This window comes from Chaetura pelagica, unplaced genomic scaffold (genome assembly GCF_000747805.2).
Source record: "Chaetura pelagica isolate M959 unplaced genomic scaffold, ChaPel_1.0 scaffold27, whole genome shotgun sequence".
NCBI classification, from domain to species: domain Eukaryota; kingdom Metazoa; phylum Chordata; class Aves; order Apodiformes; family Apodidae; genus Chaetura; species Chaetura pelagica.
In genome coordinates, this window is record NW_009954020.1 from 2,869,575 (window position 1) to 2,941,663 (window position 72,089).

Consider the following 72,089-nt stretch of genomic DNA (forward strand, 5'->3'; position numbering starts at 1 on the left):
CTTTCTCACTGTGAGGGTGACCAAGCACTGGTACAGGTGGCCCAGAATGTTGTGGAGTCTCCAGTCTCTGGCAATATTCAAAAGCCATCTGGACATTGCCCTGGGCAGCTGGCTCGGGGTGGTGCTGCTTGAGCAGGAAGGTTGGACCAGCTGACCTGCAGACATCCCTTCCAACCTCAACCATTCTGATTCTGTGATTCTGTGATTTTTGCTTGGATGGAGCTGCAGTTACACAGTCTAGATCTGACATCTAACACCTGCTCTTCAGCTCAGGAAGAGAATAAATGCTCAAGCTACCCTGCAGCTTTCTTCCACTATTCATTAACTTGTAAGAAATGTATTTGACAGTCACCAGTTTGCCCTTATGGGAACTATCATTTGAAATATGGAATGGGAAAGCACACTTTGCATGCCCAATACTGTTACCCTTAATGGGTATATTCAGATACCCACACTGAACAACTCAGACGCTAAGACCAAAGGCAGTTTTAAATCAAGTTTTGCTATTTTAGTGCATGTTGTTCTGCAATACACTTGTAAGTGCAGTGTTGCTTTACACTGTAATAGTGTAACAAAATATCTTCTGCTTTGGGTTGGGTTTTTTTGTGATCCAGGTGAGTTGACTTTGCTCTGGGAGGAACCAGACTCTTCTGTTTTGTGCATGAGCAACAAAACTCTCGTTCTGATTGAGTAAATCCAAAGCTTACATCCCACCACTCCGTTTTAGAGCAAGGAGGAAGTTTTGTAGCAAATCTAAGGGCATTCCCGAGCCATTGTATATTCTCTTTCCTCTCATTACTTCAAGAATTTGTCATTAACTCCATCCCTCTCCTGTCTACAAGACGATGAAGAGATCTATCCACTGCAAACTGCTTAAATTCTCCCAGTCAGCCAGCTAGAGGTGAAATACCACGATACACACTCCGAAATTTTAATATACTTAACCCAATTACATAGTAAGATAATGCTGTACATACAACTGCTGAGTCTGCAGTGGCACAATGAGGCAAGTGCCTCAAAAAAAAAGCAGCCTTTTATTTTCCACTGTGGATACGAGCAGCCTGCTGCAGATGCACAGCAGTTTTCATCAGCCATCGCGTCCTTAACTGAGGGAAACAAAGCTGGTGCTCTTCTTCCTTCTTTGCTCTCCCTTTTCATTGTCAGTGCTGTGCCTCTCTTTTATTCTGTTTGTTATCTTCTTCGCATTTTCACTATACAGGGGATCGTTTATCTATGTTGGCTCTATGTTCTTTGTCTTCTTCCTTATGTTTTCTTATTTCAAGGGTGTATTACCTTAGTCATTTGTAGTTGGTACTTTGTGATGTGAGTTTATACTCTTATGGTCCACTGGTATCATCATTTGTTTGTACTCCTCATTCCTCTTTGATCAGCCTCTGCTTGTATTCTCTACAGCCCATACACATATTGAGAATTTTATTTAAGATGAGTCTCAGAACATTCTCCATTTTCAGATTGGATCCCAAGATCATGGTTCCATGTGGTCCCATAACTCTTTCTTCAGTAGTTCCAAGGCATCTGCTATTAGTTCTGAGATGTAACTTTATCTCACCACAACTTCTTCTTTTCTTCCCCACCCCTCCCCTGCCAAAAACAGAGTATTGCCTATCCACTAGAAATCAGCCTAAGTTATTAATTTTCTATATTAATGATGAAAAGACATTGTAACCACAAAATATTCTTTGATTCTTCATGAGCTGAATTTGCTTCCTAGAAGGTTAGAAGGAAAGGCTGGTTTGAATCATAAGCATTTTCTTCCTGCAGGACCAAATCAAGCTTTTCTTAACAGAGAAACAGTTTCAAATTCATTAGCAAGCTAATGTAGGTCACTCAATGCATTTTTTGCTTGGAGTTTCTCTTTGTTTTTTGAAATAACAGTAGCCTTAAAATTGGTAAAAAAGAAAGGTATTCCTTTTTACTATGGAATTCAATGCTAATTGCCTAGCAAAAAAAAACAACCAAACAAAAAGATGTTGAAGCACATATATATCCTTACATTAACTGTTTTGTAGGCAACAGAGCTAAGCAGGCTTGATTCTCTATGGTTTTATGTCATATGTTCCCTACATATTCCTCATTTCAACAACCCTCCCTCTGCAAAATTCCAGTGTCTACTCAATATCCACCTTTTGCTTCCATAGTAACCCAAGGTTTAACCATATTTTCTAAATATTTCCCACACTCTCCTCAGTTTTTCCCTAAGTTCCCAGAGCTCTACCATCATGATTGCCTACTTCCTTTAGCTACTACCGAGGCAAGAATGATAACATGCACAAGTTCAGTTACCAGCATATTGATTAGCTGAGTGTCTACTACCAGAATAGGCAGCAGCTGGGTTCTCTCTTCTAAACAGCAGTTGCTTCTAGAGAATTCCTTTTTACTGCTCTGTGATGGTTTTCACTAAACTTAGAAGAGCTGAGTATTTCTTTGACCTTTCTATTCCATAAAATAGGGTGAAAATACCAGACATGGAATTTAAAATCAGAGCTAAGAATGACAAGCCTCAGAAAACCTGACAAAAGAAAGAAACAAACAAACCAACCCAGCCAAAAGCAAACAAGCAAAGAAAAAGAACCCCAAAACAAAATAAACCAGTAAAAATGTAGTCTTGCCAAATGGCAAGTATACATTTGTTCTTTGATGCTGCCTGTTTCACTCATTGAGCAACCAAGAACATCAGGGAAAAAATATGGTAAAGGAATCTCTTAGTTGCTTAAAAAGAATTGGAGGGTAGGGAAGGAGCAGCTCATCCCATCACAGCTGCTCAACCTTATTTCATCCAACAGCTGAAAATAAGCCTTGATATTTTTAGGAGATCCTGAAAAAGACAGAAGAGTTAAGAGCAGCTACATTAAGAACAAGAGCGTTCTCACTCATTTCTCCCACCTTCCCCACAGTGCACCATCTGAGATCCTGACTTAATGTTATTGTCTCCCAAAATCTTCAAGGAATGGCATTGTCATACCAGCTCCAGAATCCAGGAGGTCTGCATTAATGCAGGAAAATTCCCTGATGTATGGTAGGTTACAGCAATGTCTCTCACTCCCAGAATAAGTTTTTTTTCTTTTAATGTTGTCCTTCATGAAAAGAAAACACTGAAGGAATCCACAGAGATTTTTGCCATCATCAGTTTAGTCAGAATAATCATAAATCTTGTAACAAGTCTTTTCTCCTTCTACCATACTATGTCATTTTTCAAGCTAGACAGTAAATGCTTTGAAGAAACAACATCTGATTTATATGACTCCCATTCTGATTTGAGACCTACTAAGTAAACAGTCTAGAAAAAAAAAGAGTTTATATAGCAATATACTGACAGAAAATGCAGCAGAAAACAGTGACATATCAAAGTTTATGGTAAGAACTGTAATAATATTTCCAACTTCAGCTATATTACACTTACTTTACACAGAAGGTCATGAAAACAACTGAAGCATAAAAGCCACATATAGAGGGACTACTTAAGAATGCTTCAAATTAAGGGAGGAACATCTTCATTATTTTCAAAATCAACATAACTCTTTGTAGCCTCTGTAATCTTTGGTTGTAGCCTAATAGGGCCCTGTCCAATTCGTTCCTTTTCTTGGACTATCTTTGTCACGTCAGGGAATGAATATTTACTGGGATCCACTTCCAGTTTCTCAACTTGTACACTCCTGAAACAAGAAGAAAACAAATTAAAAGCTTAATTTCAGTGTTAAATAGAACAAAACAATTTTTGATGCCTGTTTATAAATCAGTGGACTTAAGTGTGAGTTGTTAATGGAGTCCAATTAAACCAAGATTAAGACTTAAAAAATTATTCTTATAAAAAGTTCATTGTAAACACAAAAGTGCTACAAAATCTCAAAAATTGTGTATAAAAGAATCCTTAGCTTGCAAACATTAGAAGTTTTTTTTTTACATCTATATTTTGCTTTATATCATAACATGGTGATTGCTGGTATCACATTACAAATGATTGGCTTTTGATGTAAGACAGGGGCTTTGTAGTATAATTGTTTTGTCATTCTTTTTTCTTTCATATCTTTTTTTAAGCACAGTTCTTTCACAGTAGTTGACTATTCATTTCTATGTGACAGAAAATGCAATTATACTCATTTATTTTCTTTTATCAGCAACTTCTTATGTTTTAACATTATGAATCCTCACCTTGATTATGACAGAAAAATAAATGAACGTATAAGAAAGGTCAGAGTTTTAACAGAATTTCCAGCTTCTACTGCTGTAAAGGGTATTCTTTTGGATCACACTTTAAAATGTTTACAGTCCATTCATTACATCAGTCTATCCACATCACATGCTGATCAAAATTTTGAAATTACTGAAACATAGAATTATTTGGGTTAGAAGGGACCTTAAAGATCATCTTGTTCCAACCCCCCTGCATGAGCAGGGACCCCTCCCACTACATCAGGTTGCTCCAAGCCCTATTCAACCTGGCCTTGAACACTTCCAGAGATGGGGGATCTACAGCTTCCCTAGGCAACCTGTACCAGGGTCTCACCATACATTCTGTCTTCAGATATTTAAAGCCAATATTATTTTCTAATGGAGGAGCTGAACAATTCAATGGAACAAAAAAGTATCAAAGTCACTGACTCAAATAATACAGTTTTTAATGACAATGCAGGCAATGACAACATGCAAATAAAGTATACTAAAAGAATTTAAATTGAAACCCATCACATTTAGTTGTTAAAATGAAGAGGATTGCCAAGGAACTTCCAAATTCTGCCAGTGCTTGTCCGTGAGGGTTCTATGAGGTATGAGCAGACATCCCAGGTCACATCTGTCCCAGTGGAGAGATGCAGAGGGGATTAATGAGAGGTTTCCTCCTCTCCTCCTATGCTAGTGCTGAGTAGAGCACTAAAGAAATGGAAACACTCTGCTTTAATAATCTGGGTAACTTTTTCCAAACGTGGCATGAACAAAAACTACTCAGATGAGAGTTTTTACGAGCAATAAAGACAGGTATGAGGAAACTTTTTTTCCTTTACCTTGACTGTCCTTCAATTTATAAGGCTAGATTTTTTTCTTATATTACACAATTTAATGAAATAAAAGTGGATTAAGTTTGTGGCAACATTCTAGAAAATGTTCATCCCCTACGTGCAAGAGGGATTTTTATTTCCTGTGTAATTTATGAAATATGCTGTGACCTGGAAACACTTTCTCAGTAGCTAATTGGGAAGATTCTAAAGAGAGCATGCCCCATCCAAAATATTAATCTAATCACTAATCTGAAGCACCTCAGAAAAAGCTAAAAAAACAGAAATACAAAAATTAATTACAGCCTGTGCTTCAGTTACATGGTAGAAAAGATTTGGCTTGATTTGAAGTATTTTAATTAGTAGTGGCACTCTACAGTTATTCAACAGCTCTAAAAGTGTACAAAGTGCTAGTCATGAGAAAACAATAAACTCTGTTAAGTTTGCATATCTTATTGCTTAGGAGCAGCATAGATTTCAATACATCAGAAATTAATTAACAGTGAGCATCATAAGTAACAATACACATCAAGAAGCTAGGAAAGGGCTAAACACATCAGTCACTCCCAAAACTTAATCAGGGCATTTTATCTAGAAGTGTCTACTAGCAAGAAATAATAGCAAAGACTGAGTATAGAGCACAGGTGATTTTTTTTTTCCTGAAAGGAAGTGGATTTCTATATACTTATATGAAAGTGATCAAATATTCTAGACTCGTTTAGCAAAGCTTCATGGTGCTGTCTCAACTACCATGACACAAATGCTTGGCTGATGACCAGATTCAGTTATGCTGAAGTCAGTGCAGCTACAACACATACATCTGCTTAGATTCTGCTCCTCTCATCATGTAATCTAGGCAAAAAAAGAGGCTGGGTATTGATGATATCAACACTAACCTCCTGAACATTTTTAGAAGACAGAATGAGTTTTAGGATATCTAGGCATTTTTTCCATGTAATTCTACCTAGCAGAGTAAAAATAATCTTGTTCCTGAAAATCCCATGAGCAATGGTTAAGACAACTGTGATGAAAACAATAATACTTCTTACAGAACCAGCTCATGTCTGGAAATCTCAATGTCTGCAAATTATTTCAATTTCAGGATTAAATAAATAGAAGAAAAAAAAAAAGAAGTTCACAGTTTTAGGCACTGCCAGCTGCTGCTAAGGGGTCTCTACTCAGGGGAAAACTATAGTGTAAAGATTAGAGCACCATACAAATGAAATAATACTGGATTAAATCCTTTCTTTTTACTGGCTTTTTTTTTTTTTTTTCCCCTTTGAAAGATTATTTCTATCTCCACATAATTAAAAAATGCTTTCAAAAAAGAAAACGAAAAGTCAGTCCTTCTATTTTGTACAACTCTAGCAGCCTGCTGGACAATCTGGTGTGTGACAGGGTACATATCTAATAATTTGATATTTTTTGATAATTTACACTTTTGTTCACACAGTTCTTAATCCCCCTATTTGAAATGTTAATATTTCACAGTTATATTCTCCTCTTTCAACTCCGAATTTCAATAAAATTTAGGTTTCTAAAGATTTATCATCCATTTGTTCCACAATATACATTTTCTGACATTGGACTGTAAGTTTCCTTTCTGGCATCAGGATTTCCAAAGATATTTACAAGTCACAACTGACAGCTTTGGAGAGGCACTTTTTCCAGCCTTCTAACACCGTGAATGAAGCACAACAAAAGTGATTATCATCTTGGAATGCAATACATTGTATTGGAAAAAGCAGCGATACATCCTTTCTTGTATAAGAAAATAGAGTTATATCAGTAAATGGAATTATACTTTATTTGAGAGCTTTGAGAAAGACAGATTTTTATCTATGTGTATTAAAAAGTATACCAGTACAGGTCTGGGGCTATTCAATACTTTTTCATCAATGACCTGGATGAGGGAACAGAGTGTGCCCTCAGCAAGTTTGCTGATGACACTAAACTGAGAGGAGTGGCTGACACACCAGAAGGCTGTGATGCCATTCAATGAGATCTAGATGGGCTGAGAGTTGGGCAGGGAGAAACTTGGTGAAATTCAACAAGGGCAAGTGTAGAGTCTTAGATCTGGGGAAGAACAACCCCATGGACCAGGACAAGTTGGGGGCTGACCTGCTGGAGACCAGTGTAGGAGAAAGGGACCTGAGGGCCTGGTGGACAGGATGATGACCATGAGCCAGCAATGTGCCCTTGTGGCCAAGAAGGCCAATGGCATCCTGGGGTGTATTAGAAAGGGTGTGGTTAGTAGGTCAAGGGAGGTTCTCCTCCCGCTCTGTTCTGCCTTGGTGAGGTCACATCTGGAATATTGTGTGCAGTTCTAGGCCCCTCAGTTCCAGAAGGACAGGGAACTGCTTGAAAGAGTCCAGGGCAGAGCCACAAAGATAATGAAGGGAGTGGAACATCTCCCTGATGAGGAAAGGCTGAGGGAGCTGGGTCTCCTTAGCTTGAAGAAGAGGAGACTGAGGGGCAACCTCATCACTGTTTACAAATATGTTAAGGGTGAGTGTCAGGAGGATGGAGACAGGCTTTTTTCAGTGATGTCCAGTGATAGTACAAGGGGCAATGGGTGCAAAATAGAGCATAGGAGGTTCCACATAAACATCAGAAAAAAATGTCTTTCCTGTGAGAATGACAGATCCCTGGAACAGGCTGCCCAGAGAGACTGCTGAGTCTCCTTCTCTGGAGACATTCAAAACCCACCTGGATGCGTTCCTGTGTGATGTGCTCTGGGTGACCCTGCTCTGGCAGGGGGGTTGGACTAGATGATCTTTTGAGGTCCCTTCCAACCTCTAAGATTCTGTGATTCTGTGAAAAATTGGTGGTGGAGGTCTGATGCCTGCTGTCCTCTGGTCTCGACTTTTGAAAATACAGGCTTAGAAAAACCTACAAGGTGATCTAAGCAAATGATCATGGTTTTATAAATATCTGGAATATTAATACCTCTTTCATTGTGTAAGAGGCCTTTCAAATCTTACTACATAGGTGTAATCTGAAATGAAGCTATAACTGGAGTATTCAGAATCAATGGATCATTGGGAAGACACGAAAACGCAATGGATGGTAGAATCAAAATCATTTTTCAAGGAATAAACTACAATCAAGAAGAACGAACAAATCACTGGTAAATAATTCTGATTAATAAAAGGCTGATGATAACCAGGTTATTCTGTTTTAAAAGACAAATATATCTCAGAAATAGAATTCATTAGACTAAGAACATATCTAACACTAGCATCCAAGTCTCTAAAAGTTGGACAGAAAATCATCGGGTCTGTGACATTTTCAGCTTTATCATTCCATCCTTTGCCTTTTGCACAACCATTTCAAGGACTGCAAACTGACCTTGTCTGTTAGCTAAAAATATGCTCCAACTCCTGTAATATGCAAATTGACCCTGACCTTCTATCTCTGGCTATAATACCACCTCATTTTCACTCCCCAATTAACCCAGTAAAATAAAAAGCACTGTTAAATGTGTCAGTCAAAGCTGAGTCCTAATGTTTAAACATTAGGGAAGTTTACACTGAAAACACACTTTATTGTACCAAGGTGTTAAGATTTTGTTTACAAAGTTATGGAATGTTATAAAGACACTTTCAAGTATGCCACTGCTCTCAGTCTTTTGTCCCTGTCACATATGGACACCTGGAGATGACTTTAGATTGTTGTGATCAAGACTTATCAGTGTTCTTGAGAATGCTGCTCTTCAGAAGACCCATTTCAGTGATGAATTACCAGATGTCTCTGAGTGCAAATGACTTTTCAACTAATTTCTTAGGCACCCCACTTCTTGTTTTCCTCATTAGACAAACAGATAGATATCCCCTACTTTGATTAGCTCCAAGGCTCCATGAGAATTGCAAATGAATCTATACTTAAAGATTAACTTGAGTAAAAAGCTTCTGAAATATGCTGTTTAAGTCATACCTGACTCCACTTTCTAAGTCAATTGAATTACACTCCTATGGTTCCTCCTTTCCCAGAAAATGGAACTGGCATTGTAAAACTTAATGTTTTCATGACAGCTGACAAACTATGTAGCCTGAAAATACAATTTCTGCAAATCCAGTCAATTTCCAAGATTTACGATCTACACACAGTAGATGTCTTATGATGACATCCTTGCTAAAAAAAAAATTGAATTAAAATCTAGCAGAATGATTAAAAACAAGTTTTCTTGGCCTCAAGTTCACCATAAGTTAAAGGCATTTTTATATACTTGATGCTTCTCCCAACTGGTAAAATTTTGCCAAACTGGATAACCTGTTCAAACAGGTGTTCATGGGTGTACCAGCAGAAAGTGGTGGATATTCCAGCAGCATATGTTTGGTTGGGTGTTTTTTTGGTTTTCCCCTTAAGAACATAGATTAAAAAAACCCAAACCAACCAACCAACCAAACAAAAAACAAACAACCCCCCAGAAAGCTGTAATTTAGATACTGTGGGTAAGAACTGACTCCATCAGAACACAAGTCAGATTTCTAACCTAATGCATGACACAGTATTTTCTATAGCACCTGCTGGCTTAGTCAACCAGAGCACTGTTCCTTAGCTAAGACAAGAAAGACACTCTCACCAACCAGATTTGCAATGTTTGAACTATTCAAACAGAAATCACCTTTACCTTACATTCCTTATTTCACTATAAAAGATACAAATAGACCATAACTTGCTTTGTTTTTAATTCTGCTTTGTGAAGTAACTTAGAAATTGCTGCTCTGTTATTCTGCCTCTTTATCCATTCTCTGTTTCTCTGACTCTCTTTATACAAAGACTACAGTAATAAACAAACAAACAAACAAACAAAAACACACAATGAAAGACTGAAACAAACAAAAAAATAAAAAAGTCTCTTTCATGTATTCCCATGTATCTTTCTGTAGTGATGGAGTTCAACTGTGTGTATATTTTTATTTAAGACATTTTCTTAGAATTATAGAATCACAGAGGTTGGAAGGGACCTCTGAAGATCACGGAGTCCAACCCCCCTGTTGCAGACAAAACACCTGGGCAGATCACACAGGAGCACTTCCAGATGGGTGTTGAAAGTCTCCAGAGAAGGAGACTCCACAGCCTCTCAGGGCAGCCTGTCCCAAGGCCCTGTCACTGTCACAGTAAAGAAGTTTTGCTTCATGTTGAGGTGGAACTTCCTGTGTTGCAACTTGGTGCCATTTCCCCTCGTGCTATCACAGGCACCGCTGAACAGAGACTGGCCCATTCTTGACATCCACCCTTCAGATATTTATAGACATTAATAAGGTCCCCTCTCAGTCTTCTCAAGACTAAACAGCCCCAAGTCTCTCAGGCTTTCCTCATATGACAGATGTTCCAGTCCCTTAATCATCCCAGTAGCCTTTGTCAGACTCTTTCCAGAGTATCCCTGTCCCCCTTGAACTGAGGAGCCCAGAACTGGACACAAAATTCCAGATGTGGTCTTACTAGGGCAGAGTAGAGGGAGGGGAGACCTGCTGGCCACACTGATCTTAATGCATCCTAAGACACTACTGGCTCTCTTGGCGAAGGACACATTGCTGTCCTGTGGATAACTTATCCACCAGGACCCCAAGGTCCTTCTTCATGGGGCTGCTTTTTTGAGCTTTATTTCATTTTATTTTCCCTTCCAATGTCTCAAAGGAAGAACAGTCTAAAGCTGAGGATATGAAACAAGGATTATTGACTTTATGTAACAGTTACCCTTAAAATTTCCAGTATGACTTCAAAGTAGTCTATTCCTGCCTATATCTGAATCTCACCTATGCAACTGTGGCAAACTCAACTTTTATACCTCACAGATCAATTGCGAGGCCAGACACAGTCAAGACTGCCATACTCAACTGCTATATTAATAGAGGCTTTATAAGTATAATAAATCAACCTGTCAAATTCCTGCCAGAGAAACTTGTCTCTTTGAAGGCTTGAAACACAGTTTTGTACACAGTCACAGAAGAAATTCCTCCTATATTGCAGAAGTAATGATACTATCATCATGTAATCTAGTTAACAAGAGTTAAAAAGATTTAAAGCATATATTATAGTGTAGCAGCTTATACGTCTGACAGCATTTAGCTAAGACATCTGTATCTGTCAAGTGTAATCACTGTAATAAATGTTCTTTTGTGGTCTTAGAGACAACTATTCAGCAAATTTTTAACATCCAACTAGTCAGCAACTTTTCTACTAAAGAAGTCAAAACTTACTGTTTTTAATAAGAATTTTAATTAAAAATGCTTTTTTCCTACTTCTAATGTTGTTACATATATTCCTGTAATATTTTAACAATAAAATTAGTATTTTTCCTTCAAAATCTGCAGTAAGCATATTCAGAATTGCTTAAAACTACACTGAAATCAAACACAAATTCTTGAACTTTCGCTATGTCATCGAGTATCTTTAGTTCATCAGTAGGAAAGAGCACCACTTTCCATTATTACTTGCATGTCCCTTAGTACTTACATTATTTCCCATTATTACTTTAATTTAAACATTTACAGTGCAGACAAAGCTAAAGGCAAACAGAATGTTCTAAGGAAGTTCCTAATCCACCAATTGACAACTCTTTTCTGCAGAATCCATTTGGAAGAGAGATAAGGTCAGTTATCTAACAAAGATCTAGCTTTCTCCTTGGAAAAAGTCAAGACATTTCTTTTAACTGATTTCTTCAATGTATCTAAAGTTTTAGCTGTACTTCTGTGGGAAACAAACCTTTTAAAAGTATTTGAACCCCTCCCTCCTGCCCCCTTTTGTTGGGTTAGACTGGGTGGTCTGAGACCGATTTCTGGTCTCAAGTCCCACTGGGCTGTGGAACTACCAGCAGACACGGTGGCAATTTGGGGATTGCTAGGGTGCGACCCTCCACCGAAGAACAGAGTTCCCAGCCAGTTGGGTGTCTTGGCCCAGGTAGATGAATGAATGAATGAATGAATGACCGCAGGTCAGATCTGACTTAGTCCATAAAAATGGAGTCACCTCCAGGAAGCATGGCTACGTTTTCCCTCGGAGCAGCAGGTCTGCCAGAAAGCCTACACCTTAGGTCAGGACACTACCTAAGGAGACTTCTCAAGATTGGGTGACCTCATCTTTGGTGAGTGATAATTCTTCTAGATATATCTTTGAGTTAGCTTTTCCCTGTTGGGCAAGTGATTCCACGTACCTGAGAGAGAGGTTTTCTCTTTGTCTGAGTGTGCACATGTGGCATTACTATTATTATTATCTATGTTAAGACTAATAAAAAAACTTAGGACTTCTTAAGTAGTTATGGTGTAGTCTATTAATATTCCCAACCAACATCTGAATCTGTGGTATTATTCTTTATTTATTAGAGTGCTAAATAGTGTTGCTTAGAGTAAATACTCATTCCTAGTAAGCTTTTGTGTTTGTGGGTGCCTCTGTGACACTGCTGCCTAAGGAAAGGGTGCAGTGCTTGCTGCAGGTGCCTTATCTTCTCATCATGAGGGTAATTCAACAAAAGAAGTCATGACTGATACTTATTAAAAATAAAAAGCAGAATTAATGACAAGTAATTGTTGCAAAGCCATTTTACCAGTGTCCTAAGTATTGAGAACAAGAAGAATACCCATGATCCATAATGCTATTTTTTACCCTCTGCTTAGCCTTTCCATCAGCATGCAATGCAATGACATGAAAAAAAGAAAACAAATGCAACACTTAAAAAATAAACAGACAAACTGCTTAACAAGCCTTGTTGTTACTGTATATTATTTTGGTATGAACACTTTTTCCTATAGCAGGAAGAAAAGCAATGATTAAAAGATATATCATAGTACCTGTACTTATGCCAAATGTCCATCAGCCCCAGTGTCCATCTACAACAATGGCTGGTAACACTTGTTAAAAGGAAAAATAAAGAATAGTGTATCACTGGTATTTGCTTGCTCTGGCAGTCATTAACTGCAAGTCTTCAAGAGCTGGAGCTGACATCACATTTAACATTATAAAACCTTGCATAATTGCATTTTGAACCTCTATTACTGCAGTAGCTCAATTTGTAGATCATACATTCAGGAGAGAGATTAAAAATCATCGCTGTCTAAATGGTTTGCATACTTCAGTGACACAGTCAGGGGCTCTGCAGAAGTAGTTCTCAGTAGGTGACTTAGTTTTAGTACATACCTGCTTAATAATCTGAATGAGCTGATGGAACAAAACTGATCTGCAGAAATAAGTGTTTTTTTGGCTTTGCTATTGAAGCAGATCACCTTGTAAACAGCACCATAAAGGCTACCAGTCTAAAGCTTCTCAACATAGTTTTACTCTATTCAAATCAATATGTTCATACTTTCAACAATAACATAATAAGCACACATTCTGACATGTGAAGAACAGACAAAAAAAAAAACCCACAACAAAAAAAAACTCAAAAAAACCCCCAAAACACAAAAACTAATACAAGAGAAAAATATAAATTACCTTCTTATATTTTTTTGCAATGTGTTGCAGTCAGAATCTTTAATTGAAGCTGATACTTTTTGCTTAGCCAGGATTATTTCTTTAGCCTAAAATAAAAATAGGCAGAAAAATCAGTCTCATGAAAGTTAATAATTATGCTTACAAGCATTTAAATAATCTCTCAAAAATAGAAAAATGTAGAGGGTCTGAATAAATTTTCTCCTCTGACATCTACTTTTTCTGTTAGATTTTAACCCTTTACTCAGCATGAAACACATACACAGGGCAATTTTAACCAAATTATCTGAATGCAATTATACTCGAATATATATGAGTGTATATATACACAATATTTAAATATATACATCTATTTATATGTAAATAGATGCTGGCCTTGTTTAAAACCCCGTAAACAATGCATATTGGTAACCTGATTTTCTCCATAGCTAACTAACTGGTTCATGATGCACTTCCCACTTACACTTCAGTTCTGGTGTGCATGTGCTAGTTCAAACATTTTTATTAAAGAATCTACTGCAGCTGGGACTTCTCACCCTTTTAAAGAGACAAGTGACCACAGCTCTCTCAGCTCCTTTGCTAAAACAGAATCTCTAGTTCAAAGTCCAAGTGAATTCCCCTTCCCAAAGAAATAGAAATAGGCTGAATAGAAAAACTTGGCTGGACCTCAGGAAAAGGAGAGTTTATGGCCTCTGGAAGACAGAACAGACCGCTCATGAAGAAAACAGAGATGCAGGAAGGCAATGCAGGGAGAAAATTAGGAGAGTCAAAGCCCAACTTGAACTCACCTTGGCCACAACTGTCAAAGACAATAAACCATCTTTCTGTAAACACATTAATAAAACAAGGACTAGGGAGAATCTCCAACCTTTATTGGATGCAGGAGGAAACATAGTGACAAAGGATGAGGAAAAGGCTGAGGTGCTAAATACCTTATTTGCCTCAGCCTTTAGCAGTCAGACTGGTTGCTCCCTAGACACCCAGTCCTCCGAGCTGGAAAACAAGGAGGTGGGGTAGAATGAGACCTTCGTAATCCAACAGGAAAGGGTCAGTGACCAGTTACGCCATCTAAATATCCATAAGTCTATGGGACAGGATGGGTTGCACCCAAGAGTACTGAAGGAGTTGGCGGATGCACTTGCCAAGCCTCTTTCCATCATTTAATCATAGAATCATTAAGGTTGGAAGGGACCTCAAAGATCATCACGTTCCAACCTCCCTGCCATGAGCAAGGAACCCTACCACTAGACCAGGTTGCACAAAACCTCGTCCAACCTGGCCTTAAAAACCTCCAGGGATGGGGCATCAACAACCTCCCTGGGCAACCCATTCCAGTTCCTCACCACCCTTAGAGTGAAGACTTTCTTCCTAATATCTAACCTAATTTTTCCCTCTTTCAGTTTAAAACTGTTACTCCTTGTCCTATCACTACCAGTGATATCACTAGCAGTCCTGGCTAACTGGGGAGGTCCCAGTGGACTGGAGGGAAGTAAATGTGACACCCATCCACAAGAAAGGCTGAAAGGAGGATCCAGGGAACTACAGACCTGTCAGTCTGATCTTGGTGCCAGGGAAGGTCATGGAGCAGATCACCTTGAGTGCCATTATACACCATATACAGAACAACCAGATTATCAGGTGCAGTCAGGAAGGGCTTATGGAAGGAAGGTCCTGCTTGATGAACCTGATCTCTTTCTATGACCCACCTGGTGGAACACGGAAAGGCTGTGGATGTTGTCTACCTAAACTTCTGTAAGGCTTTGACACTGTCTCCCACAGCATTGTGATGACAAAACTGGCTGCTCATGGCTTGGACAGGCATCTGCTCTGCTGGGAAAAACACTGGCTAGACAGCCAGGCCCAGAGAGTGGTGGGGAATGGAGTTACACCCAGCTGGTGGCTGGTCACAAGTGGGGTTCCTCAGGGCTCAGTGTTGGGACCACTTCTTTTTAGCATCTTTATCGACGATCTTGATGAGGAGATGAATGGACCTTCAGTGAGTTTACAGACAACACCAATTTGGGAAGGAGTGTTGATCTGCTGGGGGTAGGGAGGCTTTGACATACTAAATTGATGGGCCAAGGTCAAATGTATGAAGTTTAGCCAGGCCAAGTGCCAGGTCCTGCACTTGGGCCAAAACAACCCAATGCAATGCTTCCAGCTTTGGGAAGAGTGGCTGGAAAGCTGTCCAGCAGGAAGGGACATGGGGGTTCTGATTGATAGATGGCTGAATATGAGCCAGCAGTGTGCCCAGGTGGCCAAGAAGGCCAATGGCATCCTGGCCTGTCTTAGAATTAGCACGGCAAGTAGGACCAGAGAGGTGACTGTCTCTCCGTACGTCTCTCTGGCATTGGTGAGGCCACAGCTTGAGTACGGTGACCAGTTTTGGGCACCTCAATACAGGAAAGACATCAAGGTGCTGGTGTGTGTCTGAAGAAGGGCAAGAAAGCCTTGAGAACAAGTCTTATGAGAAGCAGCTGAGGGAACTGGGGCTCTTTAGTCTGAAAAAAAGGAGGCTGAGGGGAGACCTCATCGCCCTCTACAACTACCTGAAAGGACATTGTAAAGAGGTAGGAGCTGGTCTCTTCTCACAAGTAACTGATGATAGAACAAGAGGAAATTACCTCAAACTGCACCAGGGGAGGTTTAGACTAGACATTAGGAAGAACTTTTTCACTGAAAGGGTTGTCAGACATTGGAACATGCTGACCAGGGAGGTGGTTGAGTCACCATCCCCTAGTCAGCTGGATGTGGTGCTTGGGGACATGGCTCAGTGCTGGACTTGGTAGAGTAGGGTTAATGGTTGAGCTTGATGATCTTAAAGATCTTTACCAACCTAAATGATTCTATGATTTTTTTTTCCTATAGTGGCTTTCTTCTTCTACAATGGGAATTCCACTGAGTAACAGTTTCCCTGAAACACATTTATTTTGTAGGATTAATAGGTTTCTAGGGCTCCACAGCTGTATGTCTCCAAATGCCTTTGATGGTAATGAAATATTACTGCATACCTAGATAAGTGAGAATTATATAATGAAATTCTATCAAATAACCTTTACACTGACATGCATAATATATGCCACTTCTATTTTTAAATTAATTAAGGAATCTCATTGATCTTCAAGTTTCTAAATGCTTTTGAAGGCCCAAGCAATAAAAAACTGTCAGAATTCATTTGTGACTGCTTATATAATAAAGGATTAATCAAAAAGTCCACATTTTGCTCCCTGAGTCACTAAAATAAAGAAAGTTTAGTTTTAAAATACAATGAGGAACCCTAACTAAAAACTGCTTGCTAATAACACTACTTTTCATTTTGTTTCTCAGACATTAATTAAAATGCTACTGGTGTAAGCTACTGATGACATTTAACAAAATCACCAATTGAATATGCCAATTTTGGTCAATCTGTTAACAAAACTCTCAGTTTTTAATTTTCTTGCATCATCTGCAATGATGACACTGTCAGAACATAGAGGATCAAAGTTTGAAAAGCTTCATGTCACAAATATTTTTCCCAGAAAATGAGGCACGTACAATTAGTCACTATCAGCTCTTTGCACAGATTATTATTACAGTCTAAACAGACTTTAAGAATTTCACTATATAATTTCACTGAACATTGTGTCCTTCAGTTTGTTTTGCTGACCTTCCAAAAAATATTGGTAGACACTGCCTTACAAGTACTCCCATTCTGCAGTGATTTGCTGTGCAATAAATATTACATTTAAGATAAATGTTTCAAGAAAAAATATGGTGAAAATTATTTGCTTTCTTTTACTTCATGTGGAATTAACTGTCTTCTCCATCTGCAGCATGGCAAGGTCACTCGCAAGGCAAGGGAAGAGGTTTTGTTTTTTTCATTTTAAAGGCTAGGGAAGTCAGAGCAGGCTGGAAGATGAATGGTGAATGGCTTAGTAACCGGATCAGAAACTCACTAAAGCAAGTGAAAAACACTTGCTGAATTCAGTCATCTTTCTGTTACTGAGAAGAGAGAGAACTTTTCAGAACAGTATTGCAAGAAGCCTATCATAGGAGACAATTCTAGGTTAGTAGCATTTTTAACATTTCAGTTACCTTAGGAATGTGCTAGGTCATTTATCTAGTTGCAAATATTTTTTTTTTCTACTAATTGCTTATCAAGAACAAAAACATTAAACACAGTGCAATACAGTCATTAGGCTTGTCTTATCACTGATGTAACCTGAAGAAGTTGCATGAAATCTGTTTGTCCTATTTTCTTGCTAAAAGGAATTCATATGAAGTTGATATCAAATTAGTATTCTCAAGCATTGTTGGTAACCTCAGACAATGTTCTGGAAGAAATATATCTGTTGTACTTTTTGTAATGCCTACCTGTGTTTGCTAACATTTATTCATTATACTTTGCTTCCTAGATTAGATCACATTAATAGCAATAAAATGTGTATGGAGCGAGAGCGTCTGAAAATAACCTGTCCCAAAAATACAGCCTGTGCACTTTAATTCAGTCCTGGGGGAAGGGAACAGGTTCTGTGACTGGAATATGGCACAATGAACAATAGGTTTGTATCTGCTGCATGCAATTGTCATGACCTAGCATGAATCCACCTTTCGTCAGCAAATCCATGTTCACAGATTCACACAATGGCTGAGGTTGGAAGGAACCTCTGCAGGTCATCTGATTCAGTCTCCAGACTCCACAACATCTCTGGGCCACCTGTGTCATTGTTCACTCACCCTCACAGTGAGAAAGTGTTTCCAGATGTTCAGAGGGAACCTCCTGTGTTTCAGTTTGTGCCCATTGCCTCTGGTCCTGTCACTGGGCACCACTGGAAAGACCTTGGCTCCATCCTCCTTGGACCCACACTTCAAGTGTTTAGATGTATTGATAAGTTCCCCTGAGTCTTTTCTTCTGCAGACTGAACAGTCGAGCTTTCTCAGCCTTTCCGCATAGGAAAGATATTCCAGTTATTTCAACATCTTTGTGGCCCTTTGCTGGATTCTCTCCAGTACGTCCATGGGGAGCCAAGCGCTGGACACAGAATCCAGGTATGCCTCATCAGTACCAAAAAGAGGGGAAGGATTGCATGGCTTGGCCTGCTGGCAAAACTCCTGATTCAGCCCAGGATACCACCAGCCTTCCTTGGTAGAAGAGGACACTGCCAGCTCTAATTCAACTTGGTGTCCACTAAGAATCTCAGGTCCTTTTCTGCAAAGCTGCTTTCCAGCATCCAAGTTTTTGGATTAACTGACAACAAAGATACTAGACCATGCAGCACTCTAGTCATGCATATCTCTCTGTATCCCAGCTACACCAGCAGTTTTTAACCAAACCAAGGCAAAGCTCAGAACATCAATTCAGTTATTCTGTAGGGCTTCTCTCTCCTCAGATCTCACAAATATCTGTGAAATGTGACATTCTGAGGTGATGCAGGCTCCAGATCCTCAGGCTAGGTAAAATACATAGGTGAAGGTAAAATATCAAGGCAGGTAACATGTAAGTGAAACATAAAGTTAATAATGGAATAAAGGCAGTTCTCATTCACAGTATGAAGAGATAATACTGATTTTGCTGTTTCAGATATGACTTTTAGGCAGGCAGAGGATTTTAATACATGCAGTAATTCTTTGAAGTACTTGCATTTTCTAAATCCACAATGGGAGTAGCAAGATATGAGAGTAATAAAAACAGTTTATGGGATAGAAGACTGAGAGTACTGAAAATATCCAAAAGAAAAGTATATAGTAAACAAAACCATTTAGAAAAAAAATGAAAATTACATCATCCAAAATGGCAAATGTCAAGGCCTAGTTTTTCCAAATATATAAAATTAGGAAAGGATAAATTCTCATATGAGTGAATTCTGAACATTAACAAAATATGGATCTTAACCGAAGGAGTACAATTTTTCAGCATTCTTCAGGCTCCTGGTAAACTGCATGCTTGGTGCTAGAGTGACAGTTTTTGGTTTCATGAGGAGATGCCCATGAGGGGAGAAACAGATGGTAAGGGACTGAAGTACAGAAGAAAATTTAGAATGTACAAAACCACAAATGGAAAAAGCTAAAAGCTGAAAAATAACTTGCTAGTTGCAGCTACTAGTTGCATAGTCTTAGAAATAGATCAGGGGACAAAGAGGAAGAAATTACCCCAAGAGCAGCTGAAGGCTTCTCTTTCAGAAGAAAATGCTGTAACGGATATATTCTGATAGATTCACATGTAGCACCATGTCCCACTGCTCCTACACAGCAGGGAAACTAGAGGCCAAAAGGGTAAGGCTAGATCAACAAGAATTTATTTTTGGCCTGTAATTATCCTTGGGAAGGCTTACCCTGTTTCTGAAAGCCAGAAGTACATGATGTAGGCCTAAAGGCCCTAAAAGCAGCCCAGCCCTCCATAAGACATAATGGCAGAAGAGCATGATACTGAAGTTGATCAACCTCTCCCTCAGATCCCAGAGCCCCAGCATATAATCCATTCTCATCTCCAGAACTCTGCCTTCCTAAAACTTCCATCTCGCTGTTTGTTCCAAGCCTTTCAATCCATCTCTGCTCTTCCTGCAGGTCTAAGAACCCTGTCTTGCACCAGACAACATCAAGTCCCACCTCAAACACCTTCCTGTTTCTGCCCCCATCCTACCCCTTTATGCCATTCAGATCAAATCTGCCCTTTGTCAGAGAATTACAGAATCATAGAATGGTTTGGGTTGGAAGTGACCTTAAAGATCATCTAGTTCCAGCCCCCCTGCCATTGGTGGGGACACCTCCCACTAGACCAAGTTGCTCAGTGCTCCATCTGACCTGGGGCTTTCACAGGTTGGAAAAAAATGAAATAAAATAAATAAAATAAAATAAAAATACAGATGGAAAAAGCAAGCAGGTAAATTCCTTATTTTCAGATATTAAAGATATTCATTTTCTTATACATTTGCATAATACTGTTTTGCAAAGTCTCTTTCATATATAAAAAGCTGGTTTTGGAACAAAATAAAGGACATACAAACAGTTCTATTAGTGTTGATTTTCATAATGTTTCTTTAAAGGTATCTTAAGTCCTAAGGTTTGGCTCTATGATTAAATTGTCTTCCTGAAATGTTCTTTCTTCGGAAATTACACTCTGATGGGAAAGACTAGAATGAATAACTTCAGCTACCCAGATGTTACCTGTAACTCAGAAACATTCCCAAAGCACTCACAACATTTGAAGTATCTCTGATGCCTCCTCAGATTAATTTACATACCTTTGGCATGGTGACAACTAAATGCCCAGTTGTTTGTGATCTTTTAGCAGAGCTGCTGTCTGGCTTCACTTCCTCAGGGAGCACAAGCTGAAAAGGCTATGACAAAATATGGGAGTGAAATATATTTGATTAAATGTATGCTAAATGCTACATTTTTTTTTTTGTTTTACATGGAAAAATCACATGCAGAAACATAACTAGCACATCCTTTGATTTTAAGGATAGTGTAGGTCTAAATCCTCTCACTTTATATGTAGTTTTACAAATCCTAATAAATGATTAGCATGCTAAACAGCTTTACTTACATAGTCAAATGTATATTTCTGAATTGCTGTCATTCCTCAAGTGACATTTCTGAAGAAGGTTAGAAAATGAAACTTGACTTATATTAGCAATTAAATGAGAAAGATTATCCAGTCTATTTTAGACATAAAGTAATTCTTAAGTTTTATTTATGCAGTTGGTACAGTCAAAAATAGGGATTTTGGTTTACCATTTAAATATTTTGAATTTTTAAAAAAATTGATGCTAAAATTAAAACCACTGAGAACAGAGAAAAAATGGAATGACATTTTAAGTGCCCTTTCAAAATAGTATACATCCATTTGTTTCTGTCAGCTATAAATTCCAGAATGCGAAATTACTAAATTCTAGCCTAGGGCAACTAGCAGGCTCAGTGAATTATGGAACACCGTGTGTGGGGAGTAAGAAGACAGGAGAGAAAGAGAGAGTGAAATTTTATTTCAGGCTTTACATATATTCTGGTTTGGACTTCCATAGTTTCTGTGTGGTCCAAAATAATGCAAGTATGAAAGAATGTTTTTTCTGCATAGGTGCACATGGTTTATAACTCATACATGTCAGATCCAGAGTCCATTTAACAACTATGGGAAGCATTAATTCTTGATTTTAAATTAATGTAGTGAGTAAGCACTAACCTTTCCCTTCACCAATACTCGTATGTACATTGGCTGGACATCAACATCAAGCAGAGAAGTGTCCAAATGTCTTCAGAAGGAAATACAAATAAATTAATCCACCTACAGTACAGCCCAATAAATAAGCAGTGCAGATCATACAGCTCTTTCATTACGATTTTTGCAGTTTATGAACTACAAACTTCAATTTCAGTTAGTAAATTGTAAGAAATATTGAGGATTTAATGTCTTTGGAAAAAAACCCTTATGTTCCTGTGTATTCACAGAATGTCAATTAAAAGAATGTCTAAATTCTGTCAAGTCCACCACATTAGCTATTATATAACTGCAAGAATCCAAAATCTTTGCGTAAAATGGAAAGTTCTTTCATCTTCTAGTTTAGTGCTTTACAGTAACATGAAAATTAACTCTTTGCTATTTAAAATTGTGCAAGTAGTTTGCTACTTTTCTTTCTGAAGGTTAAACTACTAAATATAAATTTATATAAAAGTAGGCTTTTTTTGCACAGAATTTACTGGAAAATAAGGAACAGAAATATTTTACATTCCCAGAAAACACAGTGTTTTTAGATTTCAGTACTGTCAAACAAAATCTGTGGCCTGTAAAAGGTTCACTTCAACATCTGCTTTTCATCATATGACACATGCACTCATGCTCCTGCAACCTACTAGTGAATGTACATATTTCCTGCTTCCTTTCTTTTGGAATGTTACTTCTTAGGTGTTTTTTTCAATCTTTATTTGCATCTCTTACAGGTGAGCACAAAATACAACATATCCAGCTTTTTATTGCACTTGAACAGATTTTCTGAGGCTCCAAGGTAATTCTTCTAATTCAGAAACATGGAGCTGGCTCCTTTTGAAGGAAATTAATGGCAGAACATCTGGCTTGAATAGTGTTTATGTGCTATAAAACTAGCTCAAGCTTTTCTCTAACAAGTTCCTACTCTGGGTAAATAAGCTTGTGGGTTTCCAGCACCTTCCTGAAGCATGAGCAAGGCCACTATACTGAGCAGTAGTAGATACTGTCATATAGTTAGCATGTTTCCTTGCCACATTTGGGTCTAGTTCAACCAAATTTCTACCAGGCATTGTATTGGCACAGTTCAGGAAATAACATGGGCCATAAACTCTTGCCAGTGAGCAAGGGAAGTAGGAGAAGGTGACCCTACTGTGTCTTACGAGGCAGAATTTAAGTAGAAGTACACGAACTGTACTAGAGCACTTCTAGAGCCAGAGATTGGGCAAAAAACCCCATTCCCTACTACCCTAATTTGCAAACGAAGAATGCACAAGATTTTACACGAGTATAAAAGGACAGGAGTGGAGGAAACCTGCCTGTGGACGGCAGAAAACATCAATTCCAAAAAGGACTATTAGTTACAGTCCTCATTAAGGAATAACAGAACAGACTGAGAGGTCACTGGTTTATTCAGCTTCATTTCTTTAGCACAGGCTTCAAGATTAACTCTTTTACCTTCTATATTATTTATTATCCTGAAAATTCCCCATTACAGAAAGGAAGATACTGGAAACATTGTGTATTAAAACTTAAAAATGGAAAAAAAATAGGAGGAAAAAAAATCTTACCTATAAACAGCAAGATCCAAGATAATCTGGTTGTTTTCTTCATCATCTTTCAAAGAGAAATGAAGCCTAATAATAATGACAAAAAAACCACCTCCAGGATAAATAATGTTTTGGAACAAATAAGCAAACATGGAATACTTCAAATTGCTAGCAATTTTAAATGAAGGCAGACACCAGTCAGACTATATGTCACATAATCATTTTAGAAACAGTTGCAATTTTGCCCATGAACATAAAAAAAATATTGGCACTCGAACCAAAATAATTCTTACATTTATTTTGTGTTCTCTCCACCCAACCCACAAGAGACAAAAAAAGTACTGCAGAAGGTCAGTTACAATTCAGATCAGCCTGTCAGTGCAGAAAGAGGGACATCTGCTGGTGAAATGTGCCTGCTCTAGTAACATCTGTAGAGAAAACACAGCTCATGAATAGCATGAAAAGTGTGGAACTTGGTAATTCTAAATTTATCATGTGTTTAAAAAAATATTTCTTTATAGCAAATAATTTGTGTAGTGTATAAATATCTGCTTGTGCATTTCCTAAGGAAAATAAGACTTCGGTGATGTCCTTAATTCTATGAGCTTTATAGTATTTCTGGAAAATGAGACTGTAGATTGTATTACCTGTGTTTGTGATCTGGCAGAGTTCCTAAAATTGTGAAAGGATCTCTCTGTTTGAAGATTGAAAATGACATCTATTTCTACAACTGTAAGGAGATCTGGTCTAGACTTACAAGTACTGCTCAGGTACTCAAACATTTCCCATGTATAAAAGAAAAAACAGGAAAAAAAATCTAAAAATGACAAGACTTCTATTAATTAGTTGTTGGTATAAAATGAGATGGGTTTGTTAAATGTAATTTATCTGGAATATTTCAGTGACATTAAAATACTTTTGATAGTTTGAGTTTAGGTAACAGAAAAAAGCTCAAATCTGAGCAATTTAGATGATACATTTTTTCAACAATAAAAATATTTGATGGGTATACTTTTTAACTCTTGCTCTTCTGTATACTGCTACAGACAACTTGAGAGAAAACTTATGGAGCTTTTAGCTTGTGGGTTTTTTAAATGGATAACTGCAAATAACACAGAACACCTTTGTTTCCTGTTTTTTTCTTACTCCATCACAAATTTTGAGAATTCATTAAAATATGAAGAGTAAAAAAACAGAAAAGAATTGTAAAATTTTCTAGAGCGAAGCCTAATGAGACCCAAAGAAACAAAACAGCCAGTTCTCAGCAGCATGCAGCCTTTCTTCTTGCTCCAGAAGAACATCAGAGAAGGTTGGTCATTGCTGGAGATATCTGAATTTTGCATCGAAGCAAAATCTTTGGAGAACACCCTCTAACTTCTTGAATCTCTTAATTTGTCTCTCTAATATCCTGCCAGATTGCACTGAAGAGCTGTGATTTTCTTGTTGAAGCCATGACAAAAAACTGCTCATTGATCTGGCTTCACCTGGGCACATCCACAGACTAAATTTTAATGCCGAAAACTTGAGTGACCCAAACAGGACTGCTAATGACAGGGAACTCTAGGATATTATATTTATTCTAAAAAAAGATAGATAGAGCTTTCTTCCAAATTTCTCTGGGTTTTGGAGGTATAAGCAAATTCTATTAACACAAGATGTAAACTATTTGCTCTGAACCAGAAAAATACATAATTATTTTTCAGTCAGCGCATTTTTACAAAATAAGTACAACAAGACAATGGCAAGTATCTTCTGGTACAGATGGAATAAACATGAGCTCTTCTGCCACTGCCTTTATTTTCCCCTGTACCTCTGAAAATTGTGCACTGAGCCCATAATGTAGGTTTTCAAATTCCTTGAATTTACATGGATTTATACATTTCCAAGATTTTGAAAGCATTCTTCATGCTAACCATGTTAGCATGTTCGTCTTAATGAAGCACATTCATAGCTCTGATTTTGCAGCTAAATCAGTCTTAAGATGGAAAACCTTGCTCAGAGGACAGGGAAGTGGCCCTTCCTACTTCACTTTTTGATCACTGTCTCCTGTAGGAGGCTCTTATAAGGAAAAATGTGGGCACTGTCTGTCTCCTTTTTTCCCTTAGAAAAGGAAGGCTTAGTTCAAGTGAAACCAATGGTCATACATGGCTGACATCCCTGGAATCTGATTCCAAAAGACTTGATTACCCAGATGCCATTGTCAAGGATAAAATACAGGGGACTTCCCCGTATCACCAGCCTCTGTTCTGAGAGAACTCATTCAGTGTCAAAGGATCTCATGCCATAGAAATGAATTATTTATCCTTCCCAATCCTGCCAGCTTTACATCTGTCATCAGGACAGAATGATTTTGTCCAGAATTATTACTTTGATGTGTTTTTCCATATTTAAAGTGGCTATTCATCTTCAATAGTCAACTGGTTAATCTTTTCCACTATTAGCAAGATGCTCAAAGAAAGAGAACCTTCCTTTCCCCATGGGAAAAGGGTAAAACGTTCTTCAATCATCAAAGATGTTACATTAAACAACATTCAACACTTCACTCAGTGAAAAATAATTATATTTCCAGCATCAGAACATAATTTTAAAAGTCAGCTTCCTCACCAGTATATAATACTGCAACGAGAATATGTCAGCCCTCTTATTTTTGGATTGTTAAATAACTTGAAATAGATGCACAAATCAACTCTACAGAGATTGGTCTGTTTAACCTCTTGACCTTACATACTTGGGCACATTCACATTGAGAACTTTCCCTTCTGCAGTGACCAGAGTCCGAAGGGGCTTCTCTCTCTTTTTTGATTCCCTTAATTAAACAGAAAAAAAAAAAAGAAAAAAAAAAAAAAAGAAAAAAGGTTTATTATTTCATATTCTGGTATTTTATGTTTCACAACAAAAAAGAAAGAAGAGGATGGCAAGATGTAAGAGTTGTCTGGTATTTGATGTTAAGGATTCAGTCACATCATAATCACTAGATCTTTACCTTTCTGCTGAGATGACCTGAAATGCCTTGTTCTGGCAAAGTGCAGCTAAAGGAGATGTTGTACACCTGTCTGCTGCAACCAATTTTACACTTGTCTGAATTTTGTTTCAATGAAACTGCAAATATTCATTCCTTTGGCAATAGCCAAAGCTGCTCAGTTTTTTAACATGTGCTAATATGTCATAGGTAGGTTAAAATTCAGCATTGGTGAGATTGTGCTCATGTCAATTTTATACTAAAATAAACATCCTTTTATACTGAGTAACTTAAATTAAAGTTACATTTCAGCTCCTGTCCACCAGCAAGGATGATTTGAAGTTGTCAGAGGCACTTTTCTGTTCCCACCTTTCACAGGCTACCTAACAAAATTCTGACTACCAAAACAAAGTGAAGTGGGAAAGGATTTTTATCTCCTTTAAATGACTTGGAAATTTAGAAAAATCAATAAGCTAATTATTTTGTCTTTATTAAAATCCTATTTGGATTCTCCTTGAATACTTAGAGGGAAGCACTTGGAACATATTTCCATTTGACTAGAGCAAGGCATTCCTAAATTCTAAATTCTAACTAGCTATAATCTGGGTGCTACAGTCTTCCAGGAAAGTGTTAGACCTTGAATTAATAATAGCAACCGGTTATGCAGATTTCCAAATTTCTTGGTGACTTCCCTATGACTGATCTTGTCGATACTTTGACTTAATAATCTTTTAAAAAGCATGCTCTTAAAAAAAACAGCTAGAAAAATCTCTGGCACAAATGCTTATATATTAACAAAAAGGTAAATAAAAGGAAAACAAAGACATTTCTTACAATGTTTGTGGAACTGATAAGCCAGCAGTAATAAAATACTTTTTTTTTTTTTTTGCTAGTATCTGAATTAATTTTCCATGGTCAGTAGCAACTTTACAAAGTTTTAAAGGCTTTCCAGGAGCCAAACATCTTCAGATTCACCATACCAAACTGCATAGAAAACCTGAAGAATCTTAGTATTCTTTGTTATATCTTATATATTTATATATCTTTGATAAAATATGTGAAAAAAATTCTAAGATACATAGAAGAGTTGTCTGAAATATCAGTTGTACAAAAAATTCTGTAGCATGGCCTTTAGAGCATGTATATAATGCAGCCCTCACTCTTGATAAATGCTTCTGGCAAGAACATTGAACTACACATTGAACTACACAAAACGTACCAGTGGACACAAAAGTGAAACTTCTAAAGTCATAGAATCACAGAATCATAGAATGGTTTGGGTTGGAAGGGACCTTAAAGATCATCTAGTTCCAACCCCCCCTGCACGGGCAGGGACACCTCCCAGTACACCAGGTTGCTCAGAGCCCCATCCAACCTGGCCTTGAACACCTCCAGCGATGGGGCATCCACAACTCTGTGGAGCCTGGTCCACTGTCTTACCAGTCTCACAGAAAATAATTTCTTGCAAATATCTAACCTAAGCCTAGTCTCTTTCAGCTTAGTCTATAAAACACAGTTGAACAGAGAAGTTATATTTTAAAACTCTGCTTGATGAAAAATTAAACAAAGGGTATCCTAAGTTTTAGAAAATGAAATGAAACAAAACAAAACAATCTCAATATTTAATTCATATTTGCACAGGCAACAGGAATTTGAGCTGCCAGTTCTCAGTAATATTCACTACTAGGCTGTTGCCTACATCTACTCTGTACCTTTGAAATTTTTCCCTTCCTCAATTCATAGGATATATTAAAACAGGGACATGCCTTCTATTTTCTTTAGCTCTCCGTTTTTCTTCAATGTATCTGTGAGCTTCTAATCTAGTTTCTGGAGTGTACGGTGTAGGCTCCTCCCAAAATCTTCTGTCTTCTTCACTATCTTCAACAGTTTCTTGCTTTCTGTCTCCATCATTTTCTTTGTTCTGTAGGGAGTCTGGGCTACACAAGGTCACATGGAATATTATTCCAATGAAGCAAAGGAAGAGTAACAAGTAAGAGTAACAAGTTGCTACTGAATTCTTGCAATAATATTTTTGCTGTGTGATTCCTACCAAGCACAATACCTTGCAGATTTGGATAATGTTCTCTGCTTTGCTGCTTTCATCAATCCACGACACATATTTCAACATCATGTTTTTCACTGACTTAACTAAGAAGTGATACTCTGGTTATACCTACCCCTCTGAAAACCCTGATAGGGAGCTCAAGAGTTTTAATTTCAGGAGTAGAATTTTCAGATACTCTCAGAAATTTCAAGTGAAAGAAAACTTTCAGTCCACTTGATGTTTAAGTATTCCAAATATCAGGCAGCAGCAATTAGAAATGTACAGGTTAGCAAAATTTTACTTAGGCATCTTCTCAAGTATCATCTTTGAACCCAAATTGTTTTTTTCCCCTGTAATATTCAGAAATTGTCTACCAATATAGAGAGAAAACTGAATTTATGATACAGCTGTGATGTATGAGAGCAAAGTTCTATAGCTGGCTCCATGGAATTTAAACTCTGTTGGGTTAAAAATAAGATGGATGGCAGCTGCAGTGGAAGATGACCTCAGATAAAAATTCTTCTGCTATCTAGGTAATAGCAATGATATTAGGTGAAAGAAGCATAGACGTGAACATTCCATAGCCTTTAAATATCAAAAGATCTGCAATATTCCATTTAAGTCTTTATATCTAATAACTCTAAAGCAAAAGAAATTACAGGTGAACAGCTGCTTTCTCCGGAATCCCTGCATTACCATAAATAACAATTTCCAGCTGTTCTGAATGAAGCTCTCAGTTATACTATTTTGGAACCAAGAGTTTTTAGCTTGGGGTTTTGGGATGAAAATTCTATTGTACTCCCTGCAGCTTATTAATTAATTATGTTTGCAATTAATTATAGTTTTCATTAGAGGTATCATGCCTGAGGATGAATAATTCTGCTAGAAACAAGAATAAAGACAAACAAAAAGATTTTAGTGGAATTATATAAATTATTTAACAAGGAAAAGCAAAATTCTTAATGAAGAAAGATAAGAACGATGTTCACTCACAAACTGATTTTGTTTATTTTTACCTCTCAAATCCAAGCTTAGATTCCATTTGTTTTTGCTTCTTGTCGTGTCTTTCTTGCATTCTTCTTTGAGCCTCTTCTTTTTCTCTGGCCCTTTTGAGAAGGTAAGCTTGTTCCTGTTCTCTGATTTTCTGTTTCACTTCTGGATAGTTTTGAAGTGCCTGAATTCTCTCTGAACGTTCTATTTCTTTACTATCCAAACACTTCCCAAAGTAAAACAAAACACAACAAAATGATAGAGATATGTGAGAAACTTCAAACATGTTCAAATCAATAAATCCATTAAGCTTTAGGTTTAATTTTGATAGATTACTTCCTGTGTAAAACAAAAATCTGATTTTTAGTCCTCCATATCACTATGTAATTAAACTGTATTACAAAGAATTTACAATAAGTTACTATTCATGCCTGAAAATGGTTTTGTGTCCAAGAGTTTGGTTTTGCTTTTTCCAGGAATTTCAGCTGGTATTACTAAACTATGTAGTAGACAGAGTCCTTTCAACCATTTCTCATGTTTGATTGACCTTGATTCAGCTCATGAAAGTATTACAAAATTATTTCTTTTAAGGTGTTACTGTATTGCCAACAAAGGGAGCTGAATCTACTCTTAATAAATTATATAAGTGTCTGTATTTCTCCAAGGGAAATTCTGGGAACATATTTCAGGACTGGGACTGACTGTTTCAATGGCAGGAAAACATTAATATCATTACATCATTACACAAAACCTCAATCTCAAAGTATCTATTTACAGTCAATGCAACACAGTGCAGTTTTACATCAGTTTCTATCTTTCTACTGCCTTCCACTGTTGGTTTGGTACATATTGTTGGTGTGGTGCCAACAACCTGGTGACTTTCTGCAATCATTAAAATAATTTAAAATACATTGTGTATATAAAAACAAACAAGAATAAAACTCAGCACTGTGCAGTGTACTTAGTTGTGTTTTTTTTTGTCCAATGAAAATAATAGAAAAGTTAAGAAGTTTATGTGGTTTAGTCACAACAGAACTAATTTATTATCATATTACTACTGTAGTCACTTATTCTTCAGACAGAATTAAATTTCCTGTGGATGATGAGACAAATGCTCCTAGTTTTCTACCACAGTCATTTGTTTCGTTTGGAATTAATATGTCCATGCAACAAGGCTGGTTATTGATTTGGATATAAATTTAATTTTTAAAACTTACTTTTAATTGATGAAGAGTTGCTACCACAAATTGCCTATAACCTTCAAATTGAGTACATGGGTTACCCACTAGAAATAGTTCCTTTAGATGTATATTATATTTTAGGGTTTCAACACTGGAGAGTTCACCAATGAAATTTGCTGTCAGGTCAAGTTTCTGTAGTTCTTCACAGCCTGTTTCAAAAAATATATATAATTTGTCCACAACATAAATGTACACATTATATACATACACACACGTGCACTCACTTGGATGTAAAACTGTCTGCATTTGTTGTCTGTATACTAATTTCATTCTATCAGAACACATCTTTCCCAAGCCACAAGAGAAAGAGTGATTCACAGCTGAAGTTTACGAGGTCACAATACTTACAGAAACACAAAGTATCTCAATAAAATACTTACAGAAACACAAAGTATCTCAATAAAATACAAAATATCAAACTTATTATAGCTTTTCATCATCAACACTTTGTGGGTAGTGCTTGTATACTAGATGAGCTAGAAATGTTTAGTTTCTAGATGAGCTGGACTTTGGTTTTAACAGTCTGATTGCCTTGGTTCCCCTCCTCAGCTCTTCACCACATGGCTAAAAGAGTGTCTGATTGCTTCGGGAGAGCAGGATCAATTACGTAGTTAACATTATTCAAGAGTAAAGATAAGGTTTTCTAAAAATTCACTAAGGACTAAATTCTAAAAATTTGCTAAGGACTTTATCTCTGGATAAACTGCGAATACCCCTAAGAAAATGTTGTCTGTCAACAACAACAACTAATTATAATCAGAAATTCTGAATTAGCTAACTAAATGCTCTGGGAAACACTGATCCAAAATTTATCATAATCCTTCTATCACAATCTGAATCTTAATCTCGACTCTAAGTTTAAAAAGTTTAGCTAAGGACAAGCTCAACTTTGGTGCTTATCATTGTAATCACTTCTTTCCTTTGCAGGTCTATTTGGCAAGTATTTGATGCATAGTGGAGCTGAAAGAAAATAAACAACTCACAGTGATTTATTAGGAGACTTAACCTAAATTGTTGCAATGCTCACTCCCAAAGGTTCTGACTCCTAAGTAAATGACAAATCACAGTAATAAATAATGCAACCTTATAGAGGGACTTAAAATTTACTGGCATGGATACAGATTCAAGTTTCTCAGCAAATCGCCAAATATGTGATGTACTACTTCTTCCTTCAACTTGTACTAATTTGTGCTTACCCTATTTGTTTATTTCTTTTATATGATTTAAGCCATCCTCTTGAATCAGCTGGAAGACTTAAGAAAACAAAACACCAAAACAAAAACCCAACAATAATAACAATAAAAAACAACCTAGCTTTTTATTTTTCTTGTTGCCTTATCAAAGGTGGACATTTTAAAGATTCAGCAACTGGCCTAATCAGGATCAACAAAGAGAAAGAAATCGAGTCAGAAATTATTAAAGTAATATGGAACGTGTTTATGGGTGGCACTAAGTCTTAGATATTCATCTTTGAAAATGCTTCAACTTTGTACATGCAGGATAAAGTATTAAGCAGGATGAAATAATAAACACAGACAAAACAGACAGGACTTCATGGAATGACAGAGAAAAGAATCATTTAAAAAACTATATTGAAAAAACCCCAGACTGCCAGCGCAACCTGTACAGAGAGTAGAACCTTCTTGTGTGTGACACTTGATTGCTGAAGTGAAGATGACTGCTGAAACAGCCTACAAAAGAGACTTTTTGCAGCCTGCATAGTCATAAACAAACAACAAACAAACAAAACCCCCCATTGCTCTAGCTCATCTGCATAACAAATTATCTTATTTTTACAGTGGGAAAATACCCATTTAATGAAAGATTCGGATTCCTGCTTTGTAAAGTATTACAGAATAGAGCTATCATAGCTGGCAACACTGGGGAGGGTATATGCAAAATGGGACTTATATTTAAGAAAGTTCAATGACAAAACTGCAGCAGGAGGGAGCATCTGCTACAAAGAAACACTGCACACAAAAAGGCTCTTTCTGAGTATTGACTAAGTACTTTTACTGGTGGACATAGTAATGGCTTCCACCCTCTGTTACACCATGTCCCAACTTAAAATGTTTCAATATGAAAAGGCAAAATAATTTGTTTAAAATCTGACCTTCCAGATTTTCAATTCGTTCGATGTTGTTCAAAGCTACATTTAAATATTCCAGCTTCTTTAGTTTGCTCACGTTTTCTGTAATAAAAAATAGATGTGTTTGGAAATTGTGTTACCATTTTCCTTGCTAACATCACTTCAAAGAAATAATAAAGGGGAAAAAATAGGAAGCACAAATCAGAATATGTATCAGATCACTGGACATTAATATTTTAATATTAATAAAGACAAAACCAAAGAGTTCTCCAAAAACACAAAGTGAAAAGAAATAAAGAAGGTTAGAAATACATTTTTTAATCACAAATCCATAAAACAAGTATATAATACAAGAGTACTGGCCAAAAAGCATGGTAAAACTTTCCATTTGACAAGAAACTCAGAAAGGATCAGGCTTAGTTAAGCCTGTAACACTTAGTTAAGCTTTACAAAATTAGAGGTTTTGCACTTATATATAAAAGATTGGCTTTTATACTAAATATTTAATTTTTAAAAATCGTTGTGGAGTTAATACAAGAAATTTCTTCTCCGTTGTTAAAAGCGTTTCAAATAAGCATTTCTATAGCTTCATATGAACAAAACAAAGCCACATGCACACACCCTCCTAATCTAGAATATAATCTGTATTATTTTCAGCATAAACTATTGAAATTAGATGATTTGCAAGGTGTGGGGTTGTGTCAGAAAACTAGACTTTCCTTCTTTGCACTCACGAAGGGGGTAAAGAGAGAACAGGGTAGCAATGTTCTTCATCAGTCCCAAAAAAGTCAACCACCATTAGAGAGCACATGACACAAAGGTCAGAAACATAAACCTTAAGACAATATACGTAGGATAACTTGTGTCACAGTTCAGCAATTTCTCCTCAATCACCAGATCTTTCAGAGATTTGACCGGGAAGCCTATCCAATGAAGGCATAAACTTTACCTCAAACTCTAATTCACAAGCCACACTGATTAACTGCTGAAAAAAACTGTCCCTGCTGAGACAAAGATATTCAGCCAGAGGAATGTTCACCTAGCCAACAGAGATCATGCCTACAGCTGAGTTAGTTGTCTATCCTCTTCTATAATCACTAGAGAGAAATAAGCTCTTCAAGGTGCAATTTGTCTTACCTTGAAGTGTCTGTCTAGAACCAGTGAACCAAATTGTGCTTAAAAATATGCTTCTTCTACACCACTGGTTATAAAGGGAGGCTACAGTAACTGCCTAAGACACAGATGTCTAAAAGTTTGGTAACATGAATACTACCACTTAGTTTAGTAAGACCTCAGAGAGATATTTTATTCATCATTCACAAACACATGATGAAATTAATCTCTCAGCAAGGACTTGTGCAGCTTAGGTTGGCTGTTTGCTTTTCGTATTACAGTATTTCTGTAACAGCAGGCGCTGTACACATGAAGATGGGAGAGAGATTAAGGGTTGAAACCAAGAGTATTTTGTGAGGATTTTTCCAGATAGAAAAGAACCAGGACTCATCCATACAATGGATACTTTACAACTTGCTGTCTGATTAGTAGGCAAGTCTAATCTTGAGAACTGCATAAAAGTTTTCACTAAGAGGAGAAAAGACACATCCCAACAGAGTCAATATAAACCATTTGGCTATGATATTTTGAAGAGTGCTTGGAACTGCTGTATGCTCTGCATGAACAGTTGGTATACACTGGGAAGAATTACTTCTCAAATTCAGTACTATGATACACAACCCTTTTAGTCACTACTTATATAGTGCTTTTGTTTGGGGGGGGGGGGTTGATGGTTTTGCAAAGTTGTTTTTGTTGTGTTGTGTTTGTTTTTTTTTTCAATTGTTATTAAGGCTGTTATGCTACACAAGGATATATGAAGTAGGAAGCTGCAGAATTCTCTTATAGTGAGGATGAATTAAAATCAAAATTGAATGTCCCAAAAATGAGATTGCTGAAAATAATTGTGTCCAAAAAGCAATAATCTGAACAGTAATATGATATATCATGCTAACATAAAGGAGGTATAAGTGCTGACAAAAGAACAAGATGAAGTCTTGTTCCTTATTAAGGACACAGTAACAGAGAAAACAACTGATGTTAGACCCATTTTTGATGGGGTAGAGCAGCATAAAGCAGTTTCAAAAACCTTATTCTCTCTGGGAGAAGATTCCTGAACTTCATGAAATGCAGATGTTATCAGTACAGATACAGTTTCCTGATGAGCCCCTCCAGAGAATTGAAAGCCTTTGCCTACCAGTCCTGAGCATAGAATTTCACCCTAAAACTTTAATTTGTTTTATCGTTCCTCTTCAGGAACGTCAAAGAAATATGCTAATATATTTCCTGTGCACTTCTGCATTCTTCATCTACACACAGTCTGTAGAGTCTAAGTATTTCATCTCAAGGGTTGATGTTGCATCTTTCTGCAGAGGGCCTAGCAAACATGTGGTTCTATACCACAAAACACAGACCATATTAAATTCTGTCTTGCCTTGTGGTGCAAGAAGACTATTGAGACTTCACTGTAAAAAGCTGGCTTTTTGCACAAAAGCAAGTACTTTTTCTGAATGAACATTATTTTGCTGTTAACAAAAAACATACTTTGTAGAAAGCCTGAATTTAAAAATGAGCCTGCAGAGAGCTAGTCCTGTGATATCATAGTCTCTGGCATATTCTAGTATATTCTATGTCTCTGTTTGCCACAAAGACAGGATATTTAAGTTATATCTTGATTTTTGATACTTTAATCAATAAAAGGTGTTCCACACTCATATTCAAGTGACTTGTATCTTAGTATTATCTTTTTCATTTAAAATTTCACTTGCACATTTCTGAGCTTCTTTGAAATTTATTAGAAAGATGGGTAAAAGAAATCTTGTAGGAGTAGATACATGTAGAACTATTCAAGTTACTCACTCTACATTCCCTTAAAGTATAGGACAACAGATATTTTTTTTCTGATTTCAAAATTCTGCATGAATCCATTTTTAAAGATATATATCCAGAAAACACTTACCAATTTTTGGAATTAGATTATTCTGAAGATAGAGAATTTTTAAATCTCGACACCATTTGTCAAGATACTCCAGCATTTTTCTGCTGATGTAAAGAGATTTCTTCCAGTGAAAAAATTTCACAGTCATTATGTTCTGCACGTCTTCTAACAAGATCTTCCGTGACTGAAAGAAACAGTGTGCATTTCCCTTTAGTAACTTTCTACCATTTGATTTAGGAACAACATATAAAATCATTAAAATCTTTTGTTCCACCATTTAAAAACAGGTATCTGGTAAGAACACCAATAAAAAATAATAATAATTAAAAAATCTGTTAGAAAAGATATCAAGAAACAAGTAACTTCAGGCAACTCTGCCATAGTAAACATCATTTGTGAAACACACATCACCTGTAACATTTAGAAAAATCCATATGAAAAGTGCTGAGTCTGCCAGAGAGTGTGATACAATCCTTGCAGAAACTAATCCAGCATCCACTATTTTTAGCATAGCTTCAGTTGCAGATTGATTCATGTAAGACAAGCCATGGAGGGGCCTATGCTTTCATATCCTGATAACAGATGTTCACAAAAAATAAACTAGCTGTTGTGTGTCATCATATTCTTCCATCAGTACAGTGTGCATGGAAATAAGCAGGATGAATGCTGAAAGTGGGCAGATATTTTCCAGTTTTTCAGTGCTTGAGGCAAAGCCTTAACTAATTCATGCTTATAAATGTTTATGTTAGAATGAAATGTAATCCTAGGTATTTCTTAAGCACTACCAGCTCATTAGCAGTCCAGCAAAGGAGCTTCAGTGGCTGAAAGACACTAGAGATCTGGATTCTGAGTTTTCACATACTAATATTTAATGCCAGGCAATCTTTCAAACAGTGAAAAGGCTGTGTATAATGAAGATAAAGAAATTCTATGAGAACCAGGGCTCACTCTTGAGCTAGATGTTATTACTTTGTTTCCAGCCCACTGCACTAAAAAAGCACTAGTGTTTTCTTCTCCTTGACAAGCAGTGAACTGCACTGAAGTACTGATTAAAAAACTGGAGTTTTATCAAATGAGCACAGGTATTTTCATGATTGTTAATGCTGAAAAAAGACTAGCAAGCCTTGCAAAGAGACTCAGAAGAAAAATAAGTAAAAAGAAAAAATACAGAGATCTGTGAAAGCAAATTGTTCAAACCATGCATTAATTAACAGTGTATTTTCATTACTGCTTTGTCTCAGGAAGGCTTTGTGAAATGATCCGTTTTTATCAGTGGTCACACAGACTGGTCTGCTACAAGCTGAGTAAACCACACACACCAATACAGCCCAAACTTACATGTGTCAGGGCAGCTCCTCCGTTTACAGCCTTCAGGGAATGGATGAAACAGGTTTTGTGTGTATTACATTATTTACAGATGGTCAGGGTTAAAACTCCTTTCTCTTCAACAGAGTTTCATCTAACACAATTTACAGAATTATATAATGGTGATACTGATACGGGTGTAAGCAGGGACCCTGTCTGCACATAAAGAATATTGGGAAGAAGTGTCTATTTATTTTGTAAACATGTTGGGTAGGTTTGCTGGACCTGAACTACCATTGTCCCATCCCATGGATTAAACCTGATGAAATTAATAGAGAAAACAGAAAAACATGGCAATAATCATGACTCAGTATTTTAGTCTTCACAGAAAATAAGAAAACCATTGGCAGTTCTAGTAAGTTACATGGTAAATCTGCTATAAGTTTGAAAACTAATAAAAATAGCCTGCTTACTAATGTGTTCGGTGGCAGATCTCTCAGTGCCAGTATTTTCAGTGTAAACAGGTATTTTTGAGCAAGAAAACAATATTCCACAATCTGCATATATACATGTTGGAGACAACATTACGCTCTACACCCTCTATATGAAAAGAAGTCATGAAAACTATTTCAGAGTTTTATTATAGTCAGATTTCCCTTTGCTGATGAAAATTGAAGTGATTGTTGCAGTGATTATGTAAAAACATCTGCTTCCAGTACCAGATGGTTTGCAAAGCACATTCAGTCATTCCCAACAGAAACTGCAGTGGAGCTTAATAGACAGATTTTGGGTACCTGCTGTAGGGAACTGAGTGAATATTTGCCATTTTATATGCTATCTAGTTCATTTAAGAGAAATGAGGGAAACAAATTCTCTGGAGAAAACAACAGGTTTTAAATAAAAGCTTTTCCAGGACATTGACAAAACACATTGTAACATTGCTTCTCACTGTGAAGTTTATGAACAGATTATCTGATGTTGTGCTCAGGAACAGGAGACTGGACCAATGATCTGAGAGATCAAGTCTTTGAAGACAGAAGGAAATAAGAGATGGAATCAATCAACTGGAAGTAACAGGTCTTGAAGATCTAACAGCTGAGCTTACAAAAATTACATGCTTTACTCAAAAAGAAGATATGAAGGGAAGCATTAAATATGGAAAAAGTAAGCAGGTGGACAGCTGCAGATGTAATGAAGAAACAGTGGGGGAACCTGCCTTTCAGAAAAAGTGAAGTATGCAACCGTTGTTTTAAGACTCAAATTCATGCCACACTGCTCAGGAGAACGAAGCTGTTCTCCTTCAGGCAGTGCCTGATCAAAGTGGGCACCTGCCAGCTTCCCACAGAGAGGAGCTTCTTCCCAAAGCACTGTTTGAGCCCAGCAAGGGACTGGCACTCCAGTGACAGGATACAATCAAAACAGACCACAGGGAAAATCACAGAGGAAGGGAATTCCTCAGGTAGTTCTTTTCCTGAGTGGTATGTATGATCACCCAGTCTTTTAGCCCATACTGCTTCAACTATAAAAGATTATGGATTCCTAAGTAATAGCATGGTGTGTTTTAACCGCACTCAGGGAGTTTTCAAGTCTTTGGCAAAGTGGCTCTATCGGCTTTTTCTACCTGAAAACCTAAATTGTCATCTGGTGCTGAATATTTATAGCTGCAGGGAAAGGAAAGCAGGGAGGGCACCAGGCCCAGACACCAGACACCCCATCCCGCTTGCAGGGGGGCTGCCCCACATACGGAGGGGCCCCGACCCGGGTCCCCCTGCTGCTGGGCTTGGGGGCTTGTTCCGGGAAGCAAGAGAACGCCTGTGCTTTGCTCAGGGAAACTAAATGGGCTGTTATTTACCAGGAAGGAGGGAAACCAGATCATCCAGCCCGCTGAGGAGAGGGGGAGAGGCAGGACAGAGGCTGCCAAGGGGTGTAGGAGTTGGGAGTGGAAGGGGGTAACGCGTGAGGGAAGGAAGGAAACGCGGGGAGCGGGGGCACGTCCTGGGAAGGAGGGAAGAGGAAGAAAGCGGCTCTGGGCCACACTCACTGCGCACCATCGCTGCCCTCCGCCTCCCGCCGCTTTATCCCTGCCCGCTCCGGCGTGTCCTTAGCTGGGTGTGCCTGCCCGAGAAGCAAAACGGGTGGGCGGTCATATATGAAGTGCCTCTTCCTCAGGCATGTGTCTTTTGTCTGGCCTTTGTCTGGCGCTTTTGTCCTTCTCCTGTGTTTTAATCAGCTGGTTTGCCCCAGGTGTTCTGTGCTGCGAGCCTGTTTGTCTGTGGAAACAGCCTGTTCCAATGGTTCAGAGAGCCAGAGGGTCGTTTGGGTTGGAAAAGACCCTTAAGAGAACCGAGCCCAACCGCAAACCTAACATGGCCGAGCTCACCGCTGAACTGTGTCCCCTGGCACCACATCTACACACCTTTTAAATACCTTCATGAACAGTGGAGCCAACCACTTCCCTGGCCAGCCTCTCTCAATACTTGACAACCCTTTCAGTGAAAAAAAATAAATAAATAAAATTCTTAATATCCAATCTAAACCTCCCCCAGCATAACTTGAGGCTGTTTCATCTTGTTCTATCGCCTTGTTACTTGGAAGAAGAGAACAATCCTCCCTCCTCTCTACAACCTCCTTTCAAGTAGTTTTAGAGGGCGATAAGGTCTCCCGTCAGCCTGCTCTTCTCCAGGCTAAACAACAGTTCCTCCTAAGCCTTGTTCTCCACCAGCTTCTTTGCCATTCTCTGGGCACACTCCAGCACCCCAATGTCCTTCTCGTAGTGAAGGGCCCAAAACTAAATAAAGGATTTGGGGTGCAGCCTCAAGGGTGCCAAGTACAGGGAATCAATCCCTGCCTTAGTCCTGCTGGTCACACTACTGATACAAGCCAGGATGCTGTTGGCCTTTTTGGCCACCTGAGCACACTGCTGGCTCATGTTCAGCTGTCAGCTAACACCCCCAGGTCTTTCGAGGACATTTCCTCACAGGGAATGCTCCTGTCCTTCACTTTTTGCCTGGGAGATTCTCCCAGCAGGTTGCTGCTTCAAAATATCTCTTACCACTACTATATTTAACTCATGGATCTGTGTAATAGCAGCCTGAAATTTGTCCATATTTGGACAAAGTTTTGGACAGAAATTTGGATATTATGTCCTTCTGCAGGTGTCTGTGGACTCTCTCCTGCCATTACTGTAACATTACTTCACACTTAGTGAAGTTACCTTCTAACAAAGCTTATTCCCCCTTCTCAAAAGGCTGATGAAGAAGAAAATTAAAAAAAAAAAAAAGCTCATGGATCAAGATAAGGACAAGGAGATCACACACAAATTACTATGACAGCAAGACAGGGTTGACTTGGGGAAATTAATTTAATTTATTGTTAAGTAAACAGTTTAGGATAATGAGAAATGCTAACAAATTGAAAAACACCTTCTCTCCACCCACCCAAACCCTTGTACACTGGAAGTCCTGATTTCAACCAGTTTGCTATAATCAGTATATATGTAGTTTGGTTTGCCAAATACAGTTAAGCTGTAGGACTGCTTGTTTGAGCAGGTAACTTCTCATTTGTGATGAACATAAAAGAGGTCTTCTCTATACTATACTTTTCAGTGACTGAAAAGCTCTCAGAGTGTATTTGTTTTCCTCTTGTGAAGAACAGCCTTGTTTATGACTCAGGGCTAAACTATTCAGGAAGTCAGAGAGCAGTGCTGTGGAACTTGCTGTTTGCAACACCCTAGTCCAAACCTGGTGGTTTGGGACACCTGGGGCAAAGCAAGATGCTGAAGTAGGATAATGACATTGGTTTCTTGTACTTAGAAGTGCAGGCTCTTCAAAATGAGCCTTATAATCCATGATCTTGATTTTATTAGGACTGATGACATAGTAACAAGGTGTAACCTACTGTCGTTGAGTATCTGAGGTGATGTGCTAAGACCCTTGGATGCTCAAAATGTGAGAATATAATTGCATTGCGGATCTCCAAATTGTGCCATCTTGTTTCTAACTTACAAAATACTCAATTCAAAGGCTAAGAGGTCTGGCAGATTGTCTTGTTGTCCTTGGGAAACACTAAACTCCTGAACCTTGACACTGTTTCAGAAACAGTGTCCTTGTTGAGCTCCACTTTTGCCACATAAAAATGTAGATAAGCCCAAATATTTTTAGTTCTAGCAACCTTTTAGATTTTACAGACTCAGAAGAACTTTCTGCCTCTCTATAGAAAGTGAAAGAAAGATAGCTCATAAATCCAGGGCATACACAAGTTCAGCAGATGCCTACGTGTGAGCTGCTCTTACAATGTACTTCATTGAACAAAGTGTTTGCAGCCCAAACAAAATCAACACAATATGCATATGCAAAATTTGATGTAACTTGCTGGTACAATGTTTTACAACTTCTCAGGAGACTTTTGCATTCATTTGTTCTCAAATTATATACAAATTTTCATTTACATACATTGACCATATTGTGCTCATTACATTCATGTGGTTGTTTTTCACTCAAATTATCTACTAAGAGCTTGAAGTACCACAAGCCCAAATTCTTAGCATGATGCAATGCATACGGCAGATATAAAGTCATAAGCCACATTACATGGAGCTCAGAAAGAAGAAAAAGGATCCCATCTGGCATGCCTTCCCTGAAGAAATTCACTTTACTGCTTTAGTCCATTACAAGTTTATTAAATGCATGAAACAACACAATGTAAAATACATTTCTATGTCATGACAAAAATGCTTTATAGCATTATAATTACAGTGCATCAGAAGGATTTTGAAAATGTGTTCACTCCACTAGCATATACTCATGTAAGGTGCTATAGCCCCAGCAAACAGATATCCATGGACAAATCTTAGCTGTTTAAACGCTGCAGATCTGAGCTGTAAATGGTGAAAATCAGATTACTGATACCCATTCAGAATCTGGACCTATGTTTTTATCTGTATTTCCTATTAAATTATTATTGTTCTGTTATTGTCATTACTATTATTATTACTATTCTTATTATCATATGCTATGTTGGTAACAGTTACTTAGTACCTGTAACAAAGCGAGGTTTTCGTTACACCAAAGCACCAAAACATCTTCTCCCAAAGAGCACACAATCTACAGGACAGGCCATAAACTCACAAATAAGAAATTCAAACAAATGCAGTTCCTAATAGTAATCTTCATTATTGATAACAGTCTCAAGTACAGGAATAAATGCAAACAGGAAAAACTTTACTGATATGCAAATGCCAGGGATAAGGGGAAAAAACAAACAAACATGAGAAACCATAAAAAAGAAATTAGATGAAGTAAGAATTTTGTTCGGTGTATATTAAAATTTACAAGCAAGTTTACAAAATACTGCAGCTAATTCAGAAAAAAATACACCAAAGAGCAGATTCTGCAAAACTGAACTAAATGACTACACCTGTATTCTGTATCAAAGTGGTTTATTCCATAACAGTTAAAAAAGAAAAGTTAATCTTTGTATGGTTTGGCCTCCAGCAGTAATGCTTTCAGGATAAATACAAAACAGACTTGCTCACTGACTGGGAACATTATAAACTAAGGGATGCCATAAATATTGTCATGGTTTCCTTCAACATGAACATGCCCACAATAAAGCACTATGTGATATATGCTCAAGAATGACCCTGAAATTCAGCTGAACACAGCAAGAATAAGAGAGTATAAAACAATGTGTAATGATTTTAAAAAATAGTTATGAACAGTGTGAGATAATTCACAGGGGGTTATAAATCTATATCTTGAAATTCTTCTTCAATTCTCTTTTTCTAAATAAGGTGCTCTATTGAAGCAGAATAAGAGCTTAATCACTGGGGACACACAGAAATTTCTAGTTGCTTTCTCTGTTTGGAGATGTGTCAGTTAATCGTTAACCAACAAGTGGTTTTAATTTGCTGGAATTACATTTCACAGTTCTCCTAGGCTTGGCACTCCAGATAACAGAAGCTGCAAATACCGATTAGCTCTGAAAGTTTGGATTTAAAGATTGAGGTTAGAAAATATTGTCTTCAATTTTTCAGCAAACAAATCCTGGGTCCAGTTTTTTCATGCAACAGGATTCAACATATTATTGTGCTGCTTTTCAGAGTAACAATACAAGCCTTGCTTTTCTGTCCATTGGAATATATAGAAAGGAACTGGCAAAGCCAACCAACCTGGTAACTGACTAGAACTTTGTTAATGCAACATTAACAAATATCATGGAGGGAAGATCTCAACAGATCCCAAGCATCTTACTTTTAGCCCTTGAACTCCAGTTACCAAATTATCCCAGAACTTCCTTTTTTCCAGATCAGGACAATTATAATTTATGGGTTATATATATTCATAGACAGATTATAACAATTAATTTTAGATCAGGTTTTCTGCAGAATGAATCAGCTTTTTCTTCACTAGTTTACAGTGAACTAACTAGTTCATAGTGAACTTAGGTTTTTCTCATTTTCAACATAATCCCTTCAATGACTGCACAGCAATTGCAGTTTTAGACTTTCCTCTCAGTACAGGATTTAATTTTCCAGATTATTCTTCCAGGAAATTATTTAAACACTAAAGATCTTTATAATCCTTTAGTTTAAAAAGTGCTGGAAAGTAATGGATCTGAGTATTAATAAAATAGGTAACATAACATTTATGCATATTACACAATTATATTTACTCTCAGTTGTCTCTATCATTAAAGTAAATAAAGAAGCAGAATTATTTAATACTGAAAACATTACTCAAGTGTATGAACTACAAGTAAACATGAGGATGAGTAGCATAAGTACTTTTATAGTTATAGAACACATGAGTTTTATGAAGAACATTCTACTGTGACCATTTATTGAGGCTGTAAAACCTGGTCTTGTACACATCAAATAGTCTGTCTTCATATGAATCCAATGTAATGCACTAAGAAAAAGTAAATTGCTATGCAAAATTCGTAATTTTGGTGAAATTTCCCTCTGAGCTCTTAATGCTGAGCTACTGATATTTATCTTCAAAATATAATCAGCATATATTTACACTTTGAAAGAGAAAGGTACATTTTAACTTAATTTCTAGTATCCTTTTCCTCATTGCACCATTAGTTCAGATATTCAATGCTGAAACACAGAATCATCAAGGTTTGAAAGGTCCTTCAAGATCATCAAGTCCAGCCATCTACCTTACAACTCCTAACCACTAAGCCATCTCTCAAATCACCACGTCCACCCATTTTTTTAACACCTCCAGGGATGGTGCCTCCACCACCTCCCTGGGCAACCTGTTCCAGTGCCTCACCAGTCCTTCTGTGAAGAATTTTTTCCTAATATCCAGCTTGAACCTCCCCTGGCACAACTTGACCTCATTTCCTCTTGTCCTATTGCTGATCACTAGGCAGAAGAGGCCAACACCCACCTCACTACAATCTCCTTTCAGGTAGTTGTAGGGAACAATGAGTTCTCCCCTCAGCCTCCTCTTCTCCAGGTTGAACAGCCCCAGCTCCCTCAGCTTCTCCTCATAAGACCTGTTCTTTAGGTCCCTAATCAGCCCAGTTGTTCTTCTCCGCACCCTCTCCAGCACCTTGATGTCCTTCTTATACCATGGCACCCAAACCACACACTGCTCAAGGTGCAGCCTCCAAGGCCAAGTAGAGGGGCAAGATAACCTCTCTGTCCTGCTGATGCAGGCCAGGATGCTGTTGGCCTTTTTATCCACCTGGGCACACTGCTGGCTCATGTTCACCCCCCTGTCAATCAGCACGCCCAGATCCCTCTCAGCTGGGCAGCTCTCCAGCCACTAAACACAGCTATAACTGCTTGAGTCTGGCTTAGACACAGGGCTGAACAGACAGTGGTGTGTCAGTTTTGTTGATTCTTTCTTTCACCAGAAGCTTTCATTTGATCACTTTAGCCACAAAGTTTTCATTCCCAGTCATTATGCCTGCCAGCCCAGATGTACCCCATGGGCAGATGTAGCCCTTCCACAGGCAGCATTTCACATCTAGTTTGCCAGCTGGGGCTGTGCTAGTGTGGCTTTTAGCACTCCAGGGGATAAGGAGACTGGAAGCAGCACTAGTTATAGAAAAATATGGTGGGCAATAGCAGCCTCACACATCATCATCATTTTGTTACATGGGAAGATGAAATCCATGCTGTCCTAGCTAAACTGTCATACAGGGAGATATTCTAAGATGCAGATTATTAAAAGCTTGGAGTCACAAGATAATAGTTGTTTTTGTTACAGCCAGGTTCTATGTGTGAATTAGTCTCTGTTGTAGCTATGATCCAATCTGAAAAAACAGGGTTCAGTGTTTCTAAAATAAATACCTGCAGGTCTTGTATTTTTGTGTCCGAATCCAGGTAATTCAGATTCATCATTGTTTGTCCACATCCTGATTCCTGGCTTACTGAAGAGTGATTTCCTTCCAGTAATATTTCTTTCTTCTTTATATTTCTCTTTTTTTAATGCACAGCATGAACGCCAAGAGGCAGAATACATGTGATACAATAAAGCTTCTGAAATGTGTGACCACATGTGCTCAGCAACGATCCGAATCCATTATATTAGAAAGCATGCTGTTAAAAGAAACTAATATCTAAAGTATTGGAAGACACCAGCTCTTTACCAAAAACTGAATGGGAATTGCAGAACACTTTTTACCCATCGTTCTATTATTAAAAGTCTTCTAGGACCCCATGCTTACATAGACATTCATGGACATAAGACATCAGAGGTACAGCAATTATTTCTTGTTACTACTTTCAGATAGTCACCAAGAAGTGTGGGCTCACTCACAGTTTGACCAGAGTAAAAATAAAGCTAAAATTAATTGTATTTTGAAGGAAGAATTCTAACAGTTCTGTTATTTTTTTTCCACAGGAACATGTGTAACAATAGCCATGAGGAGATATCCAGCAGTTTGATGCTGAAAAGCTGAGGAAAATAAATAGGAGGAGGGGGAAAAATGAAAACTGTTAGTGAACTGATTTTGAAATATACAGAAATAGCTACTCTGATTTTAAGTTTCTACAAAAAGTAAGAGACCAGCTTGTTTTGGAATGCTGGAAGTCCTGTCTCGCAGTAACCTGTGTCAGTCTGTATTTAGTTAATTCCTGCTTCATCCTGTAATACCTGCTTTGGTTAATATTGAAACTGCTTTTCAAAATCAGAGGCAGCTTTAAAGATCTGGTGTTGCTGTCCTTACATAAACAGTCCTGTTGGTTTTAAGAAGTGCCATATCTAGCATCCACAGCTTGACACAGTGGGTCAGAAGGATGTATTTTTCATCATAGGCTTTACTGTGTCTAAAAAGCAATGCCTGCATCCCGTTCTAAAATGCTTTGTTCTCAGGATGAACAACGTCCCCTTTCTGAGGGCTGACTGAAAGGGTTGTCTGGGTTGTGTCTCCAGCTGTGCAGATGCCTTTAAATCTCAGGAACTGAACTACACTCAACCAGTAAACTGATGAAGAAGGCTCTTTTACCCTCACTATAAGTAACACAAATCCGGGCACAGCTCCACTTAATTTCTTCTCTGCATTTTGATCTTTTCAAAGTAAACAGATAAAGGCAGCAACAGAGCCAGGACTGAGTTGGTGAGCTAAGAGTACAAATAAAACAGTGTGTTTGTTATAAGGGTCCCGACTTGCACCAAAGCTTAAAAATAACTTGAAAAACTGAAACTGGAGACTGAGGATGAGGCTTGACTGAAAAAGAGTAGGGGAGAAAGAATCTATAAATGTATTCCAGTTATTCTGGATTGATATATATTGATGCTGCTTCACTCCTTTAGTGGACTGGTACCAAGTTAGAGCAGAACAACACCTGGCTCTACCACTCAGCTTAAAATTGGAAAAGGAGGATTTGTTTTGCATGTAACTGAAAACATGTTTTCTCTGTGCTGAAGCACAGCAGTTATTTAACAGCTTACACTCTTTAGCAACTGTTGTCAAACAATAAAAAGAAATATTTTGTCCACAAAAAATAAAATGAAAGAGGAGTTTTAGACAGCAAAGTGGAGTCCTTCACAGTGGAAGCTGGCAAGGGTTCCACAGCTGAACCTAATGAAAAGTCCAGGGAATCTTTCTGGCATGCTTGAACCCTATTTTCTAATAGACCTCACCCCCAAATGTATGGAATTCTTTCTAAACTCAAACATATACTCACCAAGTATTCTTTCTTCCCAACTATTTCCTAGAGGGGAAAAAAAACAACAAAAAATGTATCATTTTGTATGTCCTGATTTAAACCACAGTTTGCTATAACCAGTATATATGTATTTTGGTTTGCCAAATTTAGTTAAGTTGTAGGACTGCTTGTTTGAGCAGGTAACTTCTCTTTTGTGATAAACATAAAAGAGGTCTTCTCTGTATACCAGTGACTGAAAAGCTCTTTGTTTTCCCCTTTTGAAGAACAGCCTTGTTTATGACTCAGGGCTAAACTATTCAGGAAGTCAGAGAGCAGTGCCTTGGAACTTGCTGTTTGCAACACCCTAGTCCTAACCTAGTGTCCTTGATTTTATTGGCACTGATGACATAGTAACAAAGTGTAACCTACTATCTTTGAGTATCTGAGGTGATGTGCTAAAACTCCTGAATGCTCAAAATGTGAGACTGTCATTGCACTATGGATCTCCAAATTGTACCATCTTGTTTCTAACTTAGAAAATACTCAATTCAAAGACTAAGAGGTCTGCCAGATTGTCTTGTTGCCCTTGGGAAACACTGAACTCCTGAACCCTGACACAGTTTCAGAAACAATGTCCTTGTTGAGCTCCACTTTCACCATATAAAAATAAAGATAAGCCCAAATATTTTTAGTCTTAGCAACATTTTAGATTTTACAGAGTCAGAAGAACTTTCTGCTGCTCTATAGAAAGAATGGTTACTCATAAAACCAGCACAGAGCTGCATGCTTTCAGCATGGAGGCTTGTGTGTGAACTTACTCTAAAGACATAATTCAGACCCTCTAAATATTAAAGTCTTTTTCTTCAGAAGGTTTTGGAAGCTACAGCTCTATGCAAAACTTTGAAATAAAGCAGCCTGAAACAGCAACATCAGCACCTTTACTCAACCGATCAGATTGATTTAACACTTCTTTCTAAGCTATTTATCAGACTACAGTATATGTCAAAGACAAAGCTCAATCCTGAACCTAATGGTGCATTGGTTTAGTGGGGCCAAGTCATATCAATTCTGTAGATCCTGGAAGGTGGTGATGGGGCTAGCAGCATAGTGAGCTGCTTTATTTTTTCCAGTAAAGAAAAAAAAATCTCGGTTTAATGGCCTGGGAGTGGACTCAGTGTAAGGTTTGAAAGCACAATTCTGGATTCTTAATAAGTATTTAGTCTTAACTGCATCTTCACTTTATGGCATGTTAGGTTTTATCTTCCTTTTCTGTTAACAAATAGGTGTTACAACATTTATTGCACATTATGAAAAGGCAGTTTTTCAAAATAAACTGAAAGTTTCTGTGAGTATAAATCAATAAGAGGAAAAGTCAAATCCTCCATCAGTAAATTCAGATCATGCCTTGTATCTTTTGACATGAACATAAGAGAAGGACTCTCTCCTTCCTCTTCTTAATATAAATTTTCTAAATTCCTCTCTTTATCACATCACATTATACCCACTTACCCAAACTTAGTTGTTTTGAAAGATGTTTCAAGACTGAAGAAAGACAACACAGCAGCATCTTGGGACAAAAGGACTGTGAAATTCAAACACAAAATCCTTTAACTGGTTGAAGATTACATCCTGCCCCCATAACCCACATACTGCTCTTGTCAGCATCAATAAGAGCTGTGGATATTCACCCCAGGATGGCTTTTAGTCCTCAGAATTGACTTAATAAAATATTGTGTGTTGAATATAAAGAAAGTTTGTACTTACAAACTAAAATTATCAGCAACAAAGTGGCAGACAATCCTCCCAGAAAATATCTGACAACATAATAATACCCATAAAGGTTAGGAAAGAAAACAAGGGATGCGTATTGGGTTAATAGAGGTGAAGCCTGGGTGGGAGGAGGAGAGAAGGTTCTTGCAGATGAACCCTCTGAACTATGCTAGGTGAACTGTAATTTGAAACTTTAAATTACTTAAGCTGTTGAGGATAATCTCCTAGAAATAAAGACCTCAGCATTCCCAGACGGAGCAAAACACCTATATTGATCTCTTAAAAAGACACGGATTCCTTCTGATTCTTCTCAGCCTTTTCAAACCCCTGTCTAAGCACACCTGACAAAGTGGTTGTCATAACTGCATGCATATTTCTTTTTTTTGTGCATATCTATATGGCTCAGATATTTTCCTGCGTTGACTGTACTGGGAAAATTTATTTTCACAGTAAGATATATCTAACTTGGAAAATGTGCCCCTTCTTTTTTGTTTTTATTCACCAGTCAAACGAGAGTAAGTATTAATACCAGAAACTAAAAAGAAATTAAAATTACCTTGTACATATTGAAATTATTAAACACATGATTAGTCCAACCATCTGAGAAAGGACATTTTTCACTGTGCTGGATTCTAAAACAAAAATCAGGAAAATAATTTCAGTGAGTTTTCATGAAAGTAAAGATGTGACAGGAAATGTTTGCAAAGACTACCTTTAGCCTGTGAAGCCAGTCTCTTCAAATTCTTGCTAAGAGAATTCATCTAGAGTGATTCAAAGCAGAAACCTAATTTTCATGCTCTGGGTGTCTCTCAGGAGTCTTTTTCCCCCATGACCATAGAAACACTGTGCCCTCCATGCTCTCAGAAAACAAGCCTTTCTGAATAATTGCCTGTTTCAGCTTTTGTTCCCATGCCCTTTCCTTCATTTTCCTCTTCACTCCACTTTTTTTTCCTTTTTCATTTATCACTGTATAGGAGAGGAAAAGATGTGAGCAGGGAGGATTGAATAAATATCAATTTGATGATGTTATTGTTTTTGATCAGTCATTTAAAATGTATGTTTCAGGAAATAAATTCTGTTCTGCAAGGGTCCCTATCAACATTTTTAATGTATTTTCAGTTCACTCTAAAAATGAGGCATGTCAGAATAAGAATGTAACATACCTGCATTGTTCAAAGTCTCTTCATTTGCATTTATTGGAGAACAAAATGGTTTCCCAGGCTGAAGAAGCTCCTCATCTTTGAGGAGAGAGACTCCATGAGATGCTGAAGTCTGCCTTTGTGGCACATGGCTATTATATTCAGAAGAAAAGTCTGAATTGCCTATGAAAAGAGCAGATGTAACTGAGACCACACAAAAGAAGAGCTTTGAGACTTTTTGTTAATTAATTTTATGGGGGGGGGGGAAAAGAAATAATCACAGGTAGGTTTCCAAATTGTTAAGGGTAGGGAACAGACAGATAAATTGCATGCAGGAGAAAATACAGAGGGCAAAGCCAGAACTGCATCGAGCATAACACAATCACATTATTAAAACAGCCAGGTGAAAGCAGACAGTGCCAGATATTAATGACAGCAGCATAAGCCTCACTGGTGATGACTTTGGATTCAATTTCAGTCTAAAAATGCCTTTTTGGCACAAAGGTCTTTGTGGACTCATCCTCTGTTTTAATGCCAGGAGCTCAATTCAGAACTTACAATTCTGTTGTTCATCTATCCTTTACCTACACATCCTGGCAGACAACCCCTGCAAAACCTATGGAAAGAGATACCCAAGTCCCACTAAAGATAGATCCTGGTCAGGGCTTACCAATATCACTCTCACTGGCTCCTGGTTTGCTGCATCCATCGGGCCAAGGATCATCTACATGGGAGGAATCTGTATCACCGAGGACAGTGCTGCTGAGCCATGGACTGGAGGCATCAAGACTGAACAAGCTGGCAAGAGAGTGATGGATTTTCTTCCTTCGCTTGAATATGCTGGAAAGAAAAGACAGATTGTCAAATAATAGAGTTTATTATTAGTGTTGAGCAGGGACAGAGCTCTAAAGCTTGCACGACTGACATGAAAGAACCAGGTTCTGGATGCTGTTCCTAGCTCTGTGCTTGACCCTGGGCATGTCACCAAGAATGACTGCTGCACACTGCAGCAGTGCCAGGGAATGTATTAGCAGCAAGTGATACTACAATTATTGGGCTCTGATACTATTCTGAATGGTCTCGTTGTACCCATGAGCTTCACCCTCCCATATTCCATTTGGTGCAGCCTGCATCCATTGTGCTTCAAGTTTTTAAGTACATTTTATATACCAGACCTTTTATATACATATACATATATCTCCACACACTTTTTCTTTTTCCTTATCCTGATAACACCCTGTTGGCAAAATGAGCCATAGCTCCCCTTCCTGACTCTAATTACAGCCACAACCGTGTGCTGAAGAGTTTCTGGGTAGCAAGATTTGACATGATTGAAAATCAAGTTATTTCAATCATTGCACTCTCTAAACTAAATCAATTGAGATGCCTCCATTAAGAAGCAAAGCTGATCTTATGCCAAGCAAAATGTAGACAGCCACCCAGAGACCTCCAGACAAGTCCAGAGATATGGAAGCAATTGTCAACCTTGAGTAAAACCTGCATAGAGTTAGTTCACTTACCGAACCAAATTCTCTTTATATGTAATACTTGTCTGGGATGGTGTCATTGTTATGTTGCCTTCTTCATCAGACAGAAAACTGTCTTCAGTCAAAATGTAATAACCATTGGAAAGCAGCCGAGGGCTGCGGCGACACGTGGGAAGGGAGCCTGTCAGAGGATTTGCGGAATGACACTCATAGACAGGGTCATCATCCAAAAAGGGACAAGCATAACTGAAAAGAAGAAATGAAACCCTCAATTTAGTGAACATCTAGACAGAGTAAGCCCATGATTTAATAATAAAGAATCATAGAATCATAGAATCATAGAATCTTAGGGGCTGGAAGGGACCTTTCTAGTCCAACCCCCCTGCCAGAGCAGGGTCACCTAGAGTACATCACACAGGAACTCATCCAGGTGGGTTTTGAATGTCTCCAGTGAGGGAGACTCCACAACCTCCCTGGGCAGTCTGTTCCAGTGCTCTGTCACTCTTACAGTAAAAAAAATTTTTCGGATATTCACCTTGAACAGTCTCCTTTTCTCCAAGCTAAAGAGACCCAGCTCCCTCAGCCTTTCCTCATAAGGGAGATGTTCCACTCCCCTAATCATCTTCGTAGCTCTGCGCTGGACTCTTTCGAGCAGTTCCCTGTCCTTTTTGAACTGAGGGGCCCAGAACTGGACACAATACTCCAGATGTGGCCTCACCAATGCAGAATAGAGGGGGAGGAGAACCTCTCTTGACCTACTAACCACACCCTTTCTAATGCACCCCAGGATGCCATTGGCCTTCCTAGCCACAACGGCACATTGCTGGCTCATGGTCATCCTCCTGTCTACCAGGACCCCCAGGTCTCTTTCACCTACACTACTCTCCAGCAGGTCAGACCCCAACCTGTACTGGGACATGGTTTTTTTCTTCCCCAAATGTAAACCTCTGCACTTCCCCTTGTTGAATTTCATCAGGTTTCTCCCCGCCCAACTCTCCAACCTATCTAAGTCTCTCTGAATGGCAGCACAGCCTTCTGGTGTGTCAGCCACTCCTCCCAGCTTAGTGTCATCAGCAAACTTGCTGAGGGTACATTCTATACCCTCATCCAGGTCGTTGATGAAGATGTTGAACAACACCGGTCCCAGTACTGACCCCTGTGGGACTCCACTAGTCACACACCTCCAACCAGATTCTGCCCCATTGAGTACAACTCTCTGACTCCTTCCTTTCAACCAGTTCCTAATCCACCTCACTTCCTGATCACCAAACCCATACCTGATTTTACATTACATTTCCAGCTGGTGGGGGCTGGTAATGACATAGATTTAAAATATGTGGATATAATGACATTATTTCCAGACCTAAGGGGTTTCAGCCTGCTGGAGTGTGCCTCCACCACCCTTCCCAGAGCTTCAGATTACAGGAAGACTTCATGCCAGGTGGAGCATTTAATGAAGTCATGGAGCCAGCCTGAATTGAGAAGTACATACTGCATTTACCTGGCAGTGCTCTCGGACAAGGAGTGCTGCACAACTGCTCTTGGATCCTGCCAGATCTACACCAACCTGGAGCCATCAGAGGTATTCCAGTATTTTGTTTCTCTGAGTTACTCTGCATAGTGCAAGCCTGAGTGCCTCTTAACCAGGCAGAATTTATTTACTTTTTATAACCTAGCCATACTTAACGAAGATTTAAGGATACATGACTTCTAATTCTCACAGATCTTAAGAGTACCACACAGCTAGAAAAACATGGGATAAAGTCTACATATGGTGATAACTTCATCCAGCACTGAAATTCAATTCACCTTGAGAGGTATTACAGCATAGTAAAATATACCTGTGGTATTTAAAATAGAAGTGAGTAGTGACAGAAGTGAAAGAATCTAAATGTTGTAAACATTTCACTTATCTCAGGTAAAATTGAATTTATGGTTAGTCCTTTGAACTCAACACCTCTGAGGTCCAAATGGGTTGTAGTGAACATCCACGGAAAGAAAGGAAGACACTGGATTAATTCAGTGGCTGACATTGGTTTCAGTAACAGGTTTAATTATCTCATATAGCATGTCACAGAGGGATACTGTCATTTCAGTGGAGGGAAAACCAGATGGAACAAAGATACTCCAAAAAACTTGTAGTTGAAAAGCCAGTGCTTCCAATCTCCACAGCAATACTTCTGAACTTCCATTTAAAGCAGTAATTAAATTAATACCAGCACTACAATTCTAAGAGATGCAAAAGGGATTTTACAAAATCTCCAACAAACTAAGAATGAAATTAAACAAGCATAAATTTCCTCGATACCTTGGAAAAAGATGTGAGAAGCTGCGTCTGTCTTCTCCATTAAATGCTGTTGAACCTGCAGAGGCAAAGGCCAAATGAGAAGGAGTTCTTATCATATATCCACTGACAGCTCAGTTGACAGCTCTTCACTGACAAGTACCCTGTACATATCAACAAGATCATAAAAGAAGCTAAAAATAAAAAGGAAATTAGGGGAGAGATTAAAGGAGATAAAATAGATGAAGTAATGGGGGAATGACATCGTGTTTATAGGAAACTCATCCCAACCAGGAGAACACAGAATCAGAGCCAATCATAATCAGATACTTGTACTCTGCACAATTTACCACCTTGAGAGAAATAATTATGGACAAAAATGCAGTAGCTGCAGTAATTTTAATGATGTTTTCCTAGAAATTTTCTTAATGTCAAAAAATAGTACCTGCACTGGCAATGGACACAGAGTAGAAAGGAAGGGCCACCATTACCATATTTTTCAGATGAAAATTGCAGACACGGCACAACAGGCATAGGGATAGTGACAGTGACAAAGATTTGACAATGATATTGTGGCAGGAGACTAAGGAAATAGGATTTGTCTGGATTACCATTGCTCAAGTCTGCAAAGTGCTGCCAGATGTTTGGCATCTGATAGAATCAATCTCACAAAATGGCTCTCCATAGGGACAAGGTGTATCTGTTATTACATGGCAAGAAAAAAAACATCATCTTTCCCATCTCCTCTCCTGTATATTTAGAGCATCGTGCTTGCAAGACTGCTATTAAATGCCCATTATTCACTCACAAGAGGGATAGGTCAAAGATAACTTTTTTTTAGATATTCAGTTATGAGCTGAGACAAAGAAAATAAATTAATGTCAAGGTTTCCATTTTGATAATCCTGTTTATCCTCATTTGGAGCTCAGTTGTCAATCACAGCCTGGATGTGAAGGCTGACTGAGGGGCAGAGTCACCAAAGAAGGGAAGTAAAACCTTCCATGACATTTTTTACAAAGCAATCCTATTGCTCTACTCCCACACATACTGTTTCTCCTACACATAAAAATAAATAAGTAAAAAAATTCCATCTACCATGAGAAAATCATGCTCTAACCTTTCCAAAAACAACTTGAGGAGGAGAACACTGGAAAAAACTTGACAGAGGTACAAACAGATCAAGTAGTACTGCTCAAAAGACCACACAGCAAGTTGTACAAAAAGTGAGAGTGGTGGTGTGTTTCAAAGAGTCACCTGTTGTAGATCTATTTTTTCATATACAACTAGCTCCCTAATAACTCTAAAAGAAAATACAGGAAGAACTCAACAGGTGGTTTGTAGGTCTGGATATAAACTAAAACCTGCAAAACCCCAAATCTTATCAGTTAGATAAGAAACCCTCCCCAACAGATTATTTATGTGCTCAAATTTACTTGTTCCTGCTGTTGATGCAACATGTGATATTCCATACATCTTGGAAAGGATCCTTTCATACACTTTGAGAAAACAGAAGAGTCTGGCTCCATCCTCCTTGCACACACCCTTTAGATACTTATAGGCATTAATAAGGTCTCCTCTCAGTCTTCTCTTCTCCAGTCTATACATACTACAACTCTTTAATAATCTGAAAGTGAAACTTTACAGGAACTGAAAACCATAACAGTCGTATTGCAGGTGATTTTCTCAGTTATGATAATAAAAAGTAGCAACCACTGAAAAACAGCATAAATTTTAAGAACATTAGCTTACACAAAGGTAGTACTTTCAGTAGAAGGAGTTGGCACACCCTGATCAAAGTGGCAGAACAAACCACAGCCCTTTCATCACTAATTTGAATTGTCTTACAAATTTGCAAGGTATGTCTCTGCAAGACTCATGTTTATCTGCCACAGAAGCAAAATTTCAGGTAAAATAGAGCACGTGCATATATTTAGAATAGAAAGGGAGAGATTTACATAATCAAATACATTACTGAAAATCATAATTCAATCAATGCTGGAGAATGCATGGAAACATTATGTTATAGACAGTGCTGCACAGTGTTCTGCTTTCCTTTCAAAGTTCGTCCCATTTCTGGGCTATTAATAGTGTGAGAAGCTATAGTAACAAATATAAGCAAGTCCAAAAAAGGCATCTCAACCACCACCATGCAATGAAGCTGTAGCATTAGATCTGTAATCCACAAAAGGAACATCAATACAGAACATTTAAACTGTGACATGAGAAAAGGTCAGCAGCTTTAAGAAATCTCATTAAAAGTGACTCTGAGGTGAATGCAGCAATATTTTATGTCAAGAATTCAAATAGATGTTTAAGGCAACAATTTCCCTTGAGTTTCAAAACACCCAAAAGCCCATGTCATATGGAAAAAAAGTCACTGTCCAAAACAGTCAGTTTCAATAACCCTTCCCTCAAAATATCAAATTAATCTTTAAGACAATAATGTCCTTAATTGGTAGCCAGAAATCCCCTGTCCCTGTCTACATTCTAAATATTTACATTAGTATGTAACAAAATACAATGCTGATAAAACTGCTGCAACCTTGGCAACCAGTTTTATCCTATTGTACCTACCAAACACAAGTTTCTACAAAGATAAGTTTAATTTGCTCACACAACAGTCATTTTAGAAGAGCAGTCTACTCTTTTCTCCCTGCAGTTAATGATAACAACATTCACAAAAACACAAAGCTTCCTGAAGAGCACTACAGTAATGAATCCAAAGCTTAGTTACTCCTCAGCTGACAAATTAATTGAGAGATAAACGTGTAAAATCTTCCAAACCTGGAAAGTCCATTTCACTATTAACACATGTATGCAAACAAGTTTCTCATCATCAACACGAGAGTCTCTGGGACGTGAAGTGGAAGGTGCTCCTTCTGCAGCCTCCTGGAAGAGATCAGCCCTGGGTCCTCGGAAAGGCAGGTCTATGAAGTCCCCTGTTTCCTTTTGAAACCAGCCCATGCAATCAGCAGCACAGAGGCAGAATGAGGTCATGTTTCCTGTAAAGTAGCCTCACATCAGAAGCATTCATTTTGAAGAGCAAACTGAAGATTAAGATTAGCCCAGTGAACGCTCATGCAGGCTGTTGTGAAAGAGGAGATAAACTATAAATAACGCTTCGCTCCAGTGATGATACGGAGAACAAAGAACTTTCCCTCATAACGAAACGTGACACAGATTTTGGTTTCAGCTTTGCTTTTCCACCTCCTCAGTAAACTTTAAAGTGGCACATCCAAATCACTCCAGTTGTTGAAACACTTACACTCCTGACAAGTTTTTGATGATAGATACAAGAAAAAACCTATTCATAGTAACAAGACATTTTGCAATGTCTTCTGTTATACAGAAAATGCATTTGGTGAGAGTTCAGAGTTGTTTAAGTTTCACAGCCAAAAACATTATTGCAAATATACACTATACAACATTAAGATAAATTCCTTTGAAAGGAGAAAGAAATAAAAACATTTGCAAACATATTAATTGTTCCACTTTATATATTTCATATCAAGTAAGGAATTAATTCATCCTACATAAAAGTATACAAAAATAGTCAAATCCATGTAAGAGAAATGAAGCCTGAATAAGATGTCCTGACAATCAAAATATTTTGCTGTAGAACTGTTACATACAAAAGTAATATAAATCAGCTGCTTGACACCAAAGAATTACACAACCTAAGGGAGCAAAACTTCTCCAGACAAACAGATAAAATCTGCTAGTAGGTGTCTCTCCTCATGCCTGCCTGTATTACTGACAAAAGAGAAGGATAAGTGTAGCAAAAGATGATTTATTTTATTTAATTATAGTATTGTTTTGGTTTTTGTTTGTTTTTTTTCCTAGAGAAGGAAAAATACTTCCACTAACAAAAGAACGTCAAATTCTCACCACACAGAAAAGGAAACAAAAATAGGAATTAGGCAACTAGGATGTTACAAAAGACCTTCTGTTTGGGACCTTAACTAAAATGAACATTTTAAGGTCCTTTTTGCTCTAATGTGAAAACACAGGGACATGTTTTTTCTTCACATCACTTATTTTAATTTAGTGGCATTATGCCAATGAGGGAAATTTAGTTCAACGTTATTTCCCTGGATACATAGGCTTCATCACAGTAGGATTTCCCTGGCCACCTGTCTCTCTACAGGCAATGGACATAAATTCCCAATGGTCTTTAAAACTAGGTCACCTACTGAAGAATTTCTATGCATATATTAGTTTCCTTTTTGAGAGTATTTTTAATTTATTTTCATTTTTCTGTCAACAGGAAACAGTTAATTCTTGGGCTGCTTTTTGGAAGGATCTTGGTGTTTCCTATTTGTCTACATAGTTAGAGTGTATTGTGTCTGTATCATATTTAGTCTCAGAGGTGTTTTCTTTTTTTAATCACTGCCATTCATATCTGAAATGCACTGTTCCACAAGCTTTTGATGTACAAAATGTGTGCATTAGTAAGTATTTTATGGGCAGCCTATAGCTGACATGCACACACACAAAAGTTTATATTCAGTGCTTTTTTGGTGGCCCTCCCTGTTGCTCCTCAAACTGCTCAGCACACCCCAACTGCAAGTTTTCAAACTCTAGGAAAGGAGCACACACACAAGCTTGCTGTGGAGCAGCTTCATGCTTGTTGCATATACTACAAGTTCAACCCACAAAAAGGAAGGAAATGAGAAAACAGAATATGAAACACCCCATCTTTCTACTCCTCTCCCAGTTTACTCTACTTTTGACAGCAGTACAAATAAAGGAGGATACTCGTGGTGGGAGACATTGTGATGGGTCTGGCAGTCCAAGAGAGGTGAGGCTGGGGAAGATCCATGCCTGAGGTCCCACCAGCATCAAGCCTGAGCACATATACCCAGTAGGCACACGCACACATAGGACATGTGTACACCATATATACACATACATACACAGCTGGCAACACAGATAACAAAGGCAGATGTACAGAGCACTCACACAGGCAGCACCAGTGGCCTCATCCTTCTCCCCTGTCTGGCTGAACAGGATGGAGGTCCACTAGGGATAATATACAGATATATACATACATACTTACAGATATATACTATACATACTTACACATCTGTGTAAGTTGGATCTCTCCAGCAGCTGGACTCATAGTAGCTGCTCATATATCCCAGTCTCCTCAGTTGCTGGCACCCTACACAGGAGCCCACAAAGCCACATCCCTACTCCAGTTGCTGGTACAGACCATCAAACACACACACACAGAGCTGGACAGGACGCCCCTGGTCCTCAGCAGCCCACGCCCCATGGCATCACCCCTAGAGAAACCCCTGGCCATTATGTATCCCATGTGCCCAGGAAGCAACATGTTTCAGTCCCAAAGGTGCTCTGATGTTGACGCATCTGAGTGGGTTTCACTACTGGACACTGGCACTGAGGGTCCTCTGGGCCAGCCCTGGGAGGGGTCCAGGCAGAGTGTCCCTTCCTCTGAGTCCTTAATTTGGGTTCCAAACAGCCTCTGTGGCCCTGTGCTCCTCTGGGCTGGTGCAGACAGGCTTTTAATGGGCTGATGGCTACTGGGATGGGCCTGGGAGCTGCAGGAGCAGAGCATTATTTGGGGTCCCCCTCCTGTTGCTGTCTCTCTGTGCAGATGAGCATTTAGCAGATGTTGCAACATAATTCTGCCATCTCAGCGACCCACTGCATCTCAGTACAGTGCTCTGTTATGTTAAACACACAGTTTTCAGAAAAAGTATTTTGCAGGGTTGAGTGAATTAGGTGGCCATGGTGGAGGGAGCAGAGTGCTTATTGATTGAATACAACTCAGTGATTTCAGGCTTCTGTTACTCTATTTGAACCTCCTGGAAAGCTCACAGATTTTATCTTTCCACCAGCTTCAGTGACCACAGCTCTTTGCTAATGCTGTTTATATAATACTTAAAAAGTGAAAAATATTCTCAGATAGCTGAAAATTAACTGAAATATTCAAAAAACTAGTAGAGGAAGGGCTGGTTATCAGAACCTCAGAGCAACCACACTGGCTCAGACTGAAGGTCTATGAAACTCCTTGCCTGTAGCCTTGTTGCAGGGAAAACTTAGACCCATTTTAATTCACCTTGGTGGATGACAACATTTTAAGCTAAGTGCATTCCATTATGCAGCAGAACCAGTTAGTAATGTTTGAGATACCCTGGTAATTAAAAAAGAAATCTTTCAAATCCAGATATTCTATTTCAATTTTAAGAGAAGGCTGATCATGCATAAAGTTAGCATTTCATTTTAGTTTCCAGAACTGACACATCATATACATTTTAATAATTTTATCCAGTCAGCTGTATGAACAAAGATTAATTTGCTTTAAAAGAGGAACAAATTAATTTTTAATGTTAGCAGATGGAAGTCCCACTCCACTTTGACACTTTCTTAGTTTCAGTTTTGATTTTTTCCCCCAAAATTCATTATTTTAGCTTAATTTCTCCTGCAATACAGGCAACAAAAGGCATTTTTGTTTTGCATGGTGGAGTACAATGCATAGACCTGTAAAAGTTAGAATTAGTTCCCAATATATCCACACTGCTTACCTGCAATCATGCTCTGTCAGCTACCTCTGTACTACACTGCACATCAAACCCAGATACACAAAAATTGTTTAGAAAGAATCTAAATCAAGCAAACCTGCAATGCAAAATTATACTTCTCTTTGCAAAGCCATGACCAGTCCATGTTGCATTTCCTTGCACGTTGAAGATATGCTATCAGGAGGAAATCTGGTTGGTAGATAAGTGGATATAGGTGTGGGAATATGTTGGAGAGGAATTTCGTACAATGGCACATCAATACATAAAAGCAGTGGAGAAGGACACATGGGGAAAAGAATCTGCAACTCCCCCACTTTACATCCAAAAATACTGCTCCTTTAAAAACCGTTTTATCACAGAAAGAAAACAAAAGGAAGAGGCTAATTAATACTCAAACCCACCAGTCAAGGTCAAGAAGTGGTGGGTCCTCATTAGAGTTCTTTGTGAACTCCCTCACAAGAGTATCTGTTACTGAACAAGAAAGGAACACTAAGACAAACAACAAACACAGCTATGCCAAAAGTTGGCTGACTTAATTGTATTGAGGAATACAAAAGTTCATGAATTAGCACTCTGAAGTGTCTGCAGTGACCAGAAGCAGCCAGGACAGAGCCAGCTGATGCCCAGTTATGCTCTAGCAGCATCTTATTGCATAGAATAGAAACATTAACACACTGATCGCTGATCTGAATGGAGAATGAGCGGGAATGGGGTTTGAGGGTGGCAGGGAAGTGCTGCATGAAGGGTGTGTGTTCATGGTGCCAGGACTAGCAGGTTGTTAAGTTCCCAGCACAGATCTACATGCAGCATCTCAGGACAACAATCACTCTCAGCTCTAAAAGGTACAAAAGGGCACATCCAAACCCACTGCAATGTGGCCAACCTAGGAAGACCCCATGAGGTGTGGTGAAGACTGAATTGTTCACATTCCTTCTATTTTGTGTTACCACAGGTAACGGAGAGACCACAGACATAGCAAAACCTTGATGCCTGAAAGCTGAACTAGCCACCTAGATACATACAACTTTAGGCTACCACCTCAGTGCCCTACCTACACAGATAAAATCTGAATATTTGGTTGTGAGTTTCCCTGCTACATTCTTAGTCCCCAGACGGAAATTAATGTTCCTCTAGAGGTAATAATGTACTAGTGATAAGTGTACTTGAGACTCTGGATGGTTTCTCTGACAGTCCTGATGTGATCTGCATGGTCCAAAGGTGGAGGGTCTTGTACCTATATGCAGTGAAGGTTTTTGGTCAACATATCATTCTAAAGGATGATAGTACCCTTTATCTGTACTGCAAATCTAGAGGTGAGGAGATGTGGGTACTGCTGATACCTGAGACAATGGTACTGGCAAAGTACTGATGATACTGATGCCACAGTCATTTCTATAATAAATCATACTGATGAATGCATAAATGAAGACAAGCAACAACTGACAGTGACACTCTAATAACACTCTTCAAAACGCCTGTCTTCCACAGTGTTTAACACAGCACCTTTATCAGTTGTCTCTCTATTTGTATGGAAATAACCACTGTAGTCTGGCAGTGACTGAGCTCCTTTCTACCTGTATGCCAATATTTAAGCAAAGATTACATTTATGGTTATGTACTGAGAGTTCACAGGCCCTTCTGGGACTGTTGGCAATTTTTCCAGCTATGCCTCTGCCATACTTACTTGTCAGCCATACTTAATTGTTACATTTCCAGCTGGATTCAAACTGATGTCCTGGACTAATTAAACTGCTAGGGAAAGGAAAAGTCAAAGGCAGCCTTGATATGCAGTGGAGGACCACAACACATTAAGATCAGAGTGATTTTATAACTTGGATACTGTATTGGGTTTGTGTGGCAAGGTTTGGATAGGGAGGGGTGACGAGGATGACTTCTGTGAGAATCTGCTGGAAGCTTCTCCCATAACCAGTGGAGCCAATGCCAGCCAACTCCAAGGCAGACCTGCTGCTGGCCAAGGCTGAGCCCACCAGCAACAGTGGTAGCATTTCTGGGATCATTTATTTAAGAATGAGGAATAAAAATAACCAAACCTGTGCAACACCAGCAGCAGTCAGAACCGATAGGAGTGAGAATATGTGAGAGAAACAACTGCAGACACCAAGGTTAGTGAAGGAGAGGGAGGAGGTGCTCCAGGTACTGGAGCAGAGATTCCCCTGCAGTCTGTGGTGGAGACCATGGTGAGGCAGATTGTCCCCCTGCAGCCCATGGAGGACACTATGCTAGAGCAGGTGGGTATCTGAAGGAATCTATGATCTCATGGGAAGCCCATGCTGGAGCAGGCTCCTGGCAGGACATGTGGCCCCATGCAGAGAGGAGCCCATGCTGGAGCAGGTTTGCTGGTAGGACATGTGACCCCATGAAGGAACCACACTGAAGCAGTTTGTTCCTGAAGGACTCAACCCTGTGGAAAGGATCCACACTGGAGCAGTAAATGAAAAACTGCAGCCTGTGGGAAGAAGTCAAGCTGGAGAAGTTTTTTGACAACTGTCTCCTGTGGGAGGGACACCACGCTGCAGCAGAGGAAGAGTGTGAGGAGTCCTTCTGAGGAGGAAGGAGCAGTAGAGACAACATGTGATGAACTGGCCTCAACCTGCATCCCCCATCCTCTAGCTCAGCTGGTGGGGAGGAGGTGGAAAAATCAGGAGTAAAGCTGAGACCAGGAAGAAGGGAGGGGGGGGAAGGTGTTTTCAGATTTAGTTTTTATTTTCTCATCATCCTACTCTGATTTTGATTGGCAATAAATTAAATCCATATCCCCAAGTCAAGTCTATTTTTCCCGTGATGGTAATTAGTGAATGATCTCTCCCTGTCCTCATCTCAACCCATGAGCCTTTCATTGTATTTTCTCTCCCCTGCCCAGCTGAGGAGGGAAGTGACAGAGCAGCTTTGGTGGGCACCTGGCATCCACCATGCATCCTGGCATCCAGGGTCAACCCACCACAGATGCTATCCAGCACTGCATAAGGATCTAAGGATTTGAATGTGACCTACAAGGCAATTGAGGACAGAGACCAGAACTCTGATAGACTTCCAGGAACCTGTTCATGCGATGCCAGCACACACCCAATGGCCAATATCAAGAAACAAGTGACTCCTCCCATAAACAAATGTTTTGCAAGCATTTTACAGGCCAGATAGGACACTCAGGGCTAATCTCCTCATCAACAACCATCCTTTAGCTTCTGAGGACACCCCAGTTTTCACAGGACCACAAAAGAGGTAGAAAAATATTACATGCTGTGAGTTTTGTTCTGTTTTCCTTCAGCCAAAGCTGCAAATTCTCTCTACACATTTATATTGGCAACCTGACCACAAAGGGGTCCTTCCTAGACTGCATATTTTGCAGGGATCTGCCTCTTCTAATACTCCCCAATAGCTTCATGGATGGGATAAAATTCTCAAATGGTGACTCCAATACAGGCATTGTCTTGGCAGGACATTCCTTCTGTCCCTTTCTGTTACCCATCTTGAGGAGCTCTCAAAAATGGCAGACCATGAGAAACCATTGGGATGAGTTTGCGAGTGCTCTCTTGATCCACTGTCAAGTACATGCTGTGAATTTCACTCTCATGGGGAAAGAAGTCAGGAAGTCAGTGTAAAATCCAAGTAGGTATTAGTACATTTTCTGTGCAGTCTTGTTCTCATCAAGGCCTTAAAAAAATTTTAGTAAAATATTTACTGATGTGTTCCAAGCTACACATACCCTCCCCAAACCCAAAACACAATCCAAGACATATGGCTGCAATGTGTAAGGCAGAAGCAGGCAATATTGCTCAGCATTGTTTCTGAGGCAAAAGCACGATTAAATCTCATAAGGTCTAACATTCATTGCAAAGCAATATCCACAGCACAGAAAATGTTGAGTATGCCCTGAAGAAATACTAAATGGGGACAAAGAAAGTGGTTTAACTGGGCCGTAACATGGTACAGCAAAGCTGCCTTCATCCAGAACGAGTAGCTGCTCCCTTCTAACCATGCAGTGCATCAGGAGGTACCACTTTGGCAAGCACTAACCTCACTCCATTAACAGTCTCTGTTGCCTCTTTCTTTGTGTGAGTTTAGGACTCTTCCACTAATGTTGCAACTACCTGTATGCAAATGCAAATCTGTCTGGCCTTAGCAGGTCTCACTCCTGAGCATCCTCATCTTATCTTACCATACTTCACCCTTGCAATAATGCTACTAGGGAACCTTACTTCTGGATTATAGCTTCATATCACCCCTCCAGCATGCAGTGAAATACAGTACTGTGGTTGCAAAACCTGCCAGCAAACAGCCAGCTCTCTGGGAGAAACCACTGATTGCATTATACAGAGAACCAGAGAGGAAGTGAGTAAAAAATGTCCAGCTTCAGTGTATTTCAAAACTGGGGAAGACTGAGGTTGATGTCTCAAACCCATGGGGAGGGTTATTATTTTGTTTGGTGTCCATGGCAATGGCTGTTTGCTACTTTCTTTTCCCACAGAAAGACACATGCTTCAGAACTCAGGCACCTCAGGATATCCAGCATCTGGATAATGTAGGGCTTTAAAAGGAAAACATTGAGATAGTCTAAGTCTTCACAGAAGGAGAGAGGAATTTCTGGAGGGGATTTTCTGAGATGAAAGAAAAAGAAGGGCAGAGAAACTGAAGAGCACACAGTAACTGATGCCAGACAAGGTCTGACATCTGCCTATATCAAAATAGACAAAGGAAGTTGCAGGAAAAAGGACAGGTGATGATAGGGCAGAGCCAGGCTGTGACCAAGCTGTCTACACAGGTAGATGAACTAGGGCAGAGGTGCTGCTGGATGTTTGTGAGCCTGAGGCCATGCATGCACCACTTAAATACAAGCACCAGCTGTCCCTTTAAATATGTCCTCTTGTTATAAAAAGGGTGAAAACAAAGATGAAGTTTATTCCGTTGACTGTCACCTCATGATTGCTATATCTCACATTTAAAATAGTTCTTTTATGGATAAATCAAATCACCCACATTAAAAAAATAATGGCAAAATAAACAAACTGATGTCTGGGTCTCTCACCATAATAGATTTTCCTTCCCAGGTATTTGATCATTCTCCCAGATCTTTCCTGAAGCCTTCCAGTTTTTAGATGGCTTTTTTGAACAGTAAGTTATTTTAATAACAACATATTGGTGCCAAGTGCATAGATAATGTCACCTCTCTACTCCTACTCAGTATTTCCATGTGCATGTGCTTTGCAAAGACTGCATTAGTCTTTTCAGCATCAACAGCATACCATGAGCTCATGCTCAGCTGATTATGAAATCCTCTCTTGCCCCTCCAAGTCTCTATGAGTCATTGACTGGCAAGGGAAAATCTCCTATCCGCTTTGGTTTCCATACATTGGAAATATTCACAGTGCTGAAGACATACTCTGTGATAAGATTTAACACCAAATTTTGTGAGGAGCAGAAGTAATGAAAACTCTTTTCCTGTATCTCTCTGCCTAGTGATGCCCTGGTAATCAAAGGAGAGTAGCACCAAGCCTTTCTATCATAGAGATGTCAATGCAGTTGTTCTTCCATGGCCAGTTGAGCATTTTAATGAAATAGATTGGAATCATGTGATGAGATAAGACCTCCATCCCTCTGTCAAGACTGAAGTAAGACAGAAGTTTGAGAAGTAAATGGAGAATGATAGAAGGAAAGGTAAACATGCAATGTAGCCATATAAGCTCTGTTGTCCTAGAAGACAACACTAAATCATAAAATCATAAAATTGTTTAGGTTGGAAAAGATCTTTAGGATTGTGAAGTCCAGTTACTAACCTAACTCGATCAAGTCCACTGCTAAACCATGTCCCTTAGCACCATATCATCATGAGTTTTAAACATGACCAGGAATGGTGACTCCACCACTTCCCTGGGCAGCCTGTTCCAGTGCTTGACAACCCTTTTCTGTGAAGAATTTTTTCCTAAAGCTCCCCTGGTACAACTTGAGGCCATTTTCTCTTGTCCTGTCACTTGTTACTTGTGAGAAGAAACCAGTATTTGCCTCTCTACAACCTCCTTTTAAGTAGTTTTAGAGAGCAATAATGTCTCCCCTCAGGCTCCTTTTCTACAGAAAAAATAGCCCCAGCTCCAGCCACTTCTCTTAAGACTTACACTCAAGACCCTTCACCAGTTCCACTGCCCTTCTCTACACCTGTTCCAGCACCTCGATGTCCTTCTTATACTGTGACACCCAAAACTGAACACAGTATTCAAGGTGTGGCCTCACCAATCCTGAGATCAAGGCTGTGGAACAACACTCCAGGTGTCTTTCTGCCAAGCAGCTTTCCAGCCACTCTTCCTCAAGCTTGTAGCATTGCCTGGGGTTATTGTGGCCAAAGTGCAGGCACCTGGCCTTGTTGAAGCCCATATGGTTGGCCTCAGCCCATTGATCCAGCCTGTCCTGGTCCCTCTGAAGAACCTTCCTACCCTCAGGCAGATCAACACTCCTGCCCAACTTGGTATCAGCTGCAAACTTATTGAGGGTGCATTCGATCCCTTAATCCAGATCATTGATAAAGATTTTAAAGAGAACTGGCCCCAAAACTGAGCCTCAGGGAACACCACTTGTAACTGGCATTCAACTGGATATAACTCCATTCACCACCACCTTCTGGGCCTGGCCATCCAGTCAGTGTTTGATCTAGAAGAGGTTATGCCTGCTCCAGACCTAAGGCTGCCAGTTTTTTCCACGAAAATGGTGTGGGGCACAGTATCCAAGGCTTTACTGAAGTCCAGGTAGACAACATCCACAGCCTTTTCCTACTCCACCAAGAGGGTCACCTTGCCATAGAAGGAGATGAGGTTCATTAAGCAGGATCTGCCCTTCATGCTGGCTAGACCTCAGCACCTGGTTGTCCTGTAAATGGTGTGCTATGGCACTCAAGATGATTTGGTCCATTATTTTTCCGGACACCAAGGTCAGACTGACAGGTCTGTAATTCCCCAGATCCTCCTTCTGGCCCTTTTTGTAGATGGGTATCACATTTCCCACCCTCCAGTCCTGTTGGGACCTCCCTTCTTATCCAGAACTGCTGATAAATCCTGAAGAGTGGCTTGGTAAACACATCTGCCAACTTCTTCAGCACCCTTGGGTGTGATCCATCCAGCCCCATAGACTTGTTCATTTCTAGATGGTGCAGGAGGTGACTAACAATTCATTCTTGTATTATGGAGACCTCCTTCTGTTCCCCATCCCTGTTTCCCAGCTCAAGGGGCTGGCTACCCAGCAAGCAACTTGTCTTGCTATTAAAGACTAAGGCAAAGAAGGCATTAAGTACCTCAGCCTCTTCTTCGTCCTTTGCCACTGTTTTCCCTTGCATCCAATAAAGGATGAAGGTTCTCCCTAGTCCTCCTCCTGTTGTTAAATGTATTTATAGGAGTATTTTTATTGTCTTTTATGGAAATAACCAGACTGAGCTCTAGCTGGGCTTTGGCTCTTCTAATTGTCTCCCTGCATAACTTCACTGTGTCACTGCCTGCACCCTTTTCCAAACTATCCTTTTGTTCCTGAGCTCCAGCCAAAGCTCTGCATTTAACCAGGCTGGTCTTCTTACCTGACAGCTAGTCTTCCAACACTGTTCCTGTGCTTTTAAGATTTTCTTCTTGAGGAGTGTCCAGTCTTCCTGGTCTCCTTTGTCCTTCAGGATGGCCTCCCAAGGGACACTGTCAAGCAGCCTCCCCAACAGGCAAAAGTCAAGAAAAAAAAAAAGGTCTTGGCCAAAGTTTCTCCTCACTGGCTTTATGGTGGAACATAGTAGCTGACATGAGGTCTTGGATCATGGAGGTACTGGGGGAGGCAGTTCAAGGCCAGTAAGGGCTGTGGGTCCCCCCATGGTCACAGTAGGGCAGGGACAGGTATACCTGAAATACCAGCAAAGAAACGGAGATGCTGGCTGGGGCTCTCTGATTTCCTAACTGTTCTGGTAACAGTGCAACAGAATGTTGCCCTGTACTGCCAGACAAGTGGACTTCTGCTGTTCTGAAGACACCATGGCACCCTGCGTTGAGGTGTCCCTTCCTCTAAGTTCTTAATTTGGGCTCCCACCTGTAATTGTGCTGCTGCATTCCTCTGGGCTTGAAGAAATGGGCATTTAATGGGCGCCTGGCATGGGCCTGGGGGCTGCTTGGGGCAGGGTATTACTTGGGCTCCCTCTCCTGCTGTTGCCTCTCTGTACTCCTTTACAGGTGTTGAGATGAGCTTTTTAGCCCATATTACCTAACACCTACAGCTTGCTGCACCTCTGCAGTCTGCCATCAGCTCTGCCTCCCCATCCTGACAGCCTCAGCAGTGAGGTGATGCTTAAGGTGCCACACACTGCTCAGAGCCCTTCTCTTAGCATAGCATAACACAGACAGCCTCTGGCAGGCATCAGAGCATGATTCAACCACCCACAGGTACCTAAACCCATCCTCCATACCTATTTTATCCTTCCCCATCTCTCTCCCTTGGACAGCAGCACCTTCACTCTCTAACAGCACCCTGATGCTGCATGTTCACTGAACTTGGAGAGGTCTCATCACCAGCAAAACAAATCTCACCATCCTGTAACAAACCATCTAAACAAAAGCCTGCATCAAAACTACCCTCAGAGTAGAAAGAGCTGAAGAATTCAAATGAAGGCAACAGCAACTTTTTTACCAAACGGAGGGAAAGGATTTTTTTTTTTTTCTTTCTTTCTTCGGTCTCTCCAGCTTTCTACCACTGTCCAGAAAATGGGAACAAAGAAAAATCAAAGGAGGGATAAAAAATCCTGTAGCAAATTAATACTGCACAGTCTCCCTATCGAGACTCTGTAAGTGGGAGGCAGTCTCACAGGGACTAACCAAGTGATGGGTTGAACTCAGCAGCCAAACACCCACACAACCACTCGCTCACTCCCCCCTGCAGTGGGATGAGGGAGAAAATGTGAAGAAAAAAAGTGAGAATGTCTGTAGATCCAGATAAGGACAGTTTTATAAGTGGATATAAGAAAATACCCACAATTCCAACCAAAACCAAACCCACCCAAAAAAACCCAAGCAATGCACAGTCACTCACCATCTCCCACCAGCAGACCCATGCCCAACCCTGGAAGACAAAAGCCCCACTGTTCTTCTTCTACCCCAGGTTTTATTGCTGATGTTGACATATGGCAGAGAATAACGCTTTGGCCAGCTTGGGTCAGCTGTCTTGGTTGTGTCCCCTCCCAGTCTCTTGCCCACTCCCACTCTACTTGCTAGTGGGGCAGGGTGGGGGAAAAAAAAGCAAGACTTGATGTCGTGCAAGTGCTGTTCAGTGACAAATCAGACACTGGGGTACTATCAACACTGTTTTAGTCACAAATCCAAAACATGGTACCATATGAACCATTACAAAGAATGTTAACTCCATCCAAGCCAGATCCAGTACAAACTCCACTCCCTGTTCCAAACCATTTGCCCTATAATCAGGTCCTACAGTCTTCCATACATCCCCATAAAAGGGCAAGGAAGGGGCAGTGATTGATGGACACAGGCATCATCCCCTTAGTGTGTGGGCCAGGCCATCCCCTACATGTCCACAGAAGCAGTTAATTTGGTCCAGCACTTGTGCTCCACACAGCACTTTCCATGTCCCCTGGCTTCACACAGCACAACGGGATGTAGTGGTAAACAGAGCACATTGCCTTCACTTCCTGCTTATTTATTATACTTTGGAGCCTCATTGGCCTGAGCCACTTCCTCAGGTGATTATCTGAAATCTGTACCTCCTGGCCAAACCATGATCTCTTCCAAGATTCATGGGCAGTGAAGGCTCTCATTTGAGTCCACTGCTTTATCAATGCTACCCACCTATTCCACCTTGCCTCAGCTTTCATGAGGTGTAAACGGGACCCATCTGTGAGGGACCTGCCCTAAGGACTCACACTTGTGGGAAGTGGTGTCCAAACACCATTGTAACCCCTCGAACAAAGCCTCATTTGCATCCCAAAAGGCCCACCTGAGAGGATGGACACAATGATGGTGGCTGCATATGGCCTAAGGTCTGAATATGAAACGATTGATATGGAGGAGTGGAGGGAGGGGGAGGTTCACTCTAGATGCTCAATGATGAAATATCTATCTCATCATTGCAGAACTATTGTTAAAGTGAAACAGGCCTATAAAAGAAAGAGTTGTGATGGTGGGCTCCAATTGGGAGCCTCATTGACACCAACCCTCCCCTGCTGGCTGGCTGAATGCAGGATCCAGGACTAGAGATTTTCTATTGTGTTTCTCTAAAATTTTCTTCTCCTATTTTCTCTCTTTGTCTCTTTTCCTTCCTAAACTCATTAAGTAATGCAAGGCCTAAACACAACTTCTCCTCAGGTCATGCAGCTTGACCATATCTTTGTTGTGACTTTGGTGATCTAAATAATCGGCCTTTATGATTGCACAGCATGAGATAATAACTGAAGTATCCATATTCCTTCTATAGTTTTAATTGAACCTAATATTCAAATACAGTCCTTGAGTGTCATTTCACCTGAATCAGATCAAAGGGTATCAGATAGTCAAGCATTTCCTCAGACTATGACATTTTAATCCCTCTCCCTGAAGGACCAGGTCTGAGACTAAAGTTGGTTCCAGCTGCACCAAAGGGGGTCCAATCTGAATTTCCCTGAGTTGCCCCACCTGGGTTGTGACACCACTCTATGGACACTCAGTGCCTACAGGCACCTTGGACCCTAGATACCCCCAGCTCTAGAATCCAACCTTCAGTCTCCTGTGTGTTTTCTACCAGAGGCTCCAAGTGAGGCCATGCTCACCAGCAACAATGCAGAGCATGTTTCTCCCAGCTGGTCCTGTCTGGATAGGCCCAAGGGCTAACAAACCACGTCTTTTCTGTCCTGCTGCTGTTTAAGAACCCAGAATGTGCAGCTTCCAGAAATCCATCTCTTGGAAAGCTTGTCTTTCTTTTTTGTTAGCTGGTGAAAACGTGACTGTTACTGGTTGCATCCATGGGGATGTGACAATGCTGATCTTGCTATTACAAGAAGATTAGAAATATCTATCGTGAAGGAAGAGAAAGGTCTCCAGAAGATGGTTCCCATCATACTGTGACAACAGTACAGGGGCCAAATGACAGACCTGGCTCAAGGCCAGTGCTTTTATCCCAAGCAAATCAAACAGAGTGATAAGCAGGACAGCAAACACCAAAAGCTGAAAGCAGCCATCAAGAAGCCTAGGAGTTCAATGTGCAGCAAGAAAGGGGGCAAATGAATCAGCAACTAGTAGTTAAACAGCTGTAAATCACAGAATCACAGAATATTAGGGGTTGGAAAGGACCTCCGAAGATCATAGAGATCAACCCCCCTGTCAGAGCAAGACCAAAAAAATCCTAGAACAACTAGGGCAGGTCACTCAGAAAGGCATCCAGATAGGTCTTGAAACTCTCCAGAGGAGACTCCACAACCTCTCTGGGCAGCCTGTTATAGCGCTCTGTAACCCTCACGTTAAAGAAGTTCTTCTTCATGTTGAGGTGGAACTTCCTGTGCTCTAGTTTGAGTCCATTGCCCCTCAATCCTGTCACAGGGCATAAATGAAAAGGGCTTGTCCCTGCCTTCTTCATGCCCAGCCCTCATGTATTTATAGACATTAATTAGATTCCCCCTCAGTCTTCTCCTCTCCAGACTGAAAAGCCCCAGGTTTCTTAGTCTTTCCTCATAAAGCAGGTGTTCCAGTCCCTTAACCATCCTCGTAGCCTTTGTTGGACTCTCTAGTAGATCCCTGTCCCTCTTGAACTGGGGAGCCCAGAACTGGACAAATACTCCAAGGGAGGTCTCACCAGGGTCAAGAGGGAGGAGAACCTCCCTCGATCTGCTGGAGACACTCCTCTTAATGCACCCCAAGATACCACTGGCATTCTTGGCCACAAGGGCACATTGTTGTCCCATGGATAACTTGTTGTCTAGCAGGATTCCAAGGTCCTTCTCCACAGAGCTGCTCTC

At 39.3% G+C, this 72,089-nt stretch overlaps 2 protein-coding genes across 2 annotated transcripts; both read right to left on the reverse strand.

Annotated features, from left to right (window-relative positions):
• Positions 1-3,353: 3,353 nt before the first annotated feature.
• Positions 3,354-38,855, reverse strand: LRRC6 (leucine rich repeat containing 6). The gene is given in 13 exon segments (XM_010002276.1): positions 3,354-3,671; positions 13,446-13,531; positions 20,666-20,761; positions 21,604-21,673; positions 23,193-23,258; positions 25,900-25,977; positions 27,897-28,067; positions 29,191-29,390; positions 30,382-30,554; positions 32,519-32,596; positions 35,505-35,584; positions 35,586-35,667; positions 38,830-38,855. Coding segments are annotated over 13 exon segments (1,371 nt in total). The 5' UTR covers positions 38,840-38,855; the 3' UTR covers positions 3,354-3,490.
• A 9,546-nt stretch (positions 38,856-48,401) lies between these two features.
• TMEM71 (transmembrane protein 71) lies at positions 48,402-56,573 on the reverse strand. Its single transcript, XM_010002285.1, has 10 exons — positions 56,361-56,573; positions 55,219-55,288; positions 55,010-55,072; positions 53,601-53,655; positions 51,326-51,538; positions 50,476-50,645; positions 49,830-49,988; positions 49,223-49,298; positions 48,661-48,710; positions 48,402-48,478 (listed from the first exon to the last, which is right to left on the reverse strand). The coding sequence occupies exons 1-10, from the start codon at positions 56,571-56,573 to the stop codon at positions 48,402-48,404; spliced, it is 1,146 nt and encodes a 381-aa protein (XP_010000587.1).
• Positions 56,574-72,089: the final 15,516 nt, after the last annotated feature.

Bases quoted from the DNA above. Each gene is read 5' to 3' on its own strand.
- TMEM71 (XM_010002285.1), bottom strand. From the start codon at position 56,573: ATGACCTCATTCTGCCTCTGTGCTGCTGATTGCATGGGCTGGTTTCAA. The intron at 55,073-55,218 runs GTAAAGTTTCAC...GTTTTCTCAAAG, and splicing joins TGTTATGGTTTTCAGTTCCT to TGTATGAAAGGATCCTTTCC. The intron at 49,299-49,829 runs GTATGTTACATT...TTTTTGTTTTAG, and splicing joins AGAGACTTTGAACAATGCAG to AATCCAGCACAGTGAAAAAT.